The sequence below is a fragment of the Parus major genome, chromosome 12 (genome assembly GCF_001522545.3).
Source record: "Parus major isolate Abel chromosome 12, Parus_major1.1, whole genome shotgun sequence".
NCBI classification, from domain to species: Eukaryota; Metazoa; Chordata; class Aves; order Passeriformes; family Paridae; genus Parus; species Parus major.
The window spans coordinates 16711973-16770742 of NC_031781.1; the positions used below are offsets into that span (position 1 = coordinate 16711973).

The 58770-nt window shown below is 44.4% G+C and overlaps 1 protein-coding gene and 1 long non-coding RNA gene across 5 annotated transcripts; both read right to left on the reverse strand.

Moving 5' to 3' along the window:
- Positions 1–13150: 13150 nt before the first annotated feature.
- Positions 13151–26782, reverse strand: LOC107210184. Of its 2 annotated transcripts, XR_004499201.1 has the most exons (4): positions 26587–26782; positions 20290–20449; positions 15301–19267; positions 13151–15221 (listed from the first exon to the last, which is right to left on the reverse strand). It is a non-coding gene; the product is annotated as an uncharacterized LOC107210184 (long non-coding RNA). The 2 variants fall into 2 exon arrangements; XR_001523881.1 differs by having other exon boundaries at positions 13151–19267.
- A 1444-nt stretch (positions 26783–28226) lies between these two features.
- EIF4E3 (eukaryotic translation initiation factor 4E family member 3) lies at positions 28227–44204 on the reverse strand. 3 transcript variants are annotated; one of them, XM_015640601.2, is made up of 7 exons: positions 44123–44204; positions 35665–35737; positions 33653–33747; positions 31593–31653; positions 30265–30331; positions 29056–29211; positions 28227–28535 (listed from the first exon to the last, which is right to left on the reverse strand). In XM_015640601.2, exons 1-7 carry the CDS (start codon positions 44179–44181, stop codon positions 28504–28506), a joined length of 543 nt encoding a protein of 180 aa, XP_015496087.1. In that variant the 5' UTR covers positions 44182–44204; the 3' UTR covers positions 28227–28503. The 3 variants fall into 3 exon arrangements, with proteins under 3 accessions (XP_015496087.1, XP_015496090.1, XP_015496089.1); XM_015640604.3 differs by lacking the exon at positions 44123–44204 and adding an exon at positions 36151–36200; XM_015640603.3 differs by lacking the exon at positions 44123–44204 and adding an exon at positions 36013–36129.
- Positions 44205–58770: the final 14566 nt, after the last annotated feature.

A 58770-nucleotide genomic window follows, 5' to 3' on the forward strand; every position in this document is an offset into this window, starting at 1 on the left:
CCCCCGCGGAGGGAGATGTTGTTATTTTTTGCTGTTGTCAGTCTCTGACGTCACATCCACCTGCTGGGTAAACAAGGCTCGGCGCAAGGGAAAAATAATAATAAAAAAAAAATAAAATAATAGAAGCGGGGGGCGAAGCGCGCAGGGGGTGAAAGGCGAGAGCCTCGCAGGCGCGGAGCTCCGCGGAGGACGGCCGGGGGGACCGGGGGGGCCGGGCCGGGGGAGGCGTGGCGGCCCCACGGGGAAGCGAAAGTGGCGGTGGAGCGCAGCGCTGCGCATCCCTGCGCACCCCGCGGGACAGCTCCGCGCGCGGGCCGGGGCCGCCCCGGCAGCGGGGGCGCAGCGCTGCGCACCCCTACCAACTTTTCCGCGGCCACGCGGGGGACAGCGGGGCGTCAGGCCAGCAGAGCTGGGGTATGCGGGAGACCCCGGAGTGCCTTCCGCGGATACCCGCGGAGCAGCCTTACCTGCGCGGAGCGGCGAGGCGGGCGCTGCCCGCGTTCCCCCCGCCGCGCTCGCCGCTGAGGGCGCAAACACCGCTTAGCCACGCTGCGCGGGTGCGCAGCGGCGCGCATCGGCCGCCGAGCGGGACTGACCGTCCCGAGGGCCGGGCTGGGTGCGGAGCCGCTCCGCGGGGGTGGGTCCGCATCTCGGTGGGGCGCGGAGCGGCAGCGCTCCCGGCCGCGCCGTCGGGGCTCCCGAGGAGAGGGGTGGCAGCGCCCGCGGGGAGAGGACGAGAGAGGGGCAGAGTCGGGACCACCCGGCCGCCCCTGCCCTGAGGCTCCGGCACTCGTGCACCGCTAATTTTAACAGCACCGACGGCCTTAGCGCGGATTTGGAACCCCCGGCGGCGCGGGGGCTTCCCCTGACGGCGGCCGGAGCAGGAGAGGGGAGCGGCCCCGCCGTGCAGCCCCTTGCCCTGCCCTGCCCGGGACCCCGGCCCGCCGCCGGCAGCGCCGAGGGGACGGGGCTCGGCCGTCGGGCGCTCCGCAGGGATGGAGCGGGTCCTGGCCGCCGCTGCGGGCGGCCGCGAAGTTACCGAGAGACCGACTCGTTCGGGGGAAAAACTCTTTCTTGACCCGCCCGGCTTTCTTCCCTCCCTTTGTTTTTTGGGCGATCGCGCGTGGATGCCCGCAGGACCGACCCAGGGCCGGGGGCGATTGTTTCACACACTGTCAGGAGCGGTACCGCGGGGCGAACCGCGCCCGCGGGAGCTTCGCACCGAGCCCAGCCTTTCCCCTAGTCCCGGTCCCGGTCCCGTCCCCCGCCCGGCCCCGGCGGCTCCGGCGGCAGCGCCGGGCCCGCGGCGCCACCTCCCGGCAGAACGGCGGGAGCCGCTCTGGCAGCAATTAAGAGCTGGAATTACCCTAATAGCGAGGTACTTATGCCTAATTCATTATATTTTAAATAATTAAGAGCGGCAAATCGCTGCAAATAAATATTTGCGGAGGTGATGCTCGCGCCGCTGCCGGAGCGGTGCGCTCAGACCGGCGGGGAGCGCCCGGGGCCGGGAACCGGCGATAACCGGGAGCGGAGCCTTCAGCATCCCACTTTTCCAGCCCCGGTACCGCGGGAGACACCGGGGTTTGTGTCACCGGCGGGTCCACAGGCTTTAAAAGCAAACAACATTTTCAGCATGTCTTGTTTTATTCATTTAGTTCATCTGTTTCTTAAGTAGGAAGAAAAAGGAGCTAAACCTGTTAAAAGAGCATTTTTTAAACACTCTTCCCTATACCGCTGAAAAAAAAAATACATGTTTTACATTTCACCCTCGAATAAATGCTTATTGGCTACTTCTTCATCTCCTGTTTTCAACTTCACACATCCAAACCAGTATATCAACTGTGTAAAACATGATTAATTCCACAGACAGTACCAGCAGTGGGACTTCTCCCTCCCTCTTTGCCGATGTAGCTGCTAATTGTACTTGAATTGTTTACTGCTGTATTGTTTTACAAGTGCCTGGAGAAAGATGCTTGATATTCCCACCACCGGCAAAACCATCCCAAGAGCAAATGCTTGGCAGATTTTGGCAGGGATGTACACAGGCTACGACTACAGTTTGCTAGCTAAAAAAAAAAAAAAACGATGAAGGTGATGACGCCTCTGTAATTATAGGTGTTACTTGTTATAAAGTCAGAATGTTTTCCAAGCTACTGTAATGCCACACCTCCAATGTCCCAGGAGCCAGGCCTTGGAGTCCTTTCCACCTTAGTCACTGGTTTATGAGGCTTTGCAGAGCACATCACCAGGCTGCACGGCGGGTTCCTGGCCCACTTGGCACTCCTGCGTAGGTGCAAAGCCCATGTGGGTACTCAGCTGTTATTTTACCTTTTACATCAGACATGAAAAGATGAGATACACACTATGTACAGCCCCAAAAAGTTGGGGAACATAAAGGGAAATGTACTTTGGATTTACAGCCTGGTTTTATGATTATCTGACTTTGTTTCAAGTAAGCACAAGCAGAAGCAGCCCTGTGAGTACCCTCATACTGCAACTTGAGGCAAAACCCCTTCTTGGCAAGATAATGGTTGCTGCTTTCCACATTTCCTTGTTTTTGGTGCAGTTAGGGCAAGTCAGATCAGTCTGGCAACAAATAACCTTCAAAAAAGTATAAAATGCAGCTCTGCCCATCACATGGTACATGTACAAGGTGAAATAACTGGACCTTTCTTTTGCTCAGAGAACTTCAAGGACAGGAAAGGTCAACTTGTCTATGAGAGGGAATTTTAAAAAGGTGTAAACATCAGCTTACACTAAGCCAAATTCTCTTGGCAACACTTGCACCAGCTTCAGTAGAAGTGGGATCTGTTCTCCAAATGGGGAAGCCCCACAAAGAGACAATGTGACACAGCCAAGGTCTCAGGTTGGCTTGTCTGACAAAATGAAAAGTTCTCCCAAATGAGAGCTATAACCAAACCCAGATTATTTTTTAAATTAAATGTTGTTGTCGTTGGGGAGATGAGTTTCCAGCATCCCAAATTCTGATCCCTCAGTTGCAAACACATTTGCATCCTTCATCTGCTTTTGCTATTCTACTTTCCCAGTTTCCCTGGCCACGGTAGAAGCCGTGTCCTGGCCTGTGCTGGGAGGACAAGCTGGAGCAGAACCGAGCTTCCGTGTGCCAGGAGGTGCCTGGCAGGACAGGGCTGCCCTGCAGCCACCCCGAGGGCTGGGCTGGCTGTGGCAGAGCAGGCAGCGAGCAGCTTAGTGCTGCTTGTAAGGGAAAGGAATGGCTGTGCTGGCCTGCAGCACCACGATCCAGGCAGAGCAGGCTGGAGCCTGGCTCCGCACACAGGGCAGCGCGAGTCAGACGCTGAATGAATGACATTTTGCTCTGTTGTGAGTCCAGAGGAGCTCCAGTGCAGTCAGAGTTGGTTTGGATTTGCATGGGCAGTGCAGAGACATGAGTCTTGGATTCACCCCAGACTCCTCTGGGTTCCTAGTGGATGGGAAAGGCTCCCCATGTCTGTACCCACACTAATCCCCTTTACTCCTGGAGGTGTCCCTCCAGCCCCCACTGTACCAGAAGCCACCCAGAGATAACTTTTCTATAGCACATTTCCATTTGTCCTGAGCTGCCAGCCAATACATATTTCCTTTTCCTGTGGGGGCAATGAATAGCCATTGTATTTGCATTGGACTATTAATCTGCCTGAATTTGGTCGAGATTCTTAAATGAATATTCATGGGAATTAATGTCATTTAATTCCTATTGCTTCCTGAATATAATTACGTGCCGTACGTGAATTGGCAAACGCCACAAGACATCCAATCTTCTTGAAAGTCTATGACCAATTAAACACCACGAGCTGGACACTTGTGCAGTTCTGAAGATGCACAAAGCACTGCCAAGATGCAGCTTGACTTCAGGAGAGGAAACCAATAAAAGAGGGAAGATGTACACTGTAGGAAGCAAACACCACCTTGAGGGATGGAAAATATGATTAATAAGGTATTTTAATACAAGCTCTTCCCCAGGTATTTGTCTACATGTAGGGACTACATTAAACATTTATATTATTTTGAAAAAAGCTTTATTTCTTCCACTTTCTCACCCACAGAAAAACACCTTTCAGGGCCTCCTATCCTGGCCTCTTCTGAGAGACAGCATCTCTTGGAAGACCTTCAGCACATCCTACAAATAAGAAGTGCCCAAGTGCAATCCTTCTTCTCCCAGCAGCCTGCCTGCCAAAGCTCACGCTGTTCCCTGAATAATAAAGCATAATCAGCTCTGTATTAAAGCAAAACCCGTCCCCAGCATCAGTGCTACCAACCCCTGTCGTAACATAACAAGGACTCTTCCCAAAATATTTGGGCTTGCCCTGTCACAGTGAGAGGCGTTCAAGTTCAGCGCTCTGTCAACAATGCCAGGTGTCTCCTGAACCTCCGGAGCCTGAGCCAAGAGAGAGAGCTCAGAAGCACAGGAATAATCATTATTCACATTACTAAAATGTAACGGAATGTTTAAACAGATAACGTAACACAATCCCTCACAGCAGAAAAAAAAAAAAAATACTGTTTATTATTTATCCCTGTCAGATAGAAAATGAACTCAATCTCCTGGAAAGCAAAAGCAAGGCTCCTTTTTTTTTTTTTCCCCTTCTTTCTGCAACTGACAGCCATGAAAAAAATTATTCTATTGTGGCAGCTGCACCCCTTCAAAGGGGCTGATGTTCACTGTGGTTCTTGATAAACCAACTGGCAAATTTTGGGGGTGAAAAAGAAGTGACTTGAAGCCAAACACATCTAAGAAAAAAAAGCCTTGCGAAATCAAAAATCCAAGAACAATTTCATGTTGAGTCAATCTGAAGATTTCATTTCAATTTTGATTTTTTTGGGGGAATAAGAAAAAAGACACACACCCCCTTGCTTGAAAATAAAATTAAAGGACATTTTGAACACAAAGTAGTTTCAAAATGAAAAATCAAAGTGTTTCATGTCAGAAGTGTCAAAACTAACAGCTTCAGCATTTGTCAGAGCTTTTTTGAGTTTTTATAAATGACAAGTTTGGCATGTGTGCACAGACCGTTTTGGTGCTGCTGAATCTGCATTTTTGCATGCAAAAAAAATTGGTTGGGTGAAATTTTCTGCGGAGAAACTGTTTGCCATTCCCTTTGTGTGGAGACCAGCAGCACTCTCCCCCATGGCTGCGCTGTGCAGGAGCCTCACTGACACCTCCAGCTCCTCTTTGGCTTATTAATATTTTACCTTCAGTTTGCAGGACTCCACAGGCCTGGTCTTTTCCAGAACCAGCTCCCTGGTTAGCAGGAGGAGGTACAAAGGTCAGGAGAGACCGACTGTGCATCTCCAGCTTGATGTGCTGCTGTGTGACAGGCGGCCACAGACCTATCCTAAGGTGACATTAGGTAATTTATTAGCTTGGTTCATTGCTGCTAAGCTCCCTTGCATCGGCTCACCGCCTTCCCAAAGTGAGGGTTTTCCAAAAATGTTTTATCCCAAAAAAGTTGGGAGAGGTTGCAGTCAGGTTTACACCTTATGTGGCAGGAGAGCAGGGGTGGAAAGTGAGGTATGCAGCACCTGGATTAAGAAATTTAATTTAAAATCCTAAATTACATAAAAATCTTAAGTTACATAAATGTTACTGCTATAAAAATGTACTACCAAGCATTTACAATATTAGCAACTGAATATATTCTTGCTAGGAAAGCAGCAGGCACCAGGATTTTGCAGGTCTGCTTCCAGCCTAGCTGACTTTGCTGCAGGTTTGGGACAGTGCCTAGTCCCCTGGGAAGGCAGCAAATAAGATCTTCTGCAGATAGCAGACACCTACCTGCCTTTTGCTACCCAATTTCTGTAACACTTTCTACATCTCTCCGATGACAGCAACACTTCTTGCTGTATCTTGACAACTTCTAATTAACCCAATCTCAGCATCTCTGAAGCTTTCAGAGAAAACCAGCATTCTTCTCTAGAGCAAGAGACCAAATCCAAAACACCATCTCCTCCTCTGACCTCCAGCACAGCCTTTACTCCAGAGGGGATACAAACCCCAGGTCATGTGTAGTGTGACTGCTAAAATCCAGATCAGCTCCTTCCCTGCCTTCCTGGAAGGCAGCATTGGAAGCCAGCAGAGATGGAAACAGATTTCTAACATCTTGTTGGCATTTCTGGGTCTGCTTAAACTCCTGCTGCAGGAGCACACGCAGAAATGCCCACGAGGAGATGCCACACTTTCAGCTTCCAGTGGAACAAGCAGTCTCATCTCAGGGAATTGGTCTCTTCACTCCCTGCCCTGCTCTCCCCACAAGTTCAGCACTGTCTGTGAAGGAGATGCAGTAATTGCAGCTTTCCCTGTGAAGGGTTTTCTGTTGATGCTGTCTCCAAAGTGTTCTGTGCTGAAGTATTATTTCATCTTAAGTTTTTCCACTATTATGACTATTTTTTAATCCAAAAGTCCAACATCAACAAAGATTAAAGCTTTTAGGCCAGTTACATATCTATGAAAACAACAGTCTCCTGTGTCTTGGGAGATAAACACTAGCAGATGCTCTTGTAAACACCAGAAAGGGGAGAGAAGGGGGGAAAAAGAGAGTGGCAAGGAGGAGGAAAGGGCTGAGAATAAGTTAGAAACAGCAGAGCAGGAAACCAAGGAAAGTAAATCCCTGCTGTTTCTGACTCTGTGGCAGTGAAGAGGTTAAAGCCCAGTACACTGCCATCTCTAGACAGAACTAGTTGTTATTGCAGTGATAAAACCCCGGGTTGTGTTTTCCTTGTCCATTTTGACCCGTATCTGACGTTAGCATTGCAAATGATGTCTGTTGCCATTCAACTACTCAGAGTGAGCGGGCAGAAACAAGACAGAGAGCTTAGCAAAGACGATACTAATGGAAGGGGTGGGGAAAAGTCTGATTTACATGTAATTAATTATTATTTATGTAAAAACCATATCGTTGTGGTGGTTCTTGACATCATTTAAAGCCTCTTTTCAAAAGAGGAGTCTCCCCTGTTAGTTCACTAATCTTTTCTGTGCTGCCAATATGAACTGTGACAACTGATGGCAGCCAGGCTGGCCCATCACCACCACTTGCAGGGTTCTCATCAGCTGCCCAAAAGAGAGAAAGACAAGAATCCTGCCTTCTTCTGAACAGGTGACTTTGCTTTATCAGGGCCATGGAATCCTAGCGAATGGTTTGGTGGGAAATCATCTGACCCGAGGCCAACACCATGCAGAAAAAGACAGAGTTATGCATTGCTATTGTGAAGAAGTTTCAGATTAAATAAATGTATTTTCTTCTGAACTTGTAAAATGATTAACTTATTTATTTGATTTCAGTATCTAATCACAAAATAATTACCTAACCCAGCCCCAAGGTATCTTGGCAATGTTGTTTGAGACACACTCCAGAACAGACAAAAGCTCCCGCGGGAAGACATCAATCATCTTCCCATACAAATGAAACTGGTCCACAAAAATGAACGGCATGGCTCCACCCCAGCTCTTTCAAAATTCAGCTGTCTCAGCCAGAGCTCCAGTCCAGCTCCCAGACACATCCCTGCCCACTGGTTTGCACAGGAGCTAGGTCAAACCTCAAGTGCATGGATTACATATGGCAGCATGACCCAATTTATTCAGACTCTGCTGGACAAAATCTATACGGTGGGAAGTTTATTGACAGTGTCTCACTGGTTCTCTCTAATTTGCCACAGAGGCTGCTGGGCAGGAAACTCTGTTAACCTCAGTCGTGGTAGGGACAGATTAAAAGGAGTTGGACCTAAAAACAGAGTCCAATAAATTTTCTTTATTAAGAAATTTATTTCTTAATAAAGATAAAACCACACAGCACAAATTGGAGCAGTTGGATGGGGTGAGAACTTTGCCTGGAGCCTGGGGGAGGAGGCTGGAACGGATGGGATGGACAGGGCTCATTGGAGGGAGGGATGTCACCTGCACTCATGTCCCATTCACACATTGTCCTTTCTGCACAGCCCACACGTCCCAGCACATCTCCCCACCCTCCCTCTCCCCCACACCGACCTCCAGAGCATTTCTGCACACAGCACTGCCTCTGCCCATGCTGTCAGCTCTCAGGGGACACACAGTGACACTGGTGGCTGCTGAGACCTGAGCCCTGTGCTCAGGTTCATGAGGACACACAGGGCAATCCAGGTTTGCCTGCCACGGGCCAGGTGTACCAAACCAGAAGCACTGCAGGCAGAAACCTGCCTGAAGGTTCCCACCTACCCGTCTGCTTTTAGACAACAGCACAACACATCGTGTTCTCCCATTGTCTCCTCCTTGTCAACTGCTGTGAGCACCAAAGCATAGCTAATCCCACCTAAGAAAGGGTGGAAATCTCCCCATAAATATATATTTTTATCCCAAGTGAATAATTTCCAAACAGCACAAAGCAGTATTTCCTTCAATCCTTGCACATCCCTGCTGTGGTAGGATTTTCATCCTGGGTGAAATGGCTTGTCCAGCCTTGCCCAGTTTGTGAATGGGCTCAGATACCAGACAGGCACTTGGTATCCCAGTTGGAAGAAAGAAAAAAATATTGCCCTAACTGAGAACCATCATCCCCATTGCATTATTTGTTTTGTAAAAAGCAGCAAAAGCCACTGTCATCAGCTTGAGACCAAGGAAACTCAGCTCATGCAGAGCATGCATGGCATGAGGAAATGTTTTTGTTTCTCGAAGCAGGCTCTGGGAAGGTCAGCTTGTCTTGTCTGTCCCTCTATTTCAGGCTTTAAATGGTTTTTATTTTGTTTTTGCAATATTTTTCCTATGTCATCACAAAAACATTCAATTTTTTGTTGTTTTATATTTGTTTCATTGTGGTTTTTTTTAAAGTCACCTTTACCATAGGGATAAGTAAGCCAATATCTGTGTATTCCAACCTTCAGACTCATAAAACTGAATGAGGTCAGTGCAAGGACTGCTTTTGCTCATGAAATTAGCACAATCACAAGGCAGAATTGTTTTCAGAGCTACTGAAAACTCTTTATCGGGTCAGTCTAGATACCAGATGTTTTCCTATAAATTTTTAGCTCTTTCTCGTTCACAGCTGCTCTCTGCCATCCTTGCACATCAAACATCTGCAGAGTCAAGTCAGTGTTTTGAATCTCAGAAAAAAATCAGGCTTTCAGGAGGGTTATTTTTTTCTGCTGTGGGTTTTTTTCAGAGGAAAGATATTGTTTTAATGGGAAGCCTCACACCCAAGAACCTTGTGGCTGTTTGTTTCTACCCAGGATAATTCTCTGGTCAACATATTACAGCTTCCACCCCGATACTGTCAGAGTCAGAGGCACATTTCCTTCAACCCTCTGACTTGGTTAATCCCAGCAAGTAATTTGTTTATGAAGTTCAATTCTACAAAGCCCAACTTGGAAGCAGGTATTCATCCTCCCAGATACAAGCACTTCTGCTGTAATTTCTTTTAAAGTCAGAGCTGATCTTTATCTACAAAAGACCGGAGCAATAAGTATTTGGAGTGTTTAGAAAACACGTCTCTTTCACCACACCTGTAGCCTGGCTGCCAACTTTCATCCATGTGGACTCTCCACAGCTCTGGGAGACTTTGGTGCAGTAAACAAAGTAGTTTTCTCTGGGTTCCCATGTTCCAGGTACCTCTCCCAAACACTTCATGTGCTTATGCCCTAAAGGTCTTCACGCAGGTCCTATTTCCACAGCATTTCCAAGGGTTTGGTGGGAGTGGGAGGTGATGGTAGTTGGGTTTTCTTCTGCTTCTCCTCTAGATTGTCCTACTAATGACTTTACAAGAGATGCAGAAGAGCCTTCACTGTTGAACAAGAACAGAAACCATTCCAGGAGTTACTCCTAAGATGTTTTTCCCCACCCTTGATGTAAAAGACAAATGAAATCCCATCTTTTCAGGCTTCTGCTGAAAAATTGTTACAGCACCCAAATCTGCAGCTGTCTTCCAAGAGCTGCTTCTACCTGATGCAAGGTAATGTCCCATAAGCCTCTCCCTTGGCATCACTGGGGTTCATGTGGGTCATAGCAATGCCAGTGCCACTGAACAAACAAACTTCAAAGTAAAAAGGAATGCCAGAGCCAGGGAGACATGCCTGGGGGCGAGAGAACTGGGATAATAAACTCACAGCATCACCTCGGTGCCAACAACCCAGTACTTTTTGTGCCTCTCATTTATGCAGTTTGTTGGAATGGTTTCCTAAGCCACCATTTCATTTTGGAGATGAAAGGAACAGGCAAGGGTTAAATTGGAGCCGCCATCCCCCACCCCAGTCTATTCACTGCAGAAGGAAATCTGTCTCTCTCCCACCCCTCAGCATCCTGTCTCTGCTGCCTTGGAAAACACACAAATCCCTCACAGCTTCCTGAAGGGCAGAGACCTCAGCCTGCTCCCAGCCCTCCTCCGCCCCAGTGCGCCCTGCAGCGTCCTGGTTTTCCCATGGCAGAGCACCCTTCCTGGAGGGCTCCAGCCACAGCAGCTTCTTCCCTGCCACCTGGCCTGGCCAGAGGAGCTGCTCTAGCAGCAACATCTCTGTCTCCTGGGTTTTATCTCAGCAGCTGCTCAAACTTGGCCTTGGGTACAGCAGGTATCCCACAGCTATCCCAGCTTTTCCGTCACTAGGGGCTGAATAATTCTTAAGTGACTTTTTCTCCCCCTTGTCCCCCTTTACTGGGTATTCCCCACTGCTCATTTTCTTTTTTTTCCCTCTACAGTTGATGGGGACAGCCAAAAGGAACTTCAAACTTCTCCCTCAAGATCATGCCATCCTCACCCACTGTATTCCCCACTGGGTGCCCAAGAGTTTTCCCATCCCTGTGACTCCGAGGAGCCAAGCCATGCTCAGAGCAATCTGAAGGTTGGAGACTCACAGACAAGTTCTGGTGTTAAACCAAGTCATACAAGCCTCACAAAGCCCCCCAGAGGTCACACAGGAGTCACTGCTTTCCCTGCAGGGCCCTGGGCTGCTGCTGAGCACATTCAGTTTTTCTGCAAGGAAAGTTCAGCTCCAGAGCCTCGAGTCATCACCAACAGACTCAGAAAATGGACCAGTTCAGTTTCCCCTTCAGATATAGGGGGTGGGTGCAGGGAGAAGGAGGAGGAGCCAGCCCTGGGCACCTGAGGAGGCTCAGCATCACCTGGAGCACCCAAAGGTATCCCACCCACTACAACCACACAGCCCAGCACAGCTGGGAGGTGCTCAGTACCCCCACAGCAGCCTCACCTCGGAGCTGTGTCCATGCCAGTAAGTGCAGTTTGAAGCATGGAATGGCTCTGCTGCCTTCAGTCCAGAGCTGGAGAAGGTTGGTGAGAGCTCTAGGGCTGGATGTCACAGAGACATGCCCTGAGAATGCTTCTGAAGGGCAGGTACTGCACACTCTGCATCCTCATGGGGAATCTGTGCAACCTAACTAGGGCACTGTGAATTCACACCCTGGCTCTCTGTGCTGGAACTTGTCTGTGGAGATGAGCCCCACATGGCTTCTTCCAACACTCCTGGTCCTAGGGAGAACTACAGCACTGCCAAATCTAAACATTAAAATCATGAGTCATAGTTTCCAAAAATTATCCCAGTGGTATTTAAAAAACAAAAACAACAAAACAAAACAAACAAAAAAAATGTTAATGAATTCCATTTTTCATCTCTCAGATGGCACCCAGAAGTTTCTCCATAGTTCTCAGTGCTAAAAACTCAAGGGAAAACAAACATATGACAGAAAGCAGGAGTAGAGATTTTCATGCATTCTCATGATTCCAGAAGCTGGAGTTTTAAAGAAAAAGAAATAAACAACAAAAGGCTTATGTTATAAAGATTATAATTTGGCTAGCAGCAGAAGTAAAACCTCGTGGTTTATGTGACAAACCTCAACTGAACAACTCTGCTCAAAAACTTGGAAAAAGAAGGTGAAACATTCCAGTATCATTTTGGCTGCCAAAATAACTGAAACAATTGTGCAAAATTTCTACGCAAGAAAAAAATAAATCAATGAGATTCTTTTCCACTTTCATGAACTCAGAGACAAACAGATGTTGACAAAAAGATGTTTCAAATAGTTTTTGTTGTTGCTCAGCTGAGCCTGAGTTGTAATGCAAGTGCATCTCTTGTTCATTAAGTCATCGCTCTCGCTTGCAGCAGCCGGTGCAGTGTCTCTGCACCCTTGGTGTTCCTTTGAAACTTTTACCAGCACAACAGGGTTAACTTTAGCCTCTTGTACCATGTTAATAGCCAGAATTAATTATTCTCATTTCTTTTGCAAGAACATACCTGTACTGCCCTATGAGAAAGGGGCACAGACCCTGTTTCAGATATATGAAAAACCCCTGTTCCTTGGTAACATCTGCACTTTTTAATATGATCCTACAATTTGGACTACAAGTATCAAAGGGCCCAGCTGGCTCCTTTGTGCTACTTTCTGTCCTCCTTCAGCAGTGAAGCAACCCTTAATAGTATTTACTTTGGATTAGACCTGTAGGACCCAACCTAAATCATACCAAGATCCAAGAGGTGCTCTCCTGGAAAAAGCTTTCCCAAATGGATCCCATGTCCAAATTGCAGATGACGCCATCACTGGTTTCATTTCAAGGCAATCCAGATGTTCAGTAAAGTGATTAGGAAGTGGTGTGTATCAAATATAAGATACTCCACATTGAATTAATGCATTTATTTGCTCTGAATGGTTTTCCAGGTCAGGGCAGCACTTTGCCTGTCACAAGTAAAGTGCTTTGACAGAACACATGGACATTTCTGCCGCTTAAACTGAGCCAGCAAACAGAATGGCCAGCAACTCCCAAGTCTCAGAAGAGTCCAAAGAAGTACTGTCTCTCTGATATATTTATTTCCTGGTCCACTAAATGCATGAGTTCAGGTCCCATTTGTCAGCATCCTTCATAAGAACAGCCATTTGAAAGGAAGCAAATAAACATAACAACATTATGGTGGGGTCATTGAGTTTTCAGCCTATTACTGGCTAGCAGGTGTGCAGAGTATCACTCAAATCAGCTAATATGGCCCTTTGCTTTGAAGAATGAAAGCCAAGAACTTGTCTTGCCTCTCTGTGGTGCAGCACCTCTACCCAGACACACTTGCTTGTTCCACTGCTGTCCATGCTTGTGGCACAGGGCTCTGGTACAACACCTGGCCTTGGCTCTGTAACTGGGACAAGGTTAGCAAAACCTGCCCAGGACTAGCAACAGCTGCTAAAGCCTTGTCTCAAACTACTCTAAGTGTAAATATCTCCTACTTCTCCCATAGGGACTTACTGGGGGTTTTTAATTCCCTTCAGAAAGGAAGAATGAGGACCAAGAACAGCTCAGAACCTAACATGGGTGGATCCTATGTTTGGCTTATTTAACAATCCAAAAAGAGTTGCCCCCTTCTTCTTCCTTGTCAGAGAAGCATTCTGTGGATGTGCTGACTATTGCCACATCTGCCACAGTTTTCTAGGGAGAATTACAGAAACAAAGTTCTCAGGCAATCACTAAAACACTAGATCCAGAGGCACCACATCCTCTGCTAATGGAAAGCACCCACAGACAAGGGCAGGATCTCCAGTGTCAGGGCCCCTTCTGACTTCAGGCCTATGTCTCTTTTTCTCGTTTGGGTTTCTCCTTACACCTTCTGCTTGTGAGCAGGGGAGGAGTCACAGGCACATGAGGGGGAAAAAATCCAGATAAGAGAATGCAGCTGGGTTGTAATTTGTAGTTTCACAGTCCTTTGTGGATAAGCCCCAACACAATATATCCATTTGCCTGCAAATTCTGAATTGTGTTAAACCCACAGTAGTTCTAATGTAACAATATCTTCATGCTGAGCAACTTGAAGACTGCTGAGAAATACAGCACTTAAGCAGAACAAAAAGCAAATTCCCAGCAGCACCTTCCACCCCCATGTTTTTATTGAGTTTTAGTAGAAAAGAATTCAAAAATACAGAGGGCCTGCAGACCTGACTAGGCATTGTCTGCATTAATTTGGGGTTTACATTACTTTCAGCTGATACTCAGATGAAAAATTAACCCAGCATTCCTTCATGGTTTAGGATTTTGTGAACGAGTTTTATAGACACATCTCTGCTCCCTGGACTTGGTGTTCCCAATGATTTCCACTAACAGGGGCACACAGGAAGAGGAGGAACAGCTCTGTGTGTCTGTTTGTTTGCAGGCCAGTGTCCCAGATGAAAAGGGAGCTCACAGAATAGCACCAGTTCTGATCCAAAAGCTCTGGAACAGGTCATGGTAATGTGACTTTTCATCAGCTTTAGTGACAGAAGAATCTGGCCCCCAAGAGAATTTATTCTTTTGCCATACTAAGACAAATACCAGAAAATTATTTAAGTGGCATTAAGATTTTTCATTAGTGCCTGAAGCAGGTGGAACTCACATCTTCCTGCACATGAGGAGGTCTTGGGCTCCTCAGTGTTAGGGTGTTTCTTTAAGTTTTTATGTCAAGCTTATCCCCTAAGACAAAAATAAAAGTTTTTCAGGTTATCAAAGTTCCAGGCTGCAAGCTGCACTTATCCCATTATGAAAATTTAATTGTCAAAATATGTAACTTCATAGTTGTCGTTTTATTAGGTTATATAGGATGCAAACCAGAGAACTGCATTTATAAAGATTCCTCAATACAACATTTACAGTTCCTAGTTTATTTCTGATGGAAGCTAAGTTTTTACCAGCCACATGTAAATGCAAAACACCTAAGGCCTTCTCTTACACCAGAAGCTACAAACTTGAGCCACTTCTAAGAACCTCCAGGACCAGCCAACTCTTTCCATACAGGGGAATAATAAGGAAAAGCTCCATCTGGGAATGAGCAGGAGGAAGTCCATGATTGTGCGAGGATAACAGGGCACCAACACACCCCAGCTGAACAAAGCACAGTTGAGAGCTCCATCCAGACGCCTTCAGGAGCAATCCCACCTGCTCCACCATCCTGGAAGGATCCTGCAACATCACTGCAGTGCTGCCACCTCCCAGGGAAAGGCTGGTGGCCTTGTCCAATAATTTCAGCAGCTCCTGGGAAATACCACCACAAAACTCACCGTGTCCCAGTGTTAATGACTGTGACCTAGCAGAGCACATAGATCACTCCTGACTCCACCAAAACTGCTTCTCTTCCTGTTTTTCTGAGAGCCCCCTCCCAGTAGCCAGTAAACACCCCGAGCAGAGCCCAAGGAGAACACCTACCTTCCCACAGCAACACACGAGCTTCACTCTCTCCTGTGGCTTCATTCCAACCAGCCTTGGTCCACGACTGGCAGAGAGCTGAAATGCATGGGAGCCCCTTCTCAAGGGTCATGTTTCCCTTCTCCCTTCCAAACCACCTCCTTGGAGAGGAGCCTACCTTCTTTGTCGGTTCCTATAGCCTGAGGGAGCTCTGGGAAAACAGCTTGTGCAGATGGAGCGGGTCAGGCCCATTCCCCTCACTGTCTGCTCACAGGTGTAGGCGTTTTCCTCTCCTGAGCAGAGCTGGAGGTTGCACAAACACAGTGTGAAGCATCTCCCTGCTCTGCTTCCTTGGGTGGATGGCTGGCAGGAAAAAAAGGGACCTCGGCTCCAGGATTTCTTGTCTGGATATCTTCCACTTAAAGGAGCTAGAGTCTCTAATTTAAAGGAGTGAAGGGAGTTTATATGAGACAGGGTGGCAAAATTAGGATTAAAGCAGATCAAACATTAGGTTTTCAAAAATAACAGTAAGAATAACATTAGTTGTCAGTGATTGGCAGGAATTAACATGGGCATCCTCACTGCAGCAAGGTCTGGAAGCTGTAGCAGAGAAATATGGGCATTTCTATCAGGCACTGCTTTATATACACCCTGCAAAGGCAAATCATTGGGTGGGAAATGAAAATCAAGAAGGAGAAATATATATGTTTCTGATTATTCTATCCCTAAAGTTGTGTTCTGTCATTATGGCAGATTGCTTAATTGTGCTGCTGATTACTTTTCCTGAATTCTTCCTACAGCTGTAGTTTGCACAGTGCCGAGGAAACACTAATTAGCGGGAGGAATGTTGCCTTAATTTTTTTCTCAATATATATACATGTTAAAAAAGAGAATTCCTCAGCATTTACCTATTTAGTCCTGGCTCTGTTGTTTATTTAACCCTTCTCACTCCTTGTTGATCCATCCCTGCTGTACACATGGCTGGTCTGAAGTGGGGAGGTTGCAGGGAGACAAGTTCCATTTCCAGCTGAAGGCAGCTGTAATCCCAGGCAGAAGCAGCTCAACTCAGTCCCACTCACCCCTCCAAATTCACCTTGTCCAACAATCCAAATTTGCATTCAGTATGGAATAGGTTGGGTTTTGTGTGCATTTGCTACTGGGAATTATCTCTACACTTTGCAATATGTAAAATAAGTTGCTGGTATAGGAGCATCTGCACAATGCTGTAGTTTTGCCACACATTTAGACTCCATATCCTTAATGATCTATCACAGGGATGTTGTTTAACTCTTGTTTCACTGTGGCATGCATTTGCCCTGCTTGTCCTGTTGTATATTCCTGCAGTATATCCACTCAATAAGGAGAAATTCTTCTTATTTTGTGTAAATTAATGCTGTGACGCTAAACCTTTAAATTTTTTGTCCTTCAGTATTAACTGCTGGCTCACACAACCTTCCTCTTCCTCCTTCTCATCATCCCCTCTTCAGCAAATGCAATGGAAATAGTGCAGTTGCTCACTAAAAGCACATGTGGAGCTCTCACACAAGTTATTTTAAGAGGGGTCGGAGGGGATCCCAGTCTTACACTTCCATAAACCCACCAGTACAGGATTGTTGGGATTAACAGAAAAAATTGAGGGGGAGTAAGCAACACATGGCTGCTGTTTGTAGGTTTTACCTCTCTCTGAAGTGACTGATGCATTGACCCCATCTAGCACAGCATTTTTTCTGTTTCTCTTGCACATTTAGCCATGGTCTGAGCCAGCACCTCGACTGTGACCCAGGGCCAGCCAGCTCTGTGTAATCAGCAGTTTAAGCCTCCAGCACAGGAGGTTTTTGCTGGGGCGCTTGAGGCTACAGCTATTCTGTCAGCTCGGTTTGGGTTTGACTCTCTGGGAGCTCACACAGCCCACGCACCCCAGCACAGTCACCCTGCTTCCCAGGAAAGGAAACTTGGGTGGGATGAGAAACCTCCTCAGGCGCCCTCGCTGCCCTGCGGCGTGGCTGACTCATGAGCGATGCCCGCAGGGCTGCCACCTGTCACTGTGAAATTTCAGTGGCTTCAGTGACTTCCCCAGTCTGCCCTGCCCTCGACACAAGAGATGGGTGTTTCGGTTCACCAGCAGCACCAAAAAGTCAAGACAAAGCAAACTAAAAGCAGGTTGGGCTGAGCTGCTTAACAGACTGAAACCCAAGGGGAAGAACAGCTCAACTCAGCAACTGTGATGGGTGAGAAGCGCCCAAAACTCACTTTCAGGTGGGGTTTGACCACCTGAAAGCTGGGAAGGAAATCAATGAGAAATCTGGGTAAAGGGTAGCTCATTAAGTCCTATTTGTAAGGAAAAAGCCAACTTTGGGGCTTAGAGCAAGCGCTCAAGGAACAGTGGCTACACACTGACACAGATCTGTCAGAGTTGCCTTCATGCCTTATGTACATTCACAAAGTCCACAGGCTTCTTCCTGCATGTTCTCCCACCCCTATGTTGCTCCTGAATCTCAAATGACTCGAACAAACAGTGCTGCCCACTAGGACAAAGACTTCAGGATGCATCACAGTGACTGAAGCTGGCTGTGCTGCTGGGACAGGCTGTAGACAGAATCCCTGGCATCTCCTGCTCTTCCTCCACATTCTTCAAAGGGCCAGACACCACGTGAGTGGCCAACCGTGTGGTGCTGGAGGCACTGGGCTTGCTTTGAGCCTGAAGTGAAAGAGCTTGTGCATGCTTAGCTGGCGAGGTCAGCATCTCTGGACATCTGGCAACTCCCAACAGGCTGCCAGACATTGGGAAATCCGAGACAAACACATAAAAAGCCTCCAAATCTGCCTGTAAATAATGTTTAGGTGGGAAACCAGCATGTACAGTAACTCTGCAGCCTGCTTTGCTTTAGCCGTGACTAGAATGTGACCAGTTCTGGGTTTTGTGGAGTCAAAATTGGGACCTTCATCCCTGAATCCACTCCAAAGCCAAGGAACTAAGATATTTAGGTACACTAATTCATGGAACAACTCAACTCCATTCATTTCACTGGACCTCAGTTCACAGGGAGCAGTCCCTACCCAAAGGAGCTTGCAGATGAGAGGCACCAAAGTGTCAGGTAGTACAGATTGTTAAAAACCAACAGCAGCCACTTTGCAGGTTACTAACCCAGTCTCTCCTCAAGGAGAAAAGATATTTAATCTGCCTGTTCCTGGTAAGTACAGAAAGAGGTTTCATGCTCACCATAAGTATTAGGATTGAATAATCTTTGTCTATAGTAATTTGAAGTGCATGGCAGGAAATGAGGTAACTTTTCCGTCCTGATTATATGTAAAAATTTTATGTGAGCTTTTTGTGGATTTGATTGCAGCAACTTTCCCAATTTATTCTTCTCCCAGGAAAGTTTTCTGGATCAGTTGCTAATGAGCCCTGGTAGAACACATATAAAATATATAAAATATTAGTTGCTTTAACACTTGAAGCAACCTAGAGAGGAGGTCACACTCTCCTGGCCCACGTGCAGTGCCTTTGCTGCCTCAAAGGCCCTCTGTTAGTATCTACTGCAGCCAAGCAGCAGCAGAGGAGGAGTGGGATAGTCCCACAGCACGGTGCTGGCTCACAGCAACACACATGCAAACCAAAATCCTTGCTTTCCTGCTCCAGCATTCTCCTGGTGGCACCTTTCAGTTTGTTTAAGGCAAGGACATGTTGGCTAAGAATGTCCTCACCCACCCTCTAAATGGCAGCGCACATAAATCACTGTTACTTAAAGTCTGTATTTCCTTATTAAAGGAGATGCTGCAAAGTGCTTGAAAATAATGTTGGCTGCTGTGAACTATGGTGCCCAATCAATGAGAGACATGACAGTCAATTACCCTCCACTTACTGATTATCCCCAGCAATCAGCCTGGATCAATACCTTCAATCTCAATTGATAGCAGATATCAAATCTGAAATAGGATGTTTCTGTGCTTTGTACTGTTGGAGGGAGGGTGTGCAATGGCCACTGCATTTATTTAATCATTCATTTCACATCCACCTGCTCCAATTGACCAGGGCATAGGCTCTCCAAATGGCTCACCCCCATCCTTTCAGCAGGAGTGCCTGGCCAGTGTCAACAAGGGGACCACAGCTCACTGCCCTGGTGCATCTTCAGTGCAGAGACAGCCTGTGGCAGAGAATAAAAAAAAAAATTTCAGGCCAATGCAGTAGTACAAAGCGGGAAAATAAGGAGGGAAACTTAGATACTGAAGCAAGGAAGGTGTTCCCCAGGGTGCTGCTCTGAAGCAGTAACACATAAGCAGGGTACCTGGAGATGGCTGCAGTGCAGCCAGCACAGCCTTGCTGTTGTCCCAGGTGGCATCTCCATCCATTGCCACCCCTTGTGTCACACAGTCACCATTCAAGCAATGACATTCTCTCGATATACTCTGGCAGAGCACTCAGCTCCACAGGAGGGACGGTGGAGAGGAGCAGGAGGTTGTGCCTGTCTTTGTTACAGGAGACTTAGCAAAGCTTCCAAATATTTGAAGAAGAGCTGTGCCAGGAGCACTTTCAGAGTTTCCTTCAAAGATGCCAGTTCGAACAGGCTTTTGTAATTGAGAAGGATCATTTGCATTTGTAATGGCTTAATCACAAACCCATACACATCGGTGTGGGTGAGGCAGCAGGGCTGATTGGGATGGAAATGGTCTGGGACAAGGAAGACCTTCCCTGTACCCCTGCCCTCCCATTCAAAAGCCTAGTGGGCTTTGATTTTGGTGTCCCTCAGGCATCCTTGCCACCATGGACTGCATGACACCTCCCTGCCATTGGTACCTAAGGGTGCTGGCCCTCTCACCATGTCAGACAGGTCCTTTTGGTGGCACTTCAACACCTGTCCTTTGCACAGGAGTTTAAGCTCCTCCATGGGATGACCACAGCAGCCAAAAATCCTCATGCCAACTTCTGGATTAGTGCTTCCAGGTACATGCAGACAGCTTGACTGTGAAGTCAGAGGTCTCTTGCCTGCACCAATTGCTCCCCACAGGTGTATCCTACCCCCATGATTTGCCACATGGTGCTGCCAGCGCCTGCAGGCTTCTCTGCAGAGAACTGGCTCTTAAAACACCACGTGCTAGGGTCAGACAGTCAAGGTGCTTGGCTTTCCCCTAAAATTACTTGGGGAGGTAGTAAAAATAGGAGGGGTACCTGGTGCATCCTTGGAATCATGGAGAAAAAGCTGTGAAACTTGAACTCAAGAGCTCACGATAGTACCAGCAAAAAACATGCTCTCTTAAAAATGGTTGACTATTGGGTTTGGATGTTAATGTCGTTTCAACGTCCACATGTGGCAGAGGCAGGAAAGCAGCTGAAAGATAACGGAGATAAAGCATTATCCTTAGGATCACAATATGGCCAGGAGCCAAGGCATTCCCGTTTTTTTAATACACAATCCTTGTCATAAGATTGAATATCCATTTGGGGGCAGAATTCCCCTACTTTACTCTGCACACTCCCCTCTGAAAGCTTTGTAATGCTTTACTTATTGGCATCTTATTTTGATGAATAGGCTGCAATTGGTGCAAAAATCTCCTGAATGGCTTTAGGAGACTCAGGCATGTGATCGTTGGTCCATTTGTACTAAGTACCATCACTCAAAGTCTGTATTACTCACAGGATGCTTAAGCCAGCGTATTTTCCTAACAGGCACAGTCCTCTGAGGGTACAGCTAATCGTGCTGGGGACTTCTTTGAAGTAGTATAAAGGGTAATTATTCCCCCAAGTCTCATTTAAAAAACACCCTTAAAAACTAAGTTTTGTGCCTTTGGAGAAAAAAAAAACTACCCAGCCCCAAGGACGGGAGGAGTGGCTGCCTGCTGGGCTCGGGAGGGGCACGGGAAGGAGACGTGTCCTGTCTCCGCTCCTTCTCTGGACTGAAATACAGATATTGAAGATAAAAATAGGGAGGAAAAAAGGGACCTCAGAGAAATGTGGGTCAAGTACGAGAAAATACGTTTTTTTGTTTTTAAATGTAATGGCGAGGGATAACACAGATCATGGTGCCTGGGAAAAACAAATCAATCAGCAGTGGCAGTGGTGAAGTCTCTGAGCTCAGGTGGATTTCTGCAAGCTGAAAGAGCTTCTCTGCTGACAAGCTGGCCCCAATACCAGAATTCTCCTTACCAAAGCTCTTTTCCTCTTTGGAGTGCAGGAAAATGCAGGTCCCTGGAGTGGTTTAACATATGAGCAAGGAAAAAATCCCACTGCTGGTCCCAGTTACCAATCCCTCCTCATGCTGTGGGGCAGGAAACGGGAAACACCACCCAGAGCCCGTTCTCCTGGATGGGCTTTGCCCTTCAGAATTCCTCTGATATGGTCAGCACCATAGGGAAGCCATGGAGATTGCAGCCCACTCTTACTTTCTGAGTGCAGAAATGCACTTGATGAGCTGTGTTCACTTTCCAAGAGCCAGGCATGGACAAGGGCCTGTCTGAGCACCAAAAGAGCTCATTCCTAGCTGAGGAGAAGAGAGGGAAAGGCAGATATTCCACTTAGCTCAAGACAGGGGAGAAGCCACGTACAGCCTATAGAGGCTCTCTCCATTTTGTAGTATTTCTAATTACAATTATTTAGGAATTGTAGCATGCTCTATCCCATGATTTCTGCCCAGCTTTGATCAGAATGGTTGGCAAAATATTTTTTCAAGGGTGTTAATTTATGGTGTCAGAGATGTCATCTGACACCACCAGTGTTACCTGGTGCTTTGTAAGGAGCATGTTGCTTTGCCCCACTACGGACATAAAGTGCTTTTCCTATGTCCTACAAGGAGTTCAGAGCCCCAGAAAGAGATCCCATCCCTAAGGAGAAACACCAGGGCAGCATGGCCAGCCCCACTCTAGCAGCAAACCTGCCCAGCCACGATAGTTTCTCCCTGTTCCTACATCTTGTTTTAAACTTTTTGTATGCTCAAAGAAATGGAGAAACACTAAAGTCCAGAAAAGTTATACCATGACTATTTTTAGCATGCAGTTGTGTTCAGAAACCCCTCAGAAATCAAACTTTCAGAATTTTCCAGCAACAATTAAAGAAAATCTATTTCCTTACTGCTGTTCTTAATTTTACCACCCTCCCCTCTTATTTGCACTGTTTATACATGAATTCCTACAGCATTATGTGCTTCGTATAAGCAGGAAAAGTCCAGTCCAGACACAGCTCCATGACAGCTCCTCCTGACTAATAGCAGAATTATCCTTACATAAGTCCTTTCTCTTCCTTGGCATTTTTTCTCCCTCCAGAAAGGTACTTCCCCGCACACCCGGCGGGATGGAGCGGCTCAGTTCCATGCCTGATGTCGCAGTGCCATCTCATGGCAGCTCCAGTGCCAGCCTTTCACAGGAGCTCCACTTGCTTTCAGCTCTTTGCAGGTGTTTTCTCGTTGAGCTGTTGAGGCCTTAAATTTATGAACTCGCAAAAAGAAAAGCAAACAAGAAACAAAAAAAAAAAACACCCTGAAAAGATTAAATGAGAGTTTTTGGTAATTTCTTAAAACTTAAAAATTTTAGAAATTTAACAGCCTTCCAAGGAAGCTCAAGGATGGAGAACAATCAGCAGAGATAACTTCTTTTCTAAGAAGCAGGAAGGATGGAGATGAGGGCAATGAAGATGCTCAGATCACTTTTGTAGTTAGACTCCAGAGGGAGAAACATTGCCCTGATTGCTTCTGAAAACATGGAGAGGGGCTGCCCAGCTGTCCTGCTGGGACAAACTCCAGGAAAGTCACCAGCTGACTTTGGATAGTCACAGCAAGAGCGTGGGGGATCCGAGACACAAAGCCAGAAGAGTGGTGCTGCTGCTGCAGGATGTAGATGTAGGGAGTGACTAACAAGCTGGCTTGGAAATACTGAACACAAAAAAAATGGAAAAAAGTCTCCCCAATATTATTGCAAAGTGAAAAAAAAAGCCATCAAGCTTTCTGTGCAGACCCTGCCTGTGCCACAATGAAGGATCATTTCCCAGTTAACCTGGCAAGTCATCCTGTCCTTTCACAGGTAAATATTATTTTGAAAGGTTGCTAAGGGCCAACAGTGCTAATGCATTTGGGACAGGATTTTCCTATTCCAAACCCCCTATTTCCTGACCAAAGACATGCAGGAAAAATCTCTTCTACTCTTGATGGGAATTACAATGTGATCCACTCCACTGTGACAACTCCAGCAGGGAGGCAGGGGTGCCAGGATGAGTGCTTCCCTGGTGGGGCCCACTGGAATATGATCACCCAGGGAGGGCACATCACAGCACAGGATTACTTGCACTATCCATCACTCACTGACTGGGTTGTTTTCTCTTTGCACACTTGTATGGAAATGTAACTACAAAACATTCCTCTGAGTTGTTCACTGATGTGCAAATATAGCTTTAAATGACTTCTCTAGGAAAGAATCCTCACTATTTTATACAAATTGTCTTGCATGTTTATTACACAGAATCATGATCCAAAAAGAAGGGGATCCATCCCATGCCTGTTCGTAACTCTGTTACACATTATGAGCTGAACATACTCCAGGCCCCCTCATATGATGAATGATACCTACTTCACTTCCAGCCTGCTCCCATGTGCTTATTTATTTATGGGGCCTCAGTGCTGATGGATATGCTCCCAGTTCCTCCATGAGACCGAGCACATCACAGGCACTGGGCTGCAATAGGCAGTTCAGGGAGGGAGCAGTAAAAGATAAAACTCTGTTCCTGACCTCACCACTGTGCAGAACTCCCCAGGACTGCTCCAGAACTGCTGCACTTCCCACTGACACTGTTCCCAACAGCTGGCAGCTTCTCCACCACATTTAAAGCCCTTTTTCCTGCCCCTTGACTAGGAGCAGACACCAGGCTGGACTCAAGAGCCGCGCCGGTGAGCGGATGCCCACCCGCCCTCTCCAGGAATGCTGTGCCTGGGAGGTACCACGGGATGTCTCCGGCTGTATTTAGCTTGGCTGGCTCGGCCAGCCCATTCCACTGTCTGCACAGCCTCGGGGAGAGTGGAAGGAAACAATGCACTGCCCAGCCAAGCAAAACACGGGGAGGTCAGAAGCCGCCGCACGGCTTCTTGGAGATGACACATGCTCCCGAGGCAGGTCCACTTGTTCCCTGGCACGGGAGCATCCTGCAGAGCCCTGCACTAACACCACAGCTCCCAACCCTGGCTCCTCACACCTCCCTCCCAGGGATGAGATTTTGTACCCTGGGTGGGAGGAAGGTGCTGGAACGTGTAGTTCCCGTTCAGAGCGTAGCCCCCATTCCCCTGCGCTGTGGTACCTACAGCTTCAGAAATAATCCAGTGTTCATTACCTTGTCAAATTAAGAAATTGAAAGCTGTCAAAGTGTAGCAAAGATTGGAGGTGGCTTTAATAGCAAACTGTGGAATCTCCCACTGTTTGTCTAATCTAATTTCCTCATCCTCGTTGTCCTAAAAGAATCATTACAAGACACGGAGAAGTAGAGAGATGAAGACAGGAGCAATTTCCAACTGAAGGCACCTTCCCCTTCTGTGTGTGTGCAGATGAGAAGCTTCTATAAGCTCTGTGCGATCAATAATTTCCCTCTGTCAGGTTTACGTTTCAAGACAACTCTTAAATTTCATCCCCTCTGGTTAATCTGCCATAGAAAGAATATAAAAATAAAAATATTCCTTTGTCTGGCAGCAAACACTCCTGTCTCCCAGCACTAGCTTTTAAGAAGGCAATGCCAGAGAGAGCAACATGTGGCACATCTCAAGCCCCTTCAGCTGAGATAAAGCCTTAGAGGAACCAGCTGCTGTGACAGCAGAGGGTGAACAAGCTGTCCAACAGCAGCAGCATCCAACAACAGCAGCAAAACCAAATAAATTAATAGTCAACACTGTCTCTGCTGGGGAAGGAAAGGTTAAAACTGTGCCAGCAACTGGTTGGGGACAGTCTTTTGAGGCAAAGCTGCCGTTCCTTGCCTGCTAATTGTTATGTTTTCCAAAGATTTCATCAACTAAGTTGTGTTCAACAAACTGCTATTTAATTACTAGAGTAAAATCCTGTTAATTAGCCAGCCCCAGAAGACATCCTCTCATCCCTGTTAAGTGAAATTCCCAACTAATCCCTCCAGCAGCCATTGTGTTGCAGCCTGGAGAGCCCCAGAGAGCAATTAGTGATGGCCATAAAGGTGGGGGGAGCATCAGAGCTCGGCTCCCACCTTCTGCCAGTGGCTGTCTTCAGCCCTGGGAAGGTGCAGACCAGCACAAGGGTAACACTCAGAATTAAAAAACCTGTTCATTCTTCTTACTAATCCATGGCTCTCCTTCCTGGCTCCAGCTGCCCATGTGGCTTCAACCACAGTGTGGCCAGCATCTCCTCCTCCCCTGTGCTCCCCTGGGCTGCATCCCCTTCCTTCCTTCCTCTGTGCAGTCCATGCCTGAGCCCATGCAAGAGGCAGGCACTGCCCCTTCAGCTCCACACCACCCTCCACCTAGCACCAGCAGCATCCAAGCTTTCCCCAGCAGGATGCAGTGAGCACTTTTACAAAGTGCTACAAACACTCCTAAACCAGAGCTCTCCTCATCTCACCTGGCTTCCCAGGTGCATCAAGGATATGAAGTTTCCACAAAATTCACAAAACAGCCTGGATAAAAGTGACAAGTGCTCCAGCTACAGAAAAAGCTTCAGCCTTTCTGGATAGTGCCCAAAGGCACCATTCCAGTGTGGGAGGGATCAGACAGGGCTTGTTCCCACCCCAAAAGGGAAGCAGGTTTCTTTCATTCAACTAGTCTGGAGTTTCTTTGCAGTCTGTCACCATGGAAGTTAAATGTTTTAATTTTACATTGAAATGCCAGCAGAAATTAAATTTGATAGGAAGTTGTAGGCACTTCTCTGATATCCATTTAAACAATTTAGAAGATTTTGAAGTACTAGGGGGCTCATTTAATCAAGTTCAATAAAGCAAATCTCCAGGTGAAAATAATGAATATTTAAAAGAGTATAAAAATTAACTGTTCAACATCATTTGGTATAAATACATCCCTACAGATGTAGGGATGAAAGGATAGTTCAAAAATTCTACTGTCTTAAAATCAATAGTTGCAAAATTTCAATATGCAATTTGTCATGTTCCTGTGAATTTGCACTGCCCAGTTTGATCTAAGCCCAATCTTGGATTGTGGCATAAGAATAAATTAATTTTAGTTGAAAAGATATCCATCAACTCTTATTCTAAATAATGCTAACAACTACTGTCAGAATTAAGGCATATGAAAAAAAACAGAATCCCTGATTTTATAAACTAGGAACTTAAAAGAATGGAAAATTTACAATTTGAAATATGGATCTTGATAGTCAGCCTGTAGCTAGCTACCCTACCCTACAGCTAGAATGTTGTCTCTAAGTCTTTACCCAATGTTGAAGCAGAGAGGTCTTTAATATTAAAGAGGCACACAAGGCAACAACATAAACATATTTGCCTGCAGTTGGATGAGTAAAATAATACCTTAAACTGGAAAGTTCCAGTGACATCACCAGATCAGCCCCTTCTGCCAGCAGCTCCAACTCTACCGGAATAAACATCCATCCTGAAAACAAACCTGGGGAAGAAATAAGAGGCTGTGGCTTGTTTCCAAAAGTAAAAGGAAGCAGAGGGAGAGGTGCATGATTAATTCTCCATTAGTATTCCACTTACACTTCCTCCAAAGACAAGGAAATATTTCAAGTGAGAAATCTTGCTCATCAAGTAGTGGAAAACATTTCTCCTCACTGTGTTCTAACCTTCACTTCTCTGAAGTCACTTTTGCCCTCCATCACACAGGTCTGGAGGCTGTCCAGGTACATCCCTGCAAGTTATCCACTGGTACTTCACCCTTTTTCACTGAAAAAAAAAATTAATCTAAGAACAAAACAGACAGCTTTTAAGAGAGTAAGTTTTAATGTAAAATACACAGGTTTGAAAAAGCAGGACCAGTAACATTACATCTCAGAAAGCAATTACAGAAGAAGGACGCTTGGATTTTAGAAAATGTGTTTAATTAATAATGCTCATTAACTACACAGTTTTAATCCATAAATACAAGTTAAAGTTGAAAGTACAAGATAAAGTTGTAAAAAAGTAATCCCAATAGTGTGTTACTTATTTTTAAATTTATTTGATTTTTATGGCTGCCTCTTAATATATTAAAGATGTAGAAATCAGTGCAACTTGAAGAGCTGCCAGCTCTTCAAAAACCTGTAAAGGATGAAGGAGCGTTTAGCAGAGGGTATGTTCATCTCTACCTTGTAAAAGGAACCACATCAATCTTTGGTAGTTAAAACACTTCAAATAGTTAATATAGACAAACATTTAAAGGTTAACACTGTTTATATTCCTATTCAAGCTGTGACACAAATTTCTGTTCTGTATTTTTTGTTTATTTTAAAAAGGATACTTAGGAAGTTGAAGAAGTAGAAGAGGGCTTGAAACTACAACGGGATCTCTTTGCACTGAAGTCAGCAGCAATTCTGACACTGAACCAGTGGGTGCAGACACAGGCCTGACATACTTAAGGAAGTGGGAGAGATGGATCCAGTTTCTACAATTAATTAGAAATTATTCATGATACTTTTTCATGGATGTACCATGAAAGGCACCATAAGAGAGCATATAATATAAAACCATAAATACCCTATCACCCTTAAATAAGAGGTGTTGAGTTTGCAGGGTTTCCTACCGAGAAATTTCTGATTGTAACCTGAACAAGGGCTCTTCTAAAATCAATACAATCAAAAGACATTAACATCACCCTACACAGGGTTAGTTCCAATATAAATGTATTCTTTTTAATTGCTCATTTAAGGCACCCTTTTCTATTTACATTTACAGTATGTGCTGTTGTCACTGTAAGACCAGATTACACTGAACATTAGAATAAATGCAGTGCAATTTCTTTCTCTCTTGGGACAAAACCAGTGAGTAAATTTTAACATAGTAGGAATGTTTCATAGTGAAAATTGAAAACACATTTCCCCAGGCCAGAATTCCTCTATGTACAGCACATCTTGGAAAAGCAGCATAGCATCTCTTTATGTTTGCTTTTCACTAAGTACAGCACAGAAGAAAAAGCCAACTACCTTAAAGAAATGGAAACAAATACAGTTGGGTTGAACAAACAAGTGGCCAAAATATTTTTTTAAAGAAACAGCTAAGAACTAAATACACCAACTCAACATGAAACAATTAATCATGTATTTAGTGGTCAAGGCAACTGTTTGGGTTTTTTTTCATTTTCAGTAGCAATAGGCCAGTTTGAAATGTCAGAAAGTTAAAAGGGTTAACCCCATGTAGCACTTCCACCATCCTCCTCCTTGTCCAGACCAGCTCAAAACACCAAATAACAACAAATGATCTTGGCATATAATGCATTCAATGCTTTCCACATCAGCCTTCAAAAGCATGATGCTCTCTGTGGGCTAGAGAAGAGAGAAGGAAAAAAAAAATAGAAGAACATGTAAACTCTGTCAAGGAGTTGAAAAGATAAAAAAAAAAAAAAAAGAAGATAAAACTGTATAAATCAGTCAAGGGAGGGGAGAACACAATGTGCCAACAAGGGATCTTTCAGAATATACTGTTTGATAATACATTTACAGGGAGCCTAAAATATGAGATCCCTTGAAATCCTGATTGCAACTGGTTCCTCTAAATTAATACTTAAATTGGACAGTATGTAGCCTCAAGAGTTATTAAGATATTTAACTTGTTTTGTGAATGAGGCACATTAAACATGAAACAGAACAGATTGTACAATAAAATTAAATATATCTTTTGAATGATAGCTAACTTCTGTATTGAAGGGACATAATTTTAATGCAATGACAGATGCTACATTCCTAAGTGATTAATGATGAATCAGGTAGGATATTCCCATAGAAATACCCTACCAGCTTCTTGTTTTTCTAATGGAGGTAGAAATGAACAGTGCAAAATACTTACATTTATAAAAGGCCGCTTTAAAAGATGTGTTTGGGAGAAGTTTATGAATCTTTTCTACAACTTTTGCTTCACTTGCTGAAGAGGAATTCCTGTTCCAGACTTGAACAACATCTTCACGGTCACGAACACTGACACTTATCCCTACTACTTCATCATCTGCACAGAAAGGGGGAGAACCATTAAGGAATACTTTAAAAGTGAGACATGTCTAATTTGCTACTTATGTATTATGAAACAGTGTCCAAAAGCTGGAAAAAAAATAAAGATGTGAAAGAAAAGAGCAGTCCTCAGTGAGGAAAATACCAATGTTCAAACCAGACAAAGTAGTTACCAGAAAGAAACTCTGTTTTTAGAAGTTATTGGAAACATTACCTCATGGTGTTTTTTAGGAGGTGCATAGGATTATTCATCTTTGCTATTAGCACTCTTAGACTTGATTAGAAGGGAATCACAAGACTCCCTCCACTAAGGTCAGCAATGTGAACTCCCAAAGACAATTTACTTACAGTGATGTCTACAAGCAGAAATGGGAGGATGGGGATAAAACAACTAAAACTCCAGGAACAGTACCTGGTGGAGATCAGACACCAGCTTTTCCAGACTTTGCCCTCTTTTTCCTTTACATTTTGTCAAGGCAGCAACAGAAAAAAAAAAAAAAAGAAAACAAAATTAATAAAATTTAAAAAGCCTCAGTCAGGCTGCTGCTGCTGCCAGTGCTGGTAACTCAGTGCTACACTGAAAAAGCCCTTTTTGGTGTGAAGGTGTTAGGATGCAGCTTTGTGGAGAGCTCAAATGCCATGCCACAGCTGGGAGCAGTGGCTGATCCAGCTGTGAGCTCCATAGCACAGCTGTTCTGTGCATCCCAGGGAAAGGGTCACTAACAAAACACAAAGGTGGTACCAGAAGCACATTGCCAAAGGCAAGAACCACCTCTGTGGACAGCAGAATATCATATATTTGCTTAAAGTGACCCCAAGACAACCCTACCAGTGTATAAAGTGTGTAAGAGACCATTTGAAGGGTTATTTCTGAACTGCTCTGTAAACTTGAGAAATGCCATTCTTTTTTTTGTGGAATGATAGCCAGTGAAAGACAATTCCTAACAGAATATTCACTGTCAGTGTAATAGCCACTTTTATCAGATATTCATGCTAAGGAGAGAAGCAAATATGGTGAAAAGAAATGATGGAGAAATGTCTCAATCATTACCTGCTGCACAACAATCTGTAAATTGCTCTCCAACAGTTGCTAGCAGAAGCTCTTTCCAAACTGCAGCCTAAGAAGGCAGGAAAACATTACATTCACATTATTATTTCTTAAATGAAAAGTTAGGTTTGCTAAGTCAGTTCTGAGCATCTTCTCTTTCTGAGGTTGTCTAGCTAAAAAGGAATATTTCTTGTAAGTGCATGCTGTGTTATATAATTAATTGTTGGGTCTGTACAAGATGGTTCATCATAGCCAAGGAGATGCTGTGCCCATGTGTGGTGAAGACTGAAGCCAAAAAAATGAGAAACAGGTATGAAGGTGTTATTTATGCTATTTACCAAGCACTGAAAGCTGACTGAAGTTCACCTTCAAGCAAACCTTTCAGAAGTGACTGAGGCCATGTGGTGCATAGCTTGAGAGATGAAAACTACCTTCATGTCAAAAAGGGGCTGTCATTCAGCCTCTGAAAAACAAGGCCTCTGGGGTCCCTAAATTCACTGCCCAGTAATTCAGGCTCTCCAAACCACTTGTCACTTCTGACAATCTTCACACCTTGGATTATAGGAGGAAAAAGACAATTTCAATTTCAGTCTTTTGTGACCACTTGGGACTGCAGGGGAGGAAAGCTGCAACTCATATACAAGGAAAAAGCCCACAGGCAAAAATCAATTAACTTTCAGCTGAAATTTTGAGTACCATCTTTCAGCATTTAATACCTTCTGCAAGGCTGTCACATTTTTCTGACACTTCACTTTTTCTGTTTAAAGGCCTGATCCAGAGCACACTTACACACATAAACACCATGTGTGAAGAGGTCAAATCTCCTTTCTGTGGCAGTTCACAGAAGTTACTCACATGCATTTGATTAGAGGCAAAGAGAAACACAGTTATTTCATTAGAGCTCAAGGATTTGCCTGAATAGATTTCATCTTTCATACTTTTAAATGAAAAAAATACATAATTTAGCAAAGATTATCAGGAAAAGGTCTATTTTTCTTTGTATGCCTATAAGGAAACAGTCTGGAGAACAAAGGTGATCATCAATTACCATGTTTCCAAATTGAAACACTGTAGCTTTCTTTTGTTTTATAATACAAACTTTCTTTTGTTATATAATACATTGCCAAATGTTATCTAAAGCGAGAGATATGGAATTACGGCAAAATAAACTTTTGCTCATTGTCTTTAAAAGGTTATGGAAATTAAAGTAGTGTTTGGTTGTTGTGTTGGGTGATGTAAGAAGTGAAAACCTTTACAACAGCTTTATCAAGCAGAGTTTAAAGAAACTCCCTTACTAAACAAGGTCTGAGTAAAGAGTCAATGTAACATACCGTACTTTCTTTAGGGACCTTCATTTTCCATATACCTCCTTTGGCATTGCTTTCTTCTTCCCTGTTGCAGGAGATAGATCAGTGAAAATAAACATTCAAATTCACATCTAGATAACCCTGTGTTTGTGGTTTCATTTTCCCAGAAAAATCCCATCTGAAATGCAATTACTAACTCCAGGGAGCATGACTCTGGCTTCTGACATCAGAGATAATTCTTTCATTGTTCATATGAAGTGTATCACTCAACACCTAACCCTTTTCAAGTTTTGTGTGTTGGAAAACACTTGTATTTTCCCTGACTACAGACCATCTTTGAAGTGGCTGCACACTGTATGGGAACAAGCCACAAAACAATTTTACATTTTACTATGGTAACCTTTAATTTTGGAAAACCTTTGGCATATTTTCACAGCAGCAGCTTTTTACTCTTCCGTTTATTCAATTTAATAAAAGAACATGAGCACAATTCATTTCAGTTTTGTGACAGCTAGAAATTAATTGCCCTTATTAAAAAAAGACTGAAGCTGCCCTGGGTCGGAGCAATGGTAACCATTAAACTGCCTTGTAATGACAAAGGCACAATGCACTAACCTGTGAGTTTCTCAAGTTTATTCTGTCACAATTCTTTTTCTAAGACTTTAAATTAGGGCTTCTCGTTTCCTGCTAAAACTCTGTAAAGGCCAAATTAAAGGAATAACCTAAAAATTAGTCTTTGGAATATCTAAACCCAGTGTGACACTGATAGAGATTCCTCAGGATCAATGGTCTCCCACCAATCCTGACAGATTCTGGGGAAAAGAGGGGGAAAACTTTGGGAGGACATCTTTAAGAATCTGCATCCTCAATTCTTACTTCAGGATTTCTCTTTCTTTCTAAAAGAAAAAAAAAATACACAGAATGCTGGAATTGGCCACTATACTGTAATGGCAATCTGAGAAAAGCTTCTTGGCAGTAATTATTGAAAAGTTAGCAAATTACTGATAATGAGATCAATCTCTTGCAATGCCTTTCTTAAAATGTGAAATTACTTTGATAGGCTTTAAAAAGTGTTTCATTTTCAGAAATTATCTTTGCATTTTAGACCTCTAGTCTTCGGTTAACAAATGAAAACTAAAAATAGGAAAAACAAACCCAAAAAAATCAACTCCCCAAATGCTCTAATTCATCCTTACAAAGATATGAAGGCCTGCAGATGATGGCCCAGTTGATTTATACAGATATCAATGTTTTTTCATGCCCACTTTAGCTATCCTGACCAGTCACAGTATTTTCATATAAGTAACACAGACCTTCAGATGCATTTCATTTTAGAAAATTTACATTTCCAGTAGACTAGGACAGAAATCTCCTGCAGTAAGTCACCACAAAGTTAGACAACTATGATTAAGTTAAAGAGCCTTAATGCAATCCCAATCAACCCAAATGATGCCAAAGAGATCAAAACTCTTCAGAAAGTGCTGAAGTTCTCTGAAATGCAACAGAACTTCAACAGGAAGAAGGGGTGCAGTTTGATTTCTGAAAAGAAAACATCAATTATTTATACTTTGTTCCATTGCTATCCTACAATCAAGTAGGAATTTACTGCAATGAATCACCTCATAATGTCTTAAATTACTTTTGATCCAAGGTACATGAAGCATATCTGTACTTTTGCATAGATGAAAAGGAGTGAAGGACCATCAGTTGTTTGCATCATTATCTCACCAGAAAAGAAAATAATGTGCAAGCTAAAAAAATTCAGATAGAAGTAACTTATTCTGTGTATTCCCAAACTGAAATTCAGAGTCATATTATAATTTCTTAAGCTTCTATTTCATAATCTATTTTTGTACATTTACATCCAGAGGTGGACAATGAAATTACAGTCTGTGTTTTTAATAAAGACTCTTTGGTACAAGCCACTTTCAAACTGAACAAGAACCTTGGAGTATTTCTTTCATTGGTCTCTTGAGTTCAGGTGTTTGCAGCCAACAGAAACAAGACCCTCCTATCCCAAATCTTTCACCCTTCAAGTTATTCCACTGCCCATTCCCAGAAATGTCTGATGACAACACACGTACCAAAGCGGGCGCCTTTCTCCCCGCATTAAATGGTAGCTACATCTCAGAGGCAAGTTTGTCACGGGAGGAATGTTGTTGTAGACACTCCAGAAATCCTTGAAAAGGAAAAATATTTGTTTCATTAACAACACAAGAGGGTGTTTCATGTAGATTTATTTCCCTGCTAATTTTCTCTGAACCAATTAAACATCCTGCTCCTGGAGACCAGGCACCTTCTATGTTATAGTAAAATGTACTGAAAAGAACTTCTTACAGAATCATTTCTACTTTTATTATTTTCAGATGACAGTCCTGCATGCCTGAAGGTGGAAAAAAGGGAATAAGTCCAAACACATATTATAGTTTTGAATAGAGAGGGGAAAAAAAGCATCAAAACCAGAGTTACTTTGAGTATGTAAGAACAAACCAGTACATAAAACTTCCTTAGCCTATTAAAAATATATATTTATATCAAACATCCACCTTGCTTCACTTAAGACTAGCCTAAGGGTCATTATGATTATTCTGAGTTACAAAAACACCACAAACAATAATTCTGGTGAACTAAATATCTAGCCAGCAACCCAACTAGTTTGTCTGAGTGAAAGGTTTCAACCAGATGCAAAGAACCTGATATGGTTATTTTATATGTATGTTAATACAGGAATGGGGCAAAAATTCAAAGATTCAGTTTAACAGGAACCATTGGATTACTTCCCAATGTTTCTGCTGGTAAAAACAGAAGCTGTCAGACAGGTTTGGGATGGATAAAAGTGCACCCAAAAGCAGTAGTGAGCAATAGGGACAAAAGCTTGAAAAGATCCCAAACTCTTCTCTCTTTATCCAAGAGTTGGGAATAGAAAGGATTTTGAAAGACTTAAGTTGCATCAACATGTGGCGATGCAATATTAATCATTAGTGCAACTCATTAAGTATTATCTAGACATAATATTTAAGTACATTAAGTAATACATAATAGTTAATCACTAGCACAACCTTAGAAACAAGGACTGTAACATTATGTGGTAAAATTTTGTGGCTCTTGGCAATGCTGCCTAACAGCCATTACCTTTACCCAGCCACAAGAAGAAATTAAAGACTACTAAAAATATAAAAACTTGGTATGAAACACCCATGTTTGATATGATCTTATTCTTAAATTGTTGCGTGCCAGAACCCTAAAGTGACTTGCAGAAGAAGGAGCAGAGATACATGGCTGTGGAAACATTTGAGAGCTCTTTTTGTCCTGAACTAGGACATACAGTTTGGAAGGTTTTGTGTTTGGAAATCTCATGCAATGTACGAAGTTGTGCAGACCTTCATGAGAAAGCCTTATTTAAAACTTCAATAGATTGCTGCAGGTGTACTTCTCAAAGAGAAGAGTCTGGCATTACCCTAAAATTTCAGGGATTTAGTGAACTAGTTAGCTTAGCACTAAGGTGAGACAAATACCAATTTGGTACACACTTCATGCTAATTGTAGTATTAAAACAGATACAATTTTACTTGCAAGAGATACCCACTACTAGGCAATGGCAGATGACACAGACATGCAGAATTTCTCACTGCTGCAAGTATCACATGGTTTAAGAGTCTAATTCAGTTTGCTAGAATCTTTTTATAGATAGACATTTAAGGAGAGAAACCCCACCAAAAAAGAAAAAAAAAAGCGCCACACGCTGCAATTTTTAGTCTTTGCACAGTTAGTTTCTGTATTAGAAAAAGGAGAAAAGGCTGGAAAGGTATTTAAAATACACCAAATATAATTCAGTGTACTAGTGGAAACTCAGGAAGGTTTAAGAATTCAGCATGCCCAATCCAATATGCCTCCTCCTTTTCCCATCCGGAAAGCCAAATGAAATTCAAACACTGACTCAGAAATACAAACACACAACACCAGTAACACTCACGTTTCACACCTCAAGTAAGCAAAGCTACAGGTGTGACTCATCCTAGGAGGAAAAACGAAACTTGAGGTGTGAAGTTACATTAATAACATGTGGCAGCTCCTGTAGCAGAGCCACTTGCCTTACCTGCACTGTTTGTACTGTATAAATCTTCTTCAAATTTAATGCACATTCAGCTGCTGTTGTACCAGGAAGTGACCTTGAAGACAAAGCATTGATTAATTAAAATATTTATTTTATCAAGGAGGCAAAGAAGGGAGATGGAATGAGAATTGCACGAGCATGAAGTTAAAATGTTCGCATGTTAAAGGGGAAGTCCAATTCCAAATTATCATGAATCATTTAAAGATAGGAGTTAAAGTTCTTTTATACTTGCGAATAAATTAATATTTGCCAGGCAATTCGTAAAACTAAACAGAAGTATCAGGAGTTTTAGCCGAGCAGCACAGTGCTGCTCTCAGATCTACCACACACCATCAAAGCTCTGCTGTTCACTGGTGACGGGCTACCAGAAGAGAACCGCATGATCCTACCCCGGAACTATTTCCAATTGCATTTAACACACCCCAACCCCCTTTTTTAGCGTTTTGAGACGCTCCCGGTGCTTCACACCTTGAAAAGGAAGCTCATCCGCACAGCCTGTGCTGCCGGGCCCTCAGCGCGGGCCGCTAGGTGGCGCAGGCGCACAGCCGGCGGGGCGCGGGCGCGGCCTCGCCTCCCCTCAGCCCCGCGCCGCCCTCACCAGGACGGCCACACCCGCCATGGGCTCCTCGCTACCCCTGAAGGATGGGACACCCACACGGGCTGAGGAGAAGCACAAGTGCCGCAGGTCAGGCTATGGCACCCGACGCAGCCAGGGAACCTCCGTGGTTCCGGGCAGATCTTGTACTGCCGACACCGATGCCCTCAAGGCACATGTACCACCAGCACGGCCTGTAAAGCCAAGACAGCCTTGAGCTGGTGTCACTGCCAGGCACCCTGGTGTGGTTCAGCTTCTGTAGCTCACCCTCATACTGACCAGCACCAGCTCCACCCAGAGCTGCTTCTCTCTCTCGGGCCTTCAGCGGAAGCCATAAGAAGAGTGGTTGAGGTCACTCCGTCTGTTCAGCCTGGAGGAGACTGAGGGGAAACCTCGTTGCAGTTTACGAGTTCTTCATGAGGGGAAGTGGAGAGCACTGATCTCTGTGGTGCCACTGACCCAAGGGAATGGCTGGAGCTGTGCCAGGGGAGCTTTAGGGATATCAGGACACCAGGGAATGGGCACAGTCCCATGGATGCCAAGGAGCACGTGGACAATGTTCTCCAGCACAGGGCATGACCCTTGGGGATGGTCCTGTTCAGGGCCAGGAGTTGGACTTCATCCTCATTTGTCCTTTCCAACTCAGGATAGTCTGTGATTCTTTAGTCACACACAGCACCAGCTGCATCCCATCATCTGAAAGGTCTTTTCCAACCTAAATGGTCCTATTTATAATCTTTTTCATTACTCTTCAGTGCATGAGACATGGGACGGTGCATTCACACCCCCAGACATCCCTGTGTTCCTGTCACTGCACTAACAGTGCATTGTAACACCCACCTTAAAATTCCCAGCACACAATCCCACAGGCACAGTTTTGGGGGAATGAGGTCAAAATTGCTAAGGCACATTCAATTTCTTAGAACTAGAAACATTTTTCTTTCCCTTCAGAAGCTGAAGTAGGATTTCTAAAGAAAAATGAAGATCAAAGACAAAAGCAACCTCCCATTGTGTCTCAGAAGAGGAAACAAAAATGTGTAAAATTACTAAATCTGGAAACAGAAGCAAGAGAGCAGGTTTAAGGAAACAGAAGAAAACGCAGCTGTTGCTTGGGTACCAGCTGAAGAAGGGATAAAAGCAAAGCAGATCTCAGCATCCCTCCCTGATACATCTGATCAGCGTGAAATACGTCCAGGGAAACACTGAAGTTACTCTCAGCTGTTACAGATATAATTGAAGCTCTGGGCAAACCCTAGATATTCATGTAAAGGAAGAAATTTAATATGCAAAACCACTGAAACAGCATCACATCTTCAAAAGTCTAATAATAGCTCTAAGGTTTTTAAAGGCTCCTGTTAAAATAAGCTGCTTTAAAAATACATACAAAACCAGCAGAAAAATACCTCCCAACTTTTTCAGTATAAAAGAGGCAAAGTAACATCTGCTTTACTATTTGCCTGTTAATTACCAGCACATTACAATGGTGGAACTGGCAGGAGACAAAAAAAAATCAACAAGAAATCACCATGGCACAGCTTGTAGTCTGGTGGCTCGTGAACTATGAGAACTCCCATGAAAAGATGGATGACTTAAAACCAGTAACAAAAAAAATCTGTCATCAACGTGATAAAAGGAATTATTCTAGTAAGGTTTGGAGGTCTGGAGGTTTTTTTTGTGTGTGTGTTTTGGCATTTTTTATGTACACTTTACACTCAGCATTAAAGAGCAAAAAGGGAAATTCACAGTATTTTAGAGAAACAGATTGTTTTTGAAAGCACAACAAAAAGGTAATAAGTTCAAACAGACTTTAAAACTTACAAAGTGATTTAACTATTGGATTCACAACCAACTACCCCTTGTTCTTTTCTTGCTAACCATACTAGCATCTCTCTACTAACACTTTGTTTCATGTAGAATGGAACACAAAGAGGCAAAACCCAAGATAAATTTTGCCTCTTTCTGTCTCACCCCACTGCCCAAGAAATTACTTCTCTTCTGGATTATTTCTGCCACTGGTGGCTTAGCAGTCACCAAAGCCTCTGGCATTACATGTGTCATACAACAGATACTGCCATCACTTGATATCCTGGTGCTGATACTGCCACTGAGTTGCTTCAATAGTAAGGTCTATTCAAATAAAAGATTAAAATGTATTCTCTAGCCATAGCCTTCAAAGGTTACCTAGATCATCATGGTAGCCATTTAGAAAATTTAATGTCATTTAAAATAGCAACTAAGACAGGTAGAATATACCACTCCAAGGTTATAAAATTATTCATTTTGATAGTTGTAAGCAACATTTTCCAGAGAAACTGTGATCAGCTGACAGAAAGCAGCAACCAACCAGCAAATTACCTCTTTTAAAAGTTATGGTGAGTGACCATTTATTCCTGGTAACCTGCCTGGTAAGTGCTCCAGGCCCTGCAGATTACAGTATTATTTTAGCCTTTCATTCAGCTTTGGAAAGCGTCAGTCATTTATGGATACGAGCATGAACACACAAACGTTTTTATCTGAAAAACAAACAATCAAACAAAACCAAAATCCTACTGCAAAAATGTATTTGAGAAAATGATGATGCATCAATTTGAAAGTTCGGGATCATTTGCTGCAGAATTTACACCTGCACAAATTTGGTTTAATGAGTATAAGGCAAGGACAGTATTTTAATCTGACAGATAGAAGAAAAAAACCTTTAGTTTTCTGCAAAATTCCAGACTGCTGACAAATCTGAACTGTAGTGTTTGTTTCACCCAGAAACTCAGTAAACCACTCAGGAGTTTTGTGCCTTGAAACCCATGAAATTGTGATTTATTTTCTTTTTACTTGAGTACACATTTTGAGTAAAGTTTAAATTAAGTTAGCAGAAATGACAGATGATTTTCAAGTGAAAGAATCTGTAGAAATTCCTATTTGTCTAACTCTCCAGAACTATAAGGTAAGAATAGGGAGATGGCTGTGTACCTCACTAAAACCCTCAGTACACGTGGTACAACAAAACAAGACCCTGCAAATATTGACCCTCAAAATTCCATTGTAGGATTCTTCCCATTCAGATAATTTTACTGCCATCAACAGTTCAATTAATCCAATATGCCCTACTGATCTGTGAGTTACTGCCATGGTGAACAATTCATTTCCAAGAACTCAGCAGGCCCTGCCAATCCCCAGGAGCACAGGAACAGGAAGGAGCTGGATCACAGCACCAGCCTGGCAATGACAGATCCTCTGGGGGTGGAAATAGTTGTGCTTCACCTACAATTGTGCATCTGGGTTTCCCATGGAGGGTCTGCATATAAAATATTCAATGGTTCTCCTGGTCTGCCTGTTTCATGCCCTCTGACACCACTGCATCTTCAGAACCTTTATAGGAGAAGATTTAGTGCAGTATCAAGACTAATTGAGTTGCCTAATCAGGCCAGACCCACTGTACAGCATCTTGTGGTGAATCACACGGGAATGTGGAAACAGGAATAATCTCCACAAAACAAATCCTAATGCCAGCTTTCTTTGCTACTCCTTCATTATTCCAGCACGAATAAAGAACAAAGGATACAAAGATAAATTCCATTGTTTTATCCATGAATAAACCTCCAGGTGGTTGTGCTTATGTTAATTTCTGATGCTGAACTGTAGCTTTTCTGTTTTTCTGCAAAGAATTAAGTATAGAAGTTGTTTCATATGTGCTCACACTGGCCTTTGTTTCCCAGTGGGACTCTCATCACAGCTTTAGCGGGAGCTTTAAAAGCTGCCAAGCAATTTTGAAAATACCCCTGTAAGTGCTTAGCCACAACTGCTTTTGGTATAAATAAGCAAAATATTTACTTAAAAAGCATAAAGTCAAAAACATGCTGTGGCAACTAAATAAATCTGGTAATCCATTCTGAATACAAAGACTGATTTCAAGCCATCAAAGCCTGTCAAAATGCACTTACTGGATTGAACATTCTTATAATATTAACCATCATTTTTCATTGTAAGCCACCTACTCATAAGCTGTAATAGATGAAATAGATGATCCTAGATAAATAAATTTTGCTATAGGGAAGAAGGAAAATTATTAAGTTTAGTTTCAAATATCTGATGTGTTCAGCTAGGAAGATTAACACATTATTAAAATGGTTTAGTTATCAAAATGTATCTATTCAGCTCTATATAGAACTCATCTACAACATACAGACAGAAAAATCAGCACATAAGGATAGTAATTTCTGTAAGAATATTTTGTCTTTCCAGAAGAAGACAAATAACATTTGACAGTTTATAAACACATACTTCCCCTCACAAAGATACTGAAGAGTTAAACTATTCTTGCAAGAGAATTAAGATTATCTAAAGGGCATTGTTCGAAGTCAGGCCAGAAAACAGGGCAAGCAGGACATGATCCTGCAAAGCGATGGGAAACTGGGAGGAGACACAGCCAGGACAGCTGACCCCAGCTGACCCAAGGGATATTCCATCTGACATTGTGTTCAGTATATAAAGTGCAAGAAGGAGGAGGAAGGAGGGATGTTTTGAGTGATGGTGTTTGTCTTCCCAAGGCATGTGGGATGGATCCCTGCTCTCCTGGGGGTGGCTGAACACCTGCCTGCCCATGGGAAGCAGTGAATTAATTCCTTGTTTTGCTTTGCCTGCGTGTGCAGCTTTTGCTTTCCCTATTAAACTGTCATTATCTCAGCCCACGACTTTTCCAGCTTTTACCCTTACAATTCTCTCCCCAGTCCTGCTGGTGAGGGAGCGAGCGAGCGTCTGTGCAGTGCTTCGGTTTTGTCTGGGGTTAAATCACACTGTGTGGTACCCCAGGCTAAGTGACAATTGGGATTTGCAAAGTTTATTAAGCAGGATATTTGCATCATGTCCACATGTACATGAAAAAGTATAATCATCCTCACATCTTTGTATTTACAGAAATATCACACCCAGATCCACAGCCCCAAATCCCATTAAGGGATGGTTTCAAGGGCAGAAGGTGGTTTGTTATGCAGGACAGCCCAGTCTTTGATGATTGTGTCACTTAACTTTTCCTTTTGTGCAATTCCGGTGTTGAATGTGCTACTCAACATAGTGACCAGATTGGCAATGCTCATATTTTATTTGTTATATTCAGTGATGCATACTGACACTTTGCTGTAAAAAATAACTGAAAGACTACACAATGTAGCAAAACCTAAGAAGGCAACTTTTCCTTTCAGAGCAGAAGCCACTTCAAACAGAACCAGAGTCTTCCTGAGATAAGCACAAGTATAAAGAGCCACCAGCATGAATCAGCTTCCCAAGGTGGCACCAAAAGCTCCTGCGAGCCTCACTGAAATTCCCACTGCTCCCTAACATCACTGCAGGCAAAAATCCTACCAATGAGACATGTGGGTATGAACTTGGAAATCTGTAGAATGGACAAAATAAACAGCAGATCTAAACTCCTGTTTTCCAAACTTTTAGCACTTGACCTTGGAACATTTTAACAGTTAAAAAGGAAATCTCATTTGTCTTAAGAGGAAAACACCTGCCAGCTTCTCTGCACCTTCTTTGGAACTGTTGACCTGCAAGCGATTCAAGATCATAGATGTGGTCTTTTTTGTCAAACTGGTGAATAATATTCTCCCACAGCTTTCATTGTGCTCATTTTCCTAAGGCATTCACAGGGTAAGATAGCAGAGAGCACCATCAGATGGCTGCTATTTCAGACACGGATACCAAGAAAAGCTTAGCACTAACGGGAAATGCAGATGCCCTCTGACACGTGTGGGATGATGGCAGTGAACCAGGACCTGGCCACAGGATGCCAGCCTCCAGATGTTCAGCCTGTGCCAAGGCATTCACTGAAACAAGTGCTGATGTAGATAAAACAAAGACATTTACTTCTAAAGCAGGAGATGGATAGCGCTGCTATGATAAAAGCAAGGCCATGAACCCCAAGGGTAGCACATCACTAGTTGCAGCAGAAAGTACCACTTAGCTGATGGATATTTATTTTAACAGCGTGACTTAATGAAAAGATATGTTTTAGAGATCTTAAAATTGTATGTCATGGATCTCTCTCACAGTAATTTAATAGAAAGAGATAACTACATATCCATCTCAACATCTATTTATCCTTAAGCGTCACTTCTTCCTGCTTTTCTCTGCAAGTACAGGGTAAAATGCAGCAGCAGTCAAAAATCAATACAACCTCCTGAGGAAACAGCACTGCTCCACACTAGGTGCTACTGAAGTCGGTTTGAAAAGTGCCCACAGTTATCTTCTACAGGAAGTCCAACAGATACAAGCCTAAGCCACCATCAAATCTCTGTGGATGTACCAATAAACATCCCAGCCATTTCTGTGGGGCTCTGCAGAGAGATGTCAACTTCCACACACTGCAGTAAATTAAATTAAGATCACGGTTCCATTTCTTGTGTGCTTTTTAATGCCTTAAATGACTTTTGAGTGCATAAAACATGTCTTGTTTGTGTTCATTCTTGTTTCCTGTCATTATTCTATCCTTGTTACTGGTAAACAAAACACAGTTTTGTTTGTATTTATAGTCCCAGTGGTTTTTTTTCTTGTACATACACTCTTGGATGTATAAGTTAAGAAACAACAGTACTAATTAAATGCATTTACATGGGGTCTGAAAAGTCAAAAAAAAAATCTATAGAATAACTGAATTTTAAGAGACTGAAGCATTGTGGAAGTAAAACTTAAGAAAAAAAATGCAAGGACTCAGGAACTCAAAATAGATTTTAACTGCCAACACTGATTATAAAAAATAGACATGTTTATCTCTACATGGCTTATGTAAACAAACAAACAGACCTGGTGGGTGACTTGATTAAACACCATTTCAAATGATGCTTTTTAAAAACAAAGAAGCAAAAATACAACTTGGAACCCAAACTTGACCATAACTGCGTCATGACTGCAAAAGAAGTAATCAGAAATAATTGACGGCTTTATTAATTAGATTTGATTTGCTGCACCTGAGTTTTCAACAGTTCCTTGTTATTTCTCTATCATGAGTTGGAAAGTTACCAGAAGAATAACTAAAGAGGAGAATTTTACTAATAGCACGGGGCAGTATGTGCAGTGGCAGAAAAACTGATAAACTTGCCTTCTGGGGTGGGGAGAGAGGACAAATACACCAAAAAATTGAGAAAAGGAAGCTGTAGATTAAATAACAAGATGTTAGAAAATGCATGCTAGGAAAATAACATCAAATGCTGGTAAGAAACTTTCAGTTTTGACTTGGGCACTTCTTCCCTATGCCTCGCTGTGTGCACCACAGGGGTGACCTCCCTTGGCAGCCTCTTTCCACAGCATCAGAGACTCAAACTTCAAGCAAATGAAGTATAATAAGAATCTGCAGGTAATTAATAAATTTTAGCTAATCCTTCAAAACGTATCACTTTGGATTTTAAAAACTGATCACCTGCGGGAGCCAAACCTGATATTAAAGCGTTGTAAGATTCGGCATGGCAGCGGGTCCATCTGGGGCAGCAGGGCTGCGAAAACCACAGCAGCAAAGCACAACCTTTACCCTTCTATTCCCGCTGCTGGAGAGATTCATCTCTAAATTTAGAACTCAAACCTGCACCGACGGTGCCTGGACCAATGTGTGTCCCCTGAACTACAGACCCGAAAGCGTTTCCAAGCCGGTTTCACTACTCGGAACCGCTGCCGACCCCCTGGATGGGCACAGGCACCGGGACAGTCCCTCGCACCAGCGCGTTTCCCGCACGCAGCCCAGCATTAACTTCCCGGATCCAATCTTTGGACGAGCGAACCGATAATCCCAGAGATGCGCATCCCTTCCTAGACGGATTCGGGAGGGTTTCCCCATCTCCCGCAGCCCCCGGCCCCACTCACTTGTCCAGCCAGAAGGTCCATGGCGAGTGCAGCGGCAGCTCGGGGGGGCTGAGCGCCATCTCCGCGGCGGGCGGGGGGCGAGGGGCGGGACGGGCCGCGGGGAGGGGACAAGGGAGGGAGGGGGTGAGCGGGACTCGGGCTTGGACGACAGACAGGGGAGGGACAGAGAGACGGGGACGAGATGCGACGGGAAGGACAGACGGGAAACGGGCAGGGTGATTACAGGGATGGACGTGGCCAAGGGACCTTTGGAGAGCGCGGGTGGCTCCCCAAAGGGGCACAGGCGCTCGCTCCATCCCCTTACTGCCTCTCTTGCGGGGCACAGCTGAAGGGAATCGCTGATCTTCTTCCCGAGACCTTTACAAAAAGCCACGAGGCGTTGGGGCACACGGGGCCCCCAGTGCCACCACCCTGCACCCCTGTCTGCACATACACAGGCCACAGCACAGAGCTGACAACTCTGTGGGGCTGCCTTTTTGAGCAAAACAACCTTCGTGCCCAGTTTGGCTTGGCAGTGCTGAGCAAAACACTAAATCTCTCTTAGAACTCCAACTTTTAGGACACAAAACCACGTTCACACACGCTGCTGGCAGCCCCTTGTCTGCACATACACAGGTCACACCGCTGACCCAGCGGTCTCTGGGCTGCCTTAATGAGCAAAATAACCCTTGTGCTCGGTTTGGCTTGGCAATGCTGACCAAAACACTAAATCTTTCCAAAAACCCAAGCTTTAAGACAAAACATTTTCTGCATTCACACAATGAAGGATGGCTACTGTGCAGACTAACCATGGATGGAGACAATTCAACATCAAAATTTCTACACTTAGGGGATAATAATTTCTCTGCTTTCCCATCTTCTCTACAGCTCATTTAATTTACATGCCTGGTTTTACAGGGAGATGTTCCTCACAATACAATATGGACATGTGCAAAACCCCTCACATTATTTTTAGAATAGTACTTTTTAAATTAAGATTCTCCCCATTGGGACTGTGCACAGTAGTAAAGTTAAACACCCACATAAGTGATAACAGGATCAAAGACCATGAATCACATAGATTTTTTTGCAAGCACATTTACTAGGATGAATAATTTTATATATACTTCATCCTAAAAGAAAAATCAATAGAGACACGCTCCTTTAAAGAAATAAAAAACTAACAGTAAGAAAGGGCAGAGTTCACCCATGAAAAGCACTCTGCACAGTGACAATGAAGAAACACAAAAAGTTAATGATTATGTTGTGCAGATGGAAAATGCAAACTGCTAGTCCAAATTAAATAAGATCTGCAAAACAAGTTGCACCATCTCTTGCAATTTAATTTATTCCTCTTTAAATAGAAGGCAAGATAATGACCATTTGGGAGAGCTTGGAATCTAAAAATTCATTGGTATGCCCACTCTGAGCATTTTCTCTCTATTTTAATGATGAGCCCACCAAAAATGTTAATCCTGGAAAAAACCCTACAATAAATGGCTGTATCTAGGCACAAATTTTCTCAGAAGAGCTGGAGAAGACAGGAGGAGTGGAGGAGAGTGCTAATTTCTTATGACCCAAAAGGGCCACATCTTGCCTCTGTGACTGCCAATGACACTCTCCACGCCTAGCACATTTTTGGTGTCCTCTGCTGAGGTTGCCAACAGAGTATTAAATTTTGGATATGCAGCAGCATCACTCTGGAAATAAGGCCAACTCCAGCAGACTGTATTACAAAAACTAACTTTGAATCCAGCACCTGCCTCTGATGGAACCACACGCTTCAGTGAAAACCTCCAGATTCCATTAAGAGGGAGCTGCTCATCAGTTAAAACATTACAGCTCATGCTGAAAACAAATCATTCTGTTATAAACAACCTGGGCTGCAAGGAACACTATAGAAATAAAACCCTCACACCTCTGAGACATGGAGTGAGAGCCAGGAGGCACAGCCTGTATCATTATTCCAAATGAGATATGTAAAACCTCAGTTTATTCCTTATTTACATCAGTAAATACCAGGCTTTGCAGTGGCACAAGGAACGTTGTGGGAATCTCAACTAACAGTAAATTAATTTAGTTGTGGAGGAAGGGCAATCACAGGATGCATCAAATTAACGCATCCTTTGCCTACAGAGACTTCCAAGAAGTCGTGACACAGAGGAAAAAAAAGAGTCTCCTGAGATGAATCTCACAAGGAAAAATTATCACGAGCACAGCATCCTGATTCTGCTCAGCTACCTCATGCTGCCAGCACACCTTGAGTGAAATCATTTCAGAGATTAAAAATCCCAGGAAGTTATTACCGCTTTCAGAGAGGTATTTATAGGACTTGAATTAAAAATGTATTTTATCGGTGTTTGCTACCTATTTGGAAGGTTTCTTTTTAAGGAAACCCTGGTGATGCCTCCTGTGCTCTTGTACCTTGTCAAGCAGCTTTACCAGAAGCAAACTGTGTTATGGTGCAGCCCTGTGCTACAAGGTGGTGCAGAAATGAGTTACTTGAAGCTCACCACCACAGAAGGGACTTGTGGCTTGTGCCTCTATTTCTGACACCTTCTCCCAGCCACATCTTCCTTTCCCTTGCAGGACTCTCCAGGTAAGCTGGTAATATTCTGCTAAAGCCTCACAAAGCAGGGCTGTGGGGCAGAGAGCAGGAGTCAGCTGGTAGGTTAGCTCAGCTCATTTCCATTGACTGTAATTTTCCCAGGTAACAGCTGGGGAGAAGAAAACCCCAACAAACTGGAATAGGCAATACTGCTCTGCCCCGTATTTGTGCTCCTAGCACTGCTTGTCTGCACCCAGTTTCAGGCACCTGAACCTTTTTGCCACACAAAGGCCCAAGTTGCCCCATGCTGGAGCAAATTAGAGCTGAAGAAGACACATTATAGCCAGAAGAAACAATAAATACTTCATACCTCTTTCCATGGTTTTATTACAGATTTAAATCCCTACCCTTATAATCCTTGCTGATCCCAAAATCTTGACAGCAATGGGTACATTACATGTGCTTGAAACATTATTTGCCTGTTCCAGTAGGTTTTGCTGTAGTCCCTGCTCTCAGCTGGTGCAGGAAATCCCCCTGCTACAATACAATGGTGTTTTGAGGGGGCAGAATGCCTCTTAAAACCATCAGGACCTTCCTTTCCCCTGCTGACAGTTGTGCACCATCACTGTGGCAACTGCAATGCTTGCATACATAAGAAATATTAGGCAAGCATTAGGCTTATTTTAGCTGTATTCTAATAGTGTAGCACCTGGAAGGGAGGAAGGGAACAAGCACCATATGAGCAGTCACAGTGCATTTCCATCCTGGAAGTGTTCCACAGCTGTCTGAGGCGACAGGTACCGCACCTCAAAAAACATCTGAGAGATAACCTGGGTTTGTTCAGTGCTGCTGACAAAAAAAATGAATGGTGTGAAACCTTAGCTAGACCTTTCTCCAGCTGAAGATCCTCTTTTTCACTCTGAGGCAGAGCTGGCTGGAACATAAACCTTCCTGGACTTGAGGGATGGCAGGAGCACAAGCCTCGGCTGCTGTGCCCAGCTGCTGCTGCTGCTGCTGCCTCACAGCCTGAGCCAACAGCCATGAAATGTAATTTCTCTACCAAATGCTGGTGTCACGATCACTTGCTCTTGAAACACTGCCTGGGACTTCAGAAGCATATTAAGTAACACAGGAGCTGCTTCTGAGAGGTTCCCAGGAAGATAAACTGATCAACTGAGAGCCGAAGCAGAGGTGAGGATGAAGGGATTTTAGTTGATATTTGCTTCCAGAGGCTTAAATAAATGTTTTTTAAACCCTAAAACACAATATTAAAGTGTTGAATCCCAATGCTTTTGGCAAAAGCTCCCTCATCTAGGAATGATTTCATATCAGCCAAGCTGTTAAGCAGAGGTTGTCATGGAAACAAGTTTTATTCAAATGATATGGCCAGAGATATACTGTATTTAGTGAGTTCTTCATTTGCTGCATATTGGGAACATGTCAGAACTAAATGATATTGCATAACTTTGTTTTCTTAAAAACAACCTGTCTCACTGCCCCTGGTTTTCTGACAGGCTTGTGTCCAGTCCTGCCTGGGACAGATTTTCCACACAGTACCTGCTCCACAGGAGAGGCTCCTCAAGCAGCTGGTGCCTGCAAGCTCCCAGAGAAGTCTTCCTTCAAATCCATGAACCTGCCCAAGTCAAACAAGCAGAGGAACCTTTCCTCAGCCTCTCCAACTGGCACAGCCATTTACCAGTCCAAAAAGAAGTGCAGTTCAATCAGATGCTTTCCTCCCTTAGCAAAATTTCCTGCAGATGCATTTTGAAAATCTATAAAATAACAAAAAATCTGTAAAATTACATAAAAGTAAAGCAAATTCATGAGGTGGTGGGCATCTCCTAAGTGTCCTTGTAAACACAGGAATTCTATTAACTTACTCTTGGTGACTGATGGCAGAATAAATCTCAGAAAAGATATGTGCATACTAAATTTGTACCTCTGCTTTTTTAGCTGTGATGCTGTTAAAAAGTACAGGAACTTTGTCCACATTGTAGGAGTAAATGTTTGTTTTTTTAATACAACAAAAAATAAATGGAATAGTTCTTGCTCAAGTTATAAACTAAAAACAAGTCAGCTTTGGCCAGGACACTGTGTAGAAACTTTATCCTGAAGAGTGAAAATAAAAATGAAATAAAAAATTGGCTCCAAAATCTCTCTCATGGAAACCACTGTGCAGACTTTATGGAATAGCATCCAAAGGAAGGTGGTTTAATATATCCCAAGGAACCAAGATTCCTGATTGCCCAATAGAAGCTGAGCATTAAGTAAAAGGCAAACAAAAGTAAAACTTTTACCCTTAAAGTTGTTACATAACTGAACATTCTGTAAAATGCTTCATGGGAAGGAGATGGCACCTCATGACCTCCTGTGGAAATGGAACAGGAGCTTGCTAACTTCTGGGGCTGGAAGTCCTAGATTTCTCCAGGCTTTCTAATTACAGTTAATAAGGGGGAAAAAATGGGTCCAATAGCTCTTTTGGTACACTGAAAGCAAATCACAGGATGGAATTCTGCCAGATATGAGCATGAAGAAGACAGTACCTACCTCAAGTTAGTGTACAAGTTGGAAAGACATCAGTCTTTCCAGGATCCTTGATGCATTCCAGAATCACAGCTCTCTCTGGTTACCACCACTTGTGAAGGAAGTCTGAGTCTCATCCAAAACCCTTTACAGTTAAATAAGGGCATAGATTGACTTAATCATGCTTTAGATGAGATCTTTATTTCTTTACCTAGCCATTTTGGGGAGGCTGAAGTGGCTTAACCCAGCATCCAATCAATACATCAGGTATTAAAACACTGGAATTTCTTACTTAGCTTTGGATACTGGGCTTCTGCTGTCATCCTTCCCTGTTCCCCACACATGAAAAGCACTGGGGCTCTCTGAGGTGGTAAAGAGATGCCCAGCAAAAGTGAGGTTAGGAGCATAAATGCAAGAAACCTGACAAATCTCCAAGTTATACGCTGGAAACAAACTCCAAACATCTTGCTTTTTCTGATTTTCCAGTAAAATATCTGCAGTGTTTCACTTAGATATTGCTTCCCCAAACATGAGGATCCCAAAATAGCACCATCCTCAATGCTATTCTGTGTCATAATGTTATTGGCACCACATCTGGCACTGGCTTTGATGTGGAACATGAGCTTAAATACTGATCTTTTTTTTACAGGCTTCCCAGTGTACAGCTGAAAGAAACAATGTGCAAGAGTCACATCCTACAAACAGCACAAACCATGTTAGCCTGGTCTGCAGAGTGAGTCTGGGATGGAAACCCCCCACTACTATGGATATTGTAAAAAATAAGTACATCCTAACAGATAAAAATTACAGGACATAATATTTTTATGTGAGCTTGCTGCTCTATGGTTCAGCTCATAGGGGTCATTCCACTTTCTGCATCACACCAGCACATTTGGTACCTGTCCAAGCCAGCAAAGCAAAGCCCCCCTCTGGAAATAAACCACTAGAGGGAGACTGACTTCAGCAATGGAACACCCATAGGGAGAAAATCCTGCACATCCATTAAAAAAAAACGAACAAGAGTTGGGTCAAAATCGCTATTTGTGTTTCTTCTTCACACATAAAAGTGGCTGAAATTAAAGGGTCAAGTTTGGCTTCATCAAGGTAAACTGAGAGAGCATCATGTAAATGGGATCAGGCAGTCATGTGTTGTTCTATTGTTTGTAAGAGAGGTTAGGCCAACTCTATTAAAAAAAACCCAAAAAACCCACACCAAAAAATAACCCAGCCACTGAAAATACTAATAGCTGTATCCTAGCAACATCACGGATTCCATGTGGACTTTGTTCTGGAGTCTACAGTCCTATTTCATCAAAATTATTGACTTTCTCAAAGTCTCTAAACGACCATCAAAAAAACTGTTAGTGCTTAAAAAATACAAACATTTAATTAGTCACATTAATAAGAAAAAACGAAGAGCAGCATTGCGTGCTAGTGCTCCCTTTTCATGGAGCTCAATTTAGCTTCCTTTGAAATCAGTGTCAAAATTCCCACTTTATTCATTGGTAGCAGAGCCTCTCCTTCGAGGAGAAAAGCTGGAAATGGCCCTACAGAACTTGGCAGATGAGGTTTGTTTCCCAGGCTGAGCTCACACATTGCACAGAGAGAATTCGCACAGCTCTCCGTGATCCTCCCAGTCATCATGTCCTTATTGCTAAGGTAAATCAATTGGCATGCCAGTGGCATCCAGAGGCTTTCTCCAAGGCTTTTGTGCTATGCTTATAACCAGCATCCTTTTTATCCCCTAATCTTTGTTTTTGTTTAACCCCAAAAAACTTTTTCAAGATCTCAAAAAATGTGGAATGCTGCTGGATCTTCCCAAAAGCCCAGGCCCTGCTTCCCTCAGGTATGAAGACTTCAGGTTTAACACAGCTCTGGGAGGTTTTTCCTCATCAGTGCTGCATCACTGAAGTGAACGTTGTTAGATAAAATGCAAAGGCAAAAGGCCAAATAAATAAAAAATGAAATGACCCAGTCCTTTCAGAGAAAAACTCTTCGCACATAAGGAACGCCTAAGAATAAACCCAACCCCAAAAAAATAAGCTCTTACCCTTATCAACTTGCATGATGATTCAAGAAATCCTGGGGCATTTTGGCATATAACTCAGGGTTTGGGCAGACTCAGATTTTGGTCACAATTTTCACTCAGCTCCAAAGTACATCACAGCTTTTCTGACAGTTTTCATCTGTTATTCCAAGCTCTGCTTCAACAAGTTAGCAAGACCTTTTACCAGATAGAAACACTATTAAAAGAATAGTTTCCTTTTCATCATTCTGCCTTAAAAGCTCAGATGATAGGATAGCCTGGTGAAAAATATTTCTCATGCTTTACTTAGCTCACAAAGTTGGTTGAGACCCACCAACACCTTAAAACTGCAAAACCTTTTAATGTGCTATTCCTACAGTTCCAAATTAAATGACAAGAGAACGCCTTTGTTGAAGAAGTGATTTAAATACAGAAGGGTCAGTTAGTGACTTTGAGCCCGTGAGCATGAATGTGGTGATGGCTGGATTTGAATTCCAGGCATGGCACTGAACTGTCTGTGCTGCTCCAGCAGCGGTGGGGGAGAGCCTTGAGCTGACCTCAGGGTGTCAGGGGAACACTGCTGGATCATCATCCCCCCCAACACCCAGCAAGGGCGTTATCTCAACACACAACACACGTTTAACTATGAATTTAGCATTCAAACAGTGTTCATGGACTCGCTGGTACAGTTCAATCTCACAGTTTTAGGCACACCAAAGGTTTTGCTTTGCTCATCCTTTTGTTTGCACCAGCTGTGGGGGGAAGGGGCCATAGGCAAGGAGAGGATATCCATTTGCACAGAGTGCCAAAATAAGGGAGTAGTTCTGGCTTCATCTAAGCTGTGCATAGTGTAAACCAACAGGAAAGGTAACATATAAGGACAATGGAGCAGCAAAGAAATCAGATTTCAGATTTTATCTACTCAAATTAAAAGATGGTATCACAAGGTACTTCCAGCACCTCCAGTAACTCTCCCTGATGACTAGATTAATTCCAAAACTGTTCCAGTGAGAGCAACTGAATAAAAATTTGAGAATTGCATACCAAATGCTGCTCCTAGTTATGCCTTGAAGGAGAGCTGTTTGGCTACTTTATACCTGGGTAAAAGGGGAGGAAAAAATTAAACTACACAATAAAGATGGAAATGCTTTGACTAACCAAGCAGATTTGAAGGTTCTCTCCAGCATTTAGTAGGAGTAGCAACCTCAGCCTGTTGGCCAGTTGCAATGGGATTGCTTTTGATAGTAGACACTGCAGATAATGAGTGGAGAACAGCAAGGGCTGAATTCATATGAAGAAAATAAAAAATTGCCTTCACAGTGGCTTTGCAAGTGAACTTTCATTTGTGCATTACCTCCAATTTTTTTTTTTTTTACCCAGTGAATTTTCTAGACAAACATTCACAGTAAGTCTATCCAAAAGCAAAGAGAGGATAGCAACAGAAATAATTTGCCTCACGACCAACAGAGCCACCTTTTGTTCTGAAGCTGCCCACACTGTCCACAGTGAATTTCCTGTTGGGTGCCAGAGGCCATTTCGCTGTGATGAGGGTGGTGGAATGTGCTTTGTGAAGGTTGAAGTCACACACAGGGAGATGTGACAACAGTGTGGACTGCTGTTGCTCATCCCACTGCCTGGTTTTACCTCACCCTGTGGAGATGGCTGCAGCACGCACACATACACCTCTAATCAGGAATACATTTATTTCAAGGGACTTTACAGCCCTTCCTGCTAACGAAGAACTTGGGCCTGAGAAGCACCACAGCAGCAGAGCCAAGGGCTGGCAGTGCTCCTAAAGGCAATAAGCTGCTTATGTCTGGCCTAAGGAGTTTATAGCACCCATGTATCCCCAAAAGCTCATTAGCTCTTCAGCAGGCAGCTGAGACATTAGATGCACAAGCAGAACAGCAGTGGCTTGAGTTTGCTACAGCACAGATAAAACTTCTGGGCTTGGCTAGTCTGCAGCAGGCTGGTTCAATAGCCTGAAGTAATCCCACTTATGTATAAACTGGAGAAAGCCTGATCTTGTGAAATGCCCCTTAGGGTCTGGCTTTTCTGGTAGGAGTGTGTGTAGATAAAACTGCCCTGCCACGAGGCTGCACCCGCCTCCCTGGTACCCACCAAGAGCCAGAACAGGCATCTGGCAGCAGAGGAAGCCACGTGCCCTGACACAGCCTCACACTGCATCTGCTTCTCTCTTGCCCTGCACTCCATCACTCACTGCCTCTGGGACAGAGGGGAGGGATTGCAGCCCAAGCAGCTGGCCTGCATCCCATGGGACACAACTATGGATACAGAAAGAGAAGAAGAGGAAAATCTGTGCCTGGGGAGATTTTAAAGGAATGGTTCTTCATAACTATCTTGACATGTCCATGGGACTGGATAGCAGCTACGAGCTCCTGTAGAAAGCCATCATGTCAGGGATATTTCCTGTCTCACAGCAGCTATTCCCCATGTCACAGGGGAGGTCTTCCACAAAGGAGCTGCTTCTGAAGAACAGTGTGTCACCAACAATTCAGCAGGTTAAGTTTAGCAGAGACAGTGATAGAAGTGAGCAGGAAGGAGCTATTCTTCCCCTCAGCTTTTCTTCCCTCTCCATTGAGCAAAGCCTTTAAAGACCAGGTCCCTTTTCAGAAGGCTACAGAACTTTTAGCAAGTGGCATGCATGGAGGCTTTCACAGCCATGATACCTGTGTCTGGTTATTTCCAGTCAAAATAATCTCCTACTCAATTATGGAGAAGAATAGAGAAGCTCAGCCTGACTCACAATCACATGGGGGAAAAATGAGAGGAGTTGTTCAAGTTCAAAACGTTCATCTTGCTGTGGAGGAGGATTAGTACTGCTGTGGAAGGAGGCTTTCTCTCCTCCTGCAACAGCACAGCACTAAGGGATGGAAAAGACCCGAGTCCACTTCCCTGCTGTGCCAAATATACTCCTCCGTTCTTCCCTCCTCCCTCCCCAAGAGAGCATATGAAGTATTAAACAGCCAGGAATAAGCCCTTGAAAAATGTGATCGCTAGCTGTCAGATACCCCTCTGTCACAGAGATGCAGCTCTGTGACTGTTCGCTTGCAGATCCTCTGCTGCCATCCAGGAAATCAGGATTCAACAGTGACATTAATAGTCTCATCCACTCTGGTGTCATCTGTACATTTTGCACTACTGTGGGAACAAAACCACATCCAAAATCCTTCATTAATGTTTTGCTGCCCTTCCCAGCCTGATGGCAGTGCCCAGCGCCCCATTCCCAACCTGACATCTGGATCCTCTGCAAGCAAGAGGCAGGGTGGAGGTTTTCCAGCATTGTTTAAATCTGCCTTCATTTTGCTGGCAAGTACCATGGCTGTGCCCTGGTTACAGAGGGCAGGCATGGCTCCTGTGCAGAGCAGTTATTTCGGGTAGTACTGTAAATTTTGCAGATTTTAATTTTCTCACACTGTTTTCACATTACCCAGTGCCCAAACATTACCTTCATGTGTCATCTTCTGTTCTGTCATTGCCACGAAGTATTATCATGATCCTTGTAAACACCCACAAATCTGCCTCATTAGCTCCTGGCACTCCCTCCTCCCCTTCCAGGGATGATTGATAGCCACCCTTATGCTGATGCCATTCCCTAGGCTGCAACCTCGTGGTTTGCTCATTTTCCCCCTTCTCTAAGGTTCATATCAGCTCTCTCTCCCATTGCACTGCTGGATTTTAAGTTTCCTTGGCAAAAGGACAGCTTTCTGTTTTGCTTGTGTAGCACCCTGGTCCCTGACTCATTCCACTAGGTGCAAAGATAACTCAAATAATGAGTGTCATCCAGAGAGCTTTCTGGGAATTACAGGAAGCTGGGAAGGAGAACCTTTAATCTTTTTGTGCCAGATCCAACTCAACCCTCTGTTATCCCTTTTTGCTCCAGACTGACCTTTCCATCTCCTTGATTGCAAAGCCTGAAAACTTTTCCTTGCCTGAATTATCTGTGACAGCAAAATTGCTTTGGCTGACTGCTCTCACCTGTCCTGCTTCCCTGTGGCGTGTCAGCCATGGTGGTGTGCAGGGACTGTCCTTCAGGCATGTCCAGACATTTCCTACTCCTTCCCTTACATCACACCAGGGACAACACTGATTCCTACCACACTATCACAGGGGTACAGGACACTTCTTTTCCCAGAAACGTTATGCAGATCTCCCAGCCACAGGAACACAAATAAAACCACTAATAATAAATAGATAAGCATTCAGGAAGCACATCAGTGACTGATAGAAAGAAGGCAATATGCCACAGTATTTGCTGTAAGAGTCCCTATTTGAGCTGTCTTTCCTGTTCAAGGCAGTGAGAGGAGAACATGAAGAGGCAGCCAATTCAAGTAAAGCACACTGAAAGGTCAGAGGAATCCATCTAGCTTGTGCAGCACCATTTTGTAAGCAGAGAATAGCTCTTCATTAAACTCGTTTTGTGAAAGTGATTGAAGGGGAAAAGGAAAATAGCTTAACACTCTCATTACAGTCCCTGGGAATTACCTGTTCCCCATGACTGCTGTGATGGGTCTGGCTTTTGTCTGGAGATGCCCAATGGACACGAAGTGTTTCCAGCCCCCGCCAGGGCACTGGAGGCAGGTGCTCTGTGTTTCAGTGTCCAGGACACCTCTGTACACCCATGCACAGAGGTGTCCCTTCTTGGCTGGGGGCTGGACACCCGGCAGAGCCAAGCAGCACCAGAGATAAAGGCTTTGCCATGTGGATACAGCAGTCCCTGCTGCTCCTTTTGACTCTCAGTGGTTGACATTTCCACAGGCACCACAGTCCCTGCAGGTGGGAAGGGCTCCTTGAGCATCTCTGCAGCAGCAAAGGGGTTACAAAATACCCTATTTCTATTTTTTAGTCAAATGCTGCAAGTCTGGCACTAATGTCCAAGCTCATACTGAGTCCAGACAAGGAAGTGGTGTGAAGTTGATGGGTCTGACGCAACAAGACATGAAGCAGCCTGAATCGGTGTTGGATTGCCTGTGTGGGGTGACCCAGGTGGGGCAGGGAGGGCCCTTCTCCTGGCAGGGTGTAACTAACAGGCAGAGTTATCCTGGTGGGACTAATGCCAGGTCAGCCCCTTGGGGAGGTGAGGAGCCTGCTCATATATAAAGACTGTTAACCCCCTGCCTGCCCCTTATTTTCTCCATTCCTTCTGGCTGTCCCTTTAGTGTCACATCTCTCAGCCAGCCAAATTCTAAGCTCACACCTCCTATAGCACTATGCAACAGCCTCATCAGGGAAGCAGCCCTGGGAAAATGGATGAAACACCATTCCCTGCCGGCTCTCTTCTCGCTACAGGTGGAAGAAAGATGAGCTAGCAATTTGCTGCTGGCCTGGCAAGATAGCAGTGAATTACGGCAGCTCCTGAGCCAGCTCAGCTGCGCTGGCGAGCGTTCAGGGAGAGGAGAAACCCTTCCCGCAGGAGCGGAGGAGGGAAGCAGGTGTGTTATTCCCTTTTGTTCACTTGATGGCAGAGATCTCAGAGCTAACACGGGCCATAAGGGCTCCTCTGCTCCTCTGAAAAGCCACATGCCCCCAAGGACAATCCATCCTCGTTTGGCAAAGCACACGGGCTCCTGGCAGCCTGCCGTGGCAGAGCCTGCTCTGTGCTGCACCGGGGAGCAGCGACACAAGCGCTGTCCCGGCTCCTCCACAAAAACACCGCTCCTGACAGAGGTGCCAGGGCTGCCCAGGGGACACCGCGAACCCGGCACTCGAGTCACTGCATGAATGTGAGAAACGCCTGGAAAATTGCACAAAGCACTGAACAACCCGTGGGCAATTCTCTGTCACAGTAAAACTTCGGTGCAAATGAGAAACCTAACAACTGAAAACAGCTCAGATGCACTGGTAGGAAGCAAAAAGCAGCCTCAATTATCTACCACCTTTTTTTTTTCCCCATCTCAGGATTTCTTTGGTCTCCTAACACTGCAATAAATCACAGAAACAAACCAGATTCAGGGGATAACAAAGTCCTGCGTGATAGAGATTGCCCTCCACGCATCTTTGGGCCAAAGTCTGGCTTTGGTTCACCACTGCTAAAATGCCAGGAGTTCAGCAGAGTTATTCTGGATGTCTGGTGGCACGATCAGGGTCAGAGCCTGGTCCCTGCTACATGCAGAGAGACTTTCTGAAACCAGCCAGAAAGATCCGCTCAAAAGATGCTCCACCAATCTTCGCTTTTGGGGCTGATGCAAATGATTTAATTGCTACAGTTTCTGGAATAACGCTGAATTTACTGATGGCTTTTAATAGAATGCTCAAAAAGGATTTCAGACGTGTCCTTCACAAGAGGCCATGAAGGAAACTCAGTAATAGTACGATAATTGCATTAGCATCTCCAGTGAGCCCAGGGCCGTGCGTTGGTGCGTGCCTTACAAGGCACGCAGAGAGGCCTTGCCCTACATACACAAGGATGGCAAAGTGGGAGAGAGAGGACAAGGATCTCTATCTGACTGGCCTACATTAAACTGCCCATTATAAACTTGCACCAACAGCACAGGTGCATCAGCAGATGCTCTGTGCTAGTCAGGTCAACTGTGGTTTATCCAGCTCACAAAACCTGCCCAACCCTCTGTGGGTCCTGTGTAACTGAGCCTGGGAGTTGGCAAGCCCTCAAACAACACAGAAACATGAAGAGCATCCTGTTTGACCTTCTTAAGAACTCTAGTCAGACCCCAAATGACAGATTCTACTAGGAACCCAAATGGCTCCTGACTTGCAGAGGCACCTTTTCCTTGATGTTCACACTGAAACATCTGCCCTGTAAGCTTGCTGCAAGCCTCCTTCCCCTTCAAACCCCACTGCCAAGCAAGGGACAGCACACCCGGATGCTGCATTGCAACAGGTGCTGCTGGACTTGCCTTGCTTGCCAGCAGGAAGTTAAATGGCCATTTAGTATGGCCAAATCTAGCAGAAGCACACCGATGACTGTCACACGGGTGTGTCACTGATGTGTGGCTATACCGAACCAATTCGCATGCCATAGGTATGTGTGTACATGGGCACATACACACCTGTCTTACACCCAGATACACCGTCTCCATCAGCTGTGAACGGCATCACGCCCCCCTGCTCCTCGGGAAGGGGATGCAGGGGATCCCCGCCGCGGCTGCTGGGGCCGGACGCCTCCCCGCACCCCACCGCACCGAACCTCCCCGCACCCCGCGGCTGCCCCCGAGCCCCATCCGGCACTCGCTCCCTCCGGGAGGAGGGCGGGGGCCGGGGGTCCGGCCGCGGGCGGCTCCGCTCCGCCCAGCCCCGCTCCCATCCCCGCTGCGGCAGCGGGACCTCCGCGCCGCTCCGCGCCGCTGCGCGCCTGCCTCAGCCCCGCGCTCCGCAGGGGCCGGGCTGCGCGGGGGGCGGAGGCGTGGGCGGAGGGACGGAGGAGCAGCAGGAGGAGGAGGAGGAGGGAAGGGAAAAAGGAGGGAGAGAGGGAGGGGGATTTACCCCATTGTCCTCGGCGGGAGCTGGGCAGAGCCGCCGCCGCCGCTGTGCGCAGGCTCGTCCGGCCCCTCTCCCGGCGCGGAGGAGCAGCTGCCGGCGGTAAGGGGAGGCTCC

Coding starts and splice junctions, on each gene's coding strand:
- EIF4E3 (XM_015640601.2), bottom strand. CDS start 44,181: ATGGCGCTCAGCCCCCCCGAGCTGCCGCTGCACTCGCCATGGACCTTC. Junction 30,332..31,592: donor AGGTCCCTAAAGAAAGTACG/GTATGTTACATT, acceptor CTGCCTTCTTAG/GCTGCAGTTTGGAAAGAGCT. Junction 28,536..29,055: donor TAAAGCGGCCTTTTATAAAT/GTAAGTATTTTG, acceptor TCTCTTCTCTAG/CCCACAGAGAGCATCATGCT.